Source organism: Pinus tabuliformis, chromosome 6 (assembly GCF_031772625.1).
Source record: "Pinus tabuliformis cultivar Carrire ecotype Pingquan chromosome 6, CPIR1, whole genome shotgun sequence".
Classification (NCBI taxonomy): Eukaryota; Viridiplantae; Streptophyta; class Pinopsida; order Pinales; family Pinaceae; genus Pinus; species Pinus tabuliformis.
The window spans coordinates 1,592,227,547-1,592,299,635 of NC_142292.1; the positions used below are offsets into that span (position 1 = coordinate 1,592,227,547).

At 35.1% G+C, this 72,089-nt stretch overlaps 1 protein-coding gene and 1 pseudogene across 2 annotated transcripts; both read right to left on the reverse strand.

Annotated features, from left to right (window-relative positions):
* Window positions 1-28,537: 28,537 nt before the first annotated feature.
* On the reverse strand, window positions 28,538-35,806 carry LOC149264920 (delta-selinene synthase-like). The gene is made up of 4 exons (XM_089401241.1): window positions 35,726-35,806; window positions 35,267-35,455; window positions 29,101-29,349; window positions 28,538-29,012 (listed from the first exon to the last, which is right to left on the reverse strand). Exons 1-4 carry the CDS (start codon window positions 35,804-35,806, stop codon window positions 28,713-28,715), a joined length of 819 nt encoding a protein of 272 aa, XP_089257367.1. The 3' UTR covers window positions 28,538-28,712.
* A 17,351-nt stretch (window positions 35,807-53,157) lies between these two features.
* Window positions 53,158-54,099, reverse strand: LOC149264921 ((-)-beta-phellandrene synthase 4, chloroplastic pseudogene; annotated as a pseudogene). The gene is made up of 3 exons (XR_016253676.1): window positions 53,649-54,099; window positions 53,313-53,509; window positions 53,158-53,194 (listed from the first exon to the last, which is right to left on the reverse strand). The product of XR_016253676.1 is annotated as a (-)-beta-phellandrene synthase 4, chloroplastic pseudogene (transcript).
* Window positions 54,100-72,089: the final 17,990 nt, after the last annotated feature.

Here is a 72,089-nt window from a genome sequence, read left to right on the forward strand (position 1 = left end):
CGTCTTCTAACCTTTAAATTTATACTTTAATGTGCTAATGTAGGATATGATTTATTACTTACCCCTAATCTTGTTGTTTTTTGTACTTCATAACTTGATGGTTCACCATGTTCTTAAGTTCTAGGTGTTCTAAACTTCAACATTGGGGGAATTTTTAGGTTTGAAATAGGCCTCCTGACGAAAATAATAAAATAATATCTATGAATTATTAAAGAAAAAGAAAGTAAACTATTTTTTATATTGTATTTTTGGCTTATCTCCTTGTAGTTTTACTCAAATGCCAAGTGTAGACACCTGTTGTATGTGGATTTAAATTCCACATCTAACGAGTACCCACTAAACATACTTATGACAAGACCCATGACTAAACACAATTTTTTCATTTTTATATATATATATATATATATATATATATATATATATATATATATATATATATATATATATATATATATATATATATATATATATATATATATATATTATGGGTCTACTTAGAAATATGCAGGATGGATACTCATTGGATGTGGAATTCAATTCTACATCCAACAAGTATATACACTTGACATTTGAGTAAATATATAAAGAGATAAGCGATAAATACAATAAAAAGTGGTTTTCGTCTTTTCCCTCCAAAATATTTTCCCTTGCTGATGACATCATCATCTTGAACCATATTGATTCTTTTAAAGATAATTTTGTTAGTACATTTTTTCTTTTGAGGCCCATTTTTACCAAACAATTCCCTTTATGTGGGCTAACTTATGTTGATTTCCTTGTTGAACTACTTGTAGCAAGTGTATATGCATATGGAGTCAAATTTATAGCCTGTACATCCTTCTCATCTCCATCATCACCTCAATGAGAGAACACAATTCCCTCTGCAATAGATTTATATATGCTTCCATCCCAAGCCTCTTCTTCCTTGAATCAACATCCATAGTAATAATATACTTCTTCATAATGAGATTATAGATTCTATATTCCTTACACTCCTCACTATATCAAGTAAAGATATACTTCTCATTGTTTTCATCCAACTTCTGATCTCTTTAGGTACATGTGCATAGGCTACACACCTAAAAATCCTCCAATAAGATACGTTTCAACTTTTACCACTCCCTGTTTCTTTAGGAAGTTGTTCCTTCACACTCTTAGCCAGAATCTTGTTGAGGATATAAACTAGACAAATAACTTCTTCTCCTCACTATTTATGTGGTAGATACTTCTTTGTTAGCTTTCTTTGAGCCATATTGATAATGGTTTGATTCTTCCTTTTAGCCACCCATTTTTGTTATGGAGTATAACATGTAGTAAATTGTCTCTTGATTTTATGCCACTAACAAAGCTCCATGAAATCATCTGGAATATATTCACCACATTTATATGATCTTAAAACTTTAACATATTTTCTACTTTCTTTTTCAGCCATAGCTTTAAACCTTTTTAATATGGTGAAATCTTCATACTTTTCTCTTAGAAGATAAACCAAATTTTTTCAAATATAATCATTAATAAAAGTTGAAAAGTAAATATTTCTGACCAAAGCATGTGTTTTCATTGGTCCACACAATTTCTTTTGTACAATCTCCGATGGAGATTTCACCCTATCTAAAATTATAGATACAAATTTCTCTCTGTGATGCTTTTTAAGCATACAACTCTCACATGAGCTTATTATTTGTTGAGTTTTATGCAGCCCTTACAATATCAACTTATTTTATAAAAAGTCTACAACACTAAAATATAAATGACAATATCTTAAATTCCATAACCAAGATTCATCCAAGCACTTAGTTTTATAAGCATTCAAAGAGTGAGTGAATTTATTTTTCATTATAAGTGGAAACAACCAACTCTTTTTCATCTCCACCCTTTCTATCAACTACTTACTTGGGTACTTACCAATGATTTTACATACCTTGTCCTTGAAGAACACTGTGTATATTTTCTCTATTAGTTTCCCAATGCTTAACAAATTGCATTTTAAACTAGGTACATAGTATACATCATTGATCATTCTTCTTTCACCATTTCTAGTAATACAACAATCACTCCTTTACCTTTAACACATACCTTCTTATCATTGGCTCGCTTTACCTCATACTAAATACTAGTGTCATGACTCACAAACAAATATATGTTTCCATTCATGTGATTGAGGCACCTACTATCTAAAAACCAAACATGATTTGAACTTTCTTGAGTCAGATTATACGTCAAAAACACAGGTTTATGATTGTCAAGTTACAATCCTCTTTGATTCCCTCCCTGCAAGATTTTGTTGTTGCTCACCATTAAATTAAAAGGGTATTGTTGAGATTTCTCCTCAGATCTAAAATTATTTTTGTTGTCCCTTTGATAAGATGTTTTCCTCCCCTTCCTTTGTTACATAACCTTCCTCTGCCTCTTCCTTTAGTAAGTTTCAGTTTATTTTTGAATGAATTCTCCAATGGATTACCATCATATCTTATCATCATGGATTCATGTGCAACCAAACAATGAGTGAACTCATTAATTTGCATTTGTATATTATATTTAAGCTCTTCAATGTATACAATCATAGCTTCAAGCTTATTTGGAAAACTTTGGAAGAATTTCTCAACCACTCTCTTATTTCATATGTAATCACCATATTGTCTTAATTGATTAACATTGCTCATGACCTAATCATAAAACTAACCACAATCTCACTATCTTTCATTTCCAGATTTTCAAAATCTCTCCCCAAGTTTTGTAACTTAACATTCTTCATCTTGGATACACCTATAACAACCCTTTTTGGTTACCCCCTCATGTAAATATTTTCATGTGCAATGGTAATTAATTAAGAGAAATGTAAAAGTAAATGGATTGATGAGAGGACATGGATTCAAAGCTTGAGAGCAAACGTTTCTTGGGAATTTCTTGGGGAAATAACCAAGAGTAGTATTTTCCATTAAATGGCCACCCATATCCTTGTTGAATTAAAAATAAGCTGGTACAACAATTAAAATGGAGTATGGATGGTTGACCAAAAGGATGAACCAACTTGATCTCATGGGACATGTTGTTCCAATCCACATGCAAAATAATCTCAAAATGAAAAATTTGTTATAGTGTGGTATACACTTGATAGCAAGAGACGCAAAGACATGTTACTCCAAACAAGACTGCACACTCAATAGAGGAGCATATGAGCATAGTGAACACTCTCGGTTTCTCATGGGATTTGCAAGTGAATGACTAAGGAAAAAGACAAGAAAAAATCATTTAATACATTGGCTTGGAGCATAGATTAAAGATGAACTTGTGGTGTTAAGAAGTTGGAGTGACAGTGGAATATCGATCCCCGCTTAGCAAGTGGAGAGATTGTGCAGTTTGGGAGTTCTCTCGATGTTTCACAAGTGGATACCATGAGCGAAGAGTCTAGATTCCCGTGAAACGTATTAGGTAGAGACATGGTGTGTTATGGATTGCTCCCGGATTGTAGATGGAGGCACTGTGGGATCTAGATTGTTGTAGTGTGAATTAGGTGGAGACATTGCGAACTCTAGATTATTGTAGTTATTATTGGGTGAATCATTGTGTGCTCTAGATTGTCTTAAGTGTTGTTTGGGTGGAGATACTATGTACTTTCGACTCCTGGGTGCTAGGTGGAGGCGCTGCGTGCTATGGATTCTGATGTGAATTCTTAACTAGACTAGTGTGAATATTCTTTAAACGCTTCACTCCTCAGACTCTAAATATGGATTAGGCATGGTTAATTGCAAGAAATAATGGCAGTGCAATTGGCCTACAAGTGGGAGGAGAGTTGAAGTCCCTTATTTTCAAGTCACTCTGCTAAAAAGGTAAGTTTCTTACTTGTATCTTTATGTGTACCTATTTCACTTTGAATGATAAAAATTGTTGTTATATGACAACGAGTGTATCAACACAATTAATGGTGGAATATGTATTCTTGTGTATTTTCAATGAGATGGTTTGTATGATTATTATCATGGCATGAGGGGCTTACATACCCCTATAGTTTCCTATATATTTTATAATTTGTATATCTATCTACATGATTACGTATGACTATCTAGTGAACCCAATTAAACCATTATAGTGTGTGCAATTACCTAGTTTGGCTGTTATAACTGTCAAGGAGTCCCTCTTGTGTAAGAACTTCTGAAATTCTATTCTTAAAGGGATATGTATTGGATGCTAAGAATTAGCATGGATTTTTGTTGTACATGAATGATTATTTTCCCTCTTTACTCATGGACCAATAATCAATTAATGCATGATATATTAGGGAGCCTGATATAAATTATTTTAGATCCATTCCACACAAGGATTTGGTTTTACAATAGGAGAAACCATAGAGCATTGTTAGCCATCGATTGGCTTGTTATGATTCCTATTAACATGTGGATTATGTTTTATGTTTGAACTTGGATTGTTTCTACTTGATGTAAGAACGTATTCCAATGATCATGGACGTTTTGGGCAAAGTTGTTCTTCTAGGAGAGCCTTGGCCAGTTCCCCGAAAAACGTAAGGAAAAACCTTAAATCATTTTGAGTTGACTAAGCATAAATTGGCACTATAGCTTTGAGTATCTGGGCTAGATATAATTCAAGTGATCTAGGATATATGAGAATCTTGATATATAAGATAATTGTTATGATGAATCTCATGGGGAAACAAGATATAGATGAGGCTTGATACATATGCAAAAGGATTGATTCAAGGTTTATCTAGTGTGGGGCCCAATTTGAGTAAACCTCATGAGGCCCAAATAAGTGCCCAAAGCTCGATATTTGGGATTATGGAAATATGTTTGGGGATTTTGATGCATCTCGGAATCCAAATCATTTGCCTCATGATAAAAAGTCATATGCAGTATATACAATGTATCATTAGATGTTTGTAACAAGTCCTAACACAAATAGGAGTCCAAATCATTTCTATGTGAAAATTTCTTAGTAGCGCCATATTCCTTTACAAATTGGATATAGCGTAAAACAAAGAAATAAAATGTGAGGACCGGACTTGGTGGGGTCCATAGGATTTTCTATGTGGAAAGGGTTACGTGGATGTAGCCACGTCGACATTGGTGTGGAGGATAACATGGAACCACTTAGTAAGGTCCACACAAGTGCCACATGGGTGCCATGTGGCGGGATCTTGTTTGTGTGACAATGATTACATGATCAAACTTTAAATGGGCATAATTTTTGGCCTCTGTTTCAGATCATGATAAAATTCATATCGTAGAAAATCTCTTAATGAGTTACAAGCGATGGTATGTTCCAAAGTTAATTCCACTAACTTTGGAAATGAAATATTGTTATAACCCCATTTTCATAATGGGACCATGGAGGTCAACTTAGTTAAAAGTAACACCTCTCATTAACCTAGAAATGTCCAAGGGGGTGGGAGGGAGCTTTACAACTCCCTGATAACATGTTTCAAGAGTGTCCCAAGCCTTCTTTGAAGAATTTGAACTTGACTCTGGAAATATAATGCCATTTAAACCTTGCTGGATTAAACCAAGAGCTTTATTATCCTTCTTTTAGTTCTCCTTCAAAGGATTTCACTAAGCGTTTGTTAGATCCATTTTTTTACTTGATCAACAAACTCTGGATACTCATAGTGAAAAATCCTGAAAGGTCAGGATAATGTAGTAATGTTTTGATTCTGATAAACCAAGAATCGTACTTTCTCTCCATTAGAATAAGAACCTATGATTGAGCCATACTAGTGTTCAATGATACTTCAATTTAACATCTAGACAATTGAAGCATAATTTTTTTTTTTCTAACATTGATACATAACTATATCTTCCAACTCACTACATGTTTTGAACATGAAAAAAATGACATAATAACAAAAAAATTATAGCATATAAAGCATATGATTTCACAAATAAAATACTCTATTCACAACAAGAAGTTCTAGTGGATTTGTAGCAATATGTAGTTGTGAAACAACCAAAAGTGTAATAATGTACCATGAATAAAAATACAGCACTGGATAATGAACGGAGTTATAACAATGGACAGGTGTTGTGGCAACTATGAACTACAACTAAGCAAGTATAAACTACAACTAAGCAAATATATTTTGTTTAAACAAAAATACTTTATTTTTATTACACTACTTTGTTTTCTACCTTTTTTTGTTATATTCATCCATATTTATACATAGTTTTAAGTGGGTTAATTGGAGTTAAAAAAAAATACATAGCTTTCAGTAAGTTAACTAGAGTTGTTTTCGGTATTAAAAAAAAAAACTACCCCTTCATTGATAACCCTTCAAATCTCAATTATGTAAAATGACAAAAGTGAAATAAATTCAATGGCGTTGGTGCTCCTTGGGAGCTCAGTTATTTGAGGTAATGGTAGCTCTTCACAATTTCAATCGACCCTGAAGGTTTCGTGGAATTGAGGTTGTCTTAATTCTTTAAGAGTTAAGAGACTCGTGAAATAACTATTTAAGAAATTATGACAATAGATTTTAATAATAATGGTGTTGTTTAAGTGTTTTTAATAATAAAAATTTAATAGAATTATAAGTGAAAATTCCGCTTCTAAGACTCAACGTATTGCTCGCACTAAAAGTGAAGGCAGCGAGTCAAATATTTGATTCATTTAGACATAATAATAACAACCTCTTTATTTTATTTTTTAAAATGGTACAAGCATGTTTTGCCCTGATGTCTACAATAATTATAGACCATACACACGTCATTCGTTATTCTTTCTTCTTGCAGTAGTTTTACCGGGTTGTTTTTTTTTTTAATTATGGAAAATTTGGTAGGATTTCGATAAAATGTTAAATTTAAATTATAGTTATCAAATTTCAGAATTTTAAATGTACCAAAATTTTTTAATGATTCTAAATTTATTTAAGAAAAACATAATTCAAGAACTACTTCCGCATAAAAAAATTCCAGCTATATAGGCTATCCCACAACGTCAGTCGTGAAAGACGTAGTTTATTATAGTTATAAACATGAGAAGGAAGTACTTTATCAAGTACTTTTCATAGGGTGTCATCATAAACATTGAAAGGGAGTAGTTTATCTAGTACTTCAACTTTTCCTAGAGTAGGAGGCATAATAGTTATTGTAAATGTAACATCTAGGTTGATTTTTACCTCTTTCCTCGGAGGCCACCTTGGAAGTTGAGAAGTTAGAATCCATTTCTTTTGTGTCACCTACTTTCGGATCATATATTTCGGGCACTTATGGAGCCATTTTTGTTAGAGATACATATCATAAACTCTTGCATAATGGCTTGAAGTCAGAATTTACAGTTTCATAACGTTTTGAAGTCAAAATTTGCAATTTCATAATGTTTGATGGGTATTAAGTTTTTATTTAAATGCAATGATGGTTTACTTCATTTTGTCTTTTCCTTACAAGTCTGAACATATTAAGAGTATTGTTTAAATTTTTAAGAAGAAAAAAAAATTAAGAGTATTGTTCAAATTTTTAACAATAATCCATTTAACATTAAATTGTGTATTAAATTTTTAATTAAATGTAGTAATTATTTATTTTATTTTATCTTTTTTCCAAAAAACAGATTAAGAGCATTGTTCAAATTTTTAACAATAATCCATTTAACATGAAATTGGGAGGCTAGAATATTGTTGAATAATTTTTTTTATTTAAATATAAAACTTTGTTGAATAAATTTTTTTATTGAAATAAAACTATAGTGAAAAAAATAAATAACAAGTTTATTTTCTTAATACTTAATAATGTTATAAAATGGTAAGTTACTAAAACTATTTTGTTAATTTTATTTTAACTAATAATAATAATAATTAATTTATTAAATTGAACATATAAAAGATAAATCTTTTAATTAATTTAATTTTTCTAATATTTTATTATAATAAACTTATTCAATTTTCCTTATATTACAAAAGTAAACCATGTCTTTTAAAATTAACCAATCATAATAAACTTTATTTATTAATATCATGTTACCTAATATTTAATTATAATAAATATATTCAATTTGTAAATAATTTCTTTAAAATTAACCTATCATAATAAATTTTATGGTAACATGATATTTAAAATTTCAAATAATAGAAAGAAACAAAACCATTATATTGATATACAATAAATATTTTGTCAAAGTTAAGTCAAAGACTAGTGTCTAAATTTTATTATAGTAAACACTCAATTTCATTTTTCATCTTTTCTTTTCTTTTTTTCCAATTTAACTTTTAATTTTTCTTTCTGATCGCTTCATTTCATTGTCTATTTATTCTAAACTATCTTTTCAATTTAACTTTTAACCTTTCCCTTTGGGTCACTTCATTTCATTGTTTGTTTATTTTAAGCTATGGATAATGACATTTTACTAGTAATTATCATGTGTTTTTTTACTTTATTTTTTTATTTTGCCCCTGTGAAGTGATTGTAGGGTCATCAACATTAACATGTGACTTTTTATTTATGTTTTGATTGTCCCCGTGTTTGCAGGGTTATCAACATTAACACATTTAATTAATAATTTATAATTTTGAGGTTGGTTTGTGATGATTTTCACAACAAAAATCATTAATAAATTTTTAATGAATCTAAATCAAATATTATTTTAATTTTAAGATAGATTGAATTCAATTAGTCACTAGTCATGATAAATACTATTCTGTACAAATATATGTATTATTTACAAACATCTTTAATTAATTATATCGTGTAAGATATCATTTTTATTTTTTCTACATAGCCTTACATGTTTTTTTAATGTAATTTTCTCTCAAGTTTCATTATGTTCATCTAGAGATATAAACCCTTTGATGATTTGTTCTTAAGTTTTTAAGATTAGAGTTGTATCTATAAATTAATACAAGAAACTTTTATGAATTAAAATCTGTAAAGTAATTTAAGACAAAAGTTCCGATTATAAAAAGTTATCTAACAACAACATTAAGATTTCTCTTTCACTCAAACTAAACTACATTTACATTTAAATCACATAAAAATTCACATTTATCTTCAACTATACTCTTTTTTACTCAATTCTTTTACAACATATGATGGAATTGGAATTGCTAGTTACTTATTCAATTAATTACTTACTCACAAAAACATATTAAAAAAATCTATTATTATAATTTTTTATTATTTAAAATACATTCTTTACCTTATAAATACATTCACACATATTTTTTTTAAATATCCAAATTATAACCCAACTGTCTTATCAATTACACAGATCCAATACTTTATAAATACATTCAAGCCATCGACTTTTTTTAAAACATCAAAATTATAACACAACTGACTTATAAATTACACAAATCCATCTTAATTTAATAAATTTATGCTAAATTTTAAACAAAATAAAGCGGGAGATATAAAAAAGGCTTCAAAACATTCACGTGATAAATAATCTTTTACAAAGAGTGATGTATGTCTGATAATTGTTGTTGGGAAAGAATTGGGTATTCAAAACAGAAGGTAAGAACCTACGTAACGAGAAAGAAAGTGCTTGCTCCTCCGCCTGCTTTTCAGCACAATTACAGAAAAGTGAAGTAGGTGTTTTATGTTTATCTGTTGAGAGAGAACTGGGTATTAACAACGGAAGGGAAGAACCTGCGTAAGGAGCAAGTAAAATGCCTTCTCCCCTACACGCTTTCCAGCAGAATTGCTAGGAACTTAAGGTAGAAATAAACATTTGAATTTTTGCATGAATGTATAAGAAGAAAATACTAGAAAACAATATAATTCCACATCCCAAACCTAAAAAATCTAAGGGACCGGTGACCCTTGGATGATCAAATTTTATCGATGACATCTTAAGAAAAGCTGAATCTCAGCCATTAGTAGGTCCCTGACCCATTTCTTCCAGAGAACCTACTGTCTCCCTTCGGGCCACAGGTTCACCATCTGTAGCCTACGCTGAGGTCCACAGTAAAACTGAAGGGACTGATTAGAGTTGTCAAGACATTGAAAATTCAGGAACAACACCCTCGCAAGAAGGGAATTCTTGCAACATTCGTGAAGGAGGAGCAGAAACAGGGGAAATAGAGGAACCGAGATCCCCTCAGGTAGTAATTGAACAAAAGACACCCAGTGTCCCAGATCAAGGGAGTCTTGTTAGGATCATTCCTACCTATTATAGACAACCAAGGGATAACTCTGTAGCTCCAAAAATCCCAGAAGGGTACTGTAATATCTTTGATCAAATGGCTGATAATCCACAAGCACCCGAGACCTCTACATTACTGTATCCTATCGTTGACATAGCTGTTAACGCACCCATGAAAGCTATCCCTTTACAAAATATTCCCACCTTTCATGGACTCACATCAGAAGATGTGGATGTGTTTCTGTTTGAATTTGATGTCCTATGTCGGGGTTATGATTACACCACCGACCCTTAGAAACTAAAGATGTTTCCCTCCACGTTAAAGGGAGCATCCCTGTGTTAGTTTATGGGACTAGGTGGGGGCACCACAAACGATTGGGACCAAATGAATACCGCTTTCCTTAAAAAATATCAAGATTATTGCAGATCTAAGGAACTAAAAGATGAGATATTCCAAATGGTAGCAAGACCTAGTGAATCATTGGAAGAGTAGGTGGAGTGTTTCCAATATAACCTCCAAAGGTCTCCCTACGCAAATCTGCCTTTGCCTTATAACGTGGTAAAAATGACACTGATTAACGGGATGAAAGACCAATGGATATAGACATTAAATATTATGGGTAAAGGTAATATCTATCAAGAACACTATGCTAACATTATTAATTTGTGCATCAGATTCTCAAGGGGCAGTACAAGATTAAAACTAGATGAATGTGATATGATCACCAGGGACATCAAAATCTCTGGTGGAGGCATTACTCGTACTGAAATTGGCAACCTGTTGGAAGATTTTAAAATAGATATCTTGGGAACTTTGACAACACAATTGCACATCATGCAAGCCAAGCAGAAGCAGGTCGAAGCAGAACAGAACCTGGCAATCTTTTGCCCTCGATGCAAGAAGAAACATAGTCATAAAGAATGTTCATTGGATACGGTATAGACCTGTGCCATATGCACCAAAGAACATGCCACAGAAGATTGCCCATCACTTCCAGGGTTAAAAGCAGTCTTCAAAGAGGAAGAGGAAGAAAAGGAACCAGTCTACCTGTTAAATCAGTGTCGCCAATGGCAAGCATGAAAACCAGGTATGCCTCCCGACCCATCTTCATTCTTTCAACCCTCACAATATAATTCTCAGCAATACACAGGGGCTACATGGTAGAACCAATAACCTTTTCTTAATTGGTCACCACAAGAATTTTCTATGCCACCTTGGTCCAATCAATCAAGTCCAAAAAATAGTTGGCCAAATTCCTCTTACTTTCCACCATTTTAGCAGAACAACCCATATCCATCTCAATGACCACCCTCCACTTCACAAAACCAAAACTGGCAGTCAAATTGGCAAATACCTACAAACCAGCTAGCAGGAACAATCCCCCTGCCTCAACCTATGCTACCAACACCTTACACGTTACAACAAAATCCTCAATCCAACATATGACCACAACTCCCAGCCTAGCCCAACCCGAATCCCAACAATAAACTAGTCCAGTCAGTACAAATTATTGAAGGGTTGGATCCGAAAACCAATTTGAGAGAGTGTAATGAACTCAAATTGAGGTCTAGATGGATAATTGAGTTAAAGGAAGATAAAAATATGCAAATAGAAGAACCACTACCTGTAGAAGAAACACCTCAAACAGAGAATACAGTTAAATAGAAAAGCCATGATCAAACCATTACCTCTTCTCCACCATTCCCAGAAAGATTGATTATACCTCGCCCAATCAAATATCCCGATTTTGATCTCCTGGGAGAATTAAAAAATATTTGTGTAAAAATAACCCTCCTCCAGGCTATTCAGGACATTCCAATCTATGCAAAAGCCATTAAGGAATTGTGTACCAAGAAGCCTACCAGGAAAATAAAAGCAACACCAACTATCCATGTAGTCGGAACTTTATTTGATTTATTATCAGGCGGAGAAACACCGGTGAAATATGAGGACCCAGGAAACCCTATAGTCACAGTACAAATAAATGGATGTTCCATCCCCAATGCATTAGTCAATCTAGGGGCAGCCATTAATATTATTACAATAACAAGATGTTAGAGACTTGGCATCACAGCCTTAGATCTAACTATGACCTTGCTGGAACTTCTTGACCTATCAGTTGTCAAACCAGAAGGGACATTACAGGATGTAATGGTGTCTGTAGATTCTTGGGAATACCCAGCAGATTTCTTGATTATTAATCCTAGAAATCGGCTAGATGGACATCCTCTAATACTACGAAGACCTTGGATAGTGACCACAGATGCTTACATAGGCTATTGAATAGGCAGTATGACTATAGCAAGAGGAAGCAATGTGAAGAACCTAGCTTTATCCTCCAGCATAGCCAAGCCTAACTATAATAAAAATTAGGAAACAACTTTGTAACATATTTAACTGAAAATATTCGATCACCACTAACTATAGTAGATGCTCTTGAATTTAAGAATCAAATAGAAGATGACATTATTAACACTTACATTAACCACCCAGCTGTCGTATCTAATCTAAAATGTCACATGATTGAAGCAACCCTGGATAAAAAAATTGAATAAGATCCTTTAAAAGATATCAATGACCAAACAATACCAACATCAACTGTTTATAACAATAAACCCATTGAAATTGAACCAAGGAAAGTCCTAAACATTAACAAGAACCTGACTGATGACCAGCAACAAAGGCTTATTCAACTCCTTAGAAAATATAAAGAGGCTTTTGCTTGGGATTACCCAGATATGAAAGGGATTGACCCCCAATTATGTATGCACCACATCTATACTAAGAAAGACGTGAGACACATTTGACAACCTCAACGAATATTAAACCCTCACCTAAAGGATGTTGTTAAAGTCAAACTACAGAAACTGTTAGATGTAAATTTCATCTATCCTATATCTGATAGCAAATGGGTTTCTCCATTAGTTGTGGTTCCTAAAAAGAATGGGAAGTGGCGTATATGTGTCGACTATAGAGAGCTTAATAAAGCAACACAAAAGGATCATTTTCCCCTCCCGTTCATTAACCAGGTGCTAGACACATTGGCAGGTAAAAAATTCTTCTCTTTCTTAGATGGCTTCAGTGGCTACAACCAAATCCACTAAAGACCAAGATAAGACTACCGTCACCTACCCCTAGGGAACGTTTGCTTACAAGGTATTCCTTTCGGACTATGCAACACACCTGCCACATTCTAGAGAGCCATACTCAACATTTTTGCAGATTTGATAAACGAGGGACTCGAGGTGTACATGGACGATTTTACACCCTATGGAGATGATTTCAAGCTGGCATTACAGACGCTGGAGAAAGTCCTGCGAAGATGCATTGCTGCCAAGCTCTGCTTAAGCCATGAGAAATTCCACATGATGATGACCGAGGGCCTCATCCTCCGTCATTAAATCTCCACAGCTGGAATTTAGGTAGATCCAGTGAAAATTCAGATAATCCTCTTAATACCTACCCCCTGCACTCAAACTGAGGTACACAGTTTTTTGGGATTTTCTGGATATTATCGAAGATTTATAAAGAACTTCTCCCAAATTTCTGCACCATTATATGCTTTGACAAGAAATATCTATTTATATGGACTGAAAAATATGACATTGCCTTTGAAGAGTTAAAACGGCTAGTATCAACAGCCCTAGTATTACGGGGCTCGAACTAGGATTTACTATTTCAAATTTCATCTGATGCATCAGATACCATCATTGGATCAGTTCTCGGCCAAGAAGATGATAAGAAACCTTATTCGATATACTACATCAGCAAAAATTTAACTCCTGCTGAGTTGATCACATCGTGACCAAGAAATAGTTTCTAGCTGCAATCTATGCTATTAACAAATTTAGACACTCTATAACATGATACCCTGTGGTTTTGTATATTGATCACTCTACTATCAAATATTTAGCTAATAAGCCTATTACAAATGGGAGAGTGACACGACGGTTAATCCTTTTGCAGGAATTCAACATAACAATCAAGGATTGACCAGGAAAGGAAAATATAGTGGCAGACTTCCTCTCATGTGTGCCAAAGACAGACAACGCAGTGGCAGTAGAAGACCAGTTTCCCGATGAGCACCTATTTGTTGTAACTATGAAAACACCATGGTACGCTGATGTCATAAATTACCTAGCAGTGGGAAAATTACCCAAGCACCTGACGCCCAGAGAAAGAAAATTAATAGTGCAACCCAGCACTCGGTTCTCCTGGATTGAAGGGTACCTCTTTCACACAAGAGAAGATATGCATATCCACAGGTGTGTTAGGGAAGAGGAAATCTACGACACCTTAAAAGATTACCATGATGGACCTTGCAATGGACACTTTCTAGACCACAGGACTGGACATAAAGTCTTATAGATGGGCTATTATTGGCCCACCATTTTTAAGGACGCCAAGAAACTTGTCCAGGCATGCGATAGCTACCAAAGAACGGGTCACCCTAGCCAGTCTGATTAGATGCCCCTGCATCCACAGTTAGTCATCGAACCTTTTGAATGCTGGGCATTAGATTTCATTGGCCCAATAAACCCATCATCTCATCAAAAGACATATATACTAGTTGCAACGGAATATGTGACTAAATGGGTGGAGGCAGAAGCATTACCAAGGGCCACAGAGGACACAATAATCCAATTTGTTTTCAAAATTTTCGTGCAGTATGGCTTGCGTAGAGAAATAATTATGGATGGAGGGCCACAATTTGTAAGCCATAATCTTGCTGCTACATTAAAAAATCATCACATCTTACACAGAATCGCATCGCCATACCACTTGCAGGCAAACGGTTAGGTAGAAAGTACCAACAAAGTAATCAAGACCATACTAACAAAAACAGTCACCTCACATAGACATGATTGGGCTACCCGATTACCAGAAGCCATGTTGGTATATTGCACGACTTGGAGGAATACCATAGGATACTCCCCATATCAGCTAGTGTTTGGCAAAGAACCTATCTTCCCAATAGAATTTGAAATACAGACAATGAGGATAGCCCAAGAAGTAGGCCTAGATCTGAATGAAGCACAAGTTAACAAACTACATCAAATTAATGAATTGGATGAAATCTGGCTATCAGCTCCTCAGCACATTGCATTGATCCAACAACAAAGAGAAAAATGGCATGATGCCCTCATCAAGAAAAAGATATTCCATGAAGGTGATTGGGCACTTCTATATGATTCTAGGTTCTAGGATTTCCTAGGCAAACTCCAGACTAGATGGTTAGGTCCCTATGAGATACAAGAGGTTCACGATAATGGCACCCTTACATTAGCCACCATTGATGGGTCTGGCTACTCTTTTAAAGTGAATGGACATTGAGTATGCCTCTAACACAAACCGCTTACAAGGGAATCCTTTTGCCATAAAATATGTGAAGACTCTACGATACAAATTCTTGCTGAAGAGGGAAACTCTTCGACAGCACCAGTCTAGTGAAGAATTTATTTTTTGAAAATCTAAAAGTAGAAATAGGAAGTGAGAGAAAGAAAAATGAAAAAAATGTTCAAACAACAGTCACCAGGGTTCTAAATTTTTAGGCAAACGGAGTTTCCATTTTCTAGTATGAAGTTTTCTAGCCAGTGTACCAAAATCCTTCACTTAAGCTACTGGTGACAAATAGCCCCAACAAAAAATAAAAATGGTTGCTAATATGCTTCAAACCTGTGAAACATTAAGTAGAAAACCTGCAAAAATATGGAATGCAAATATAATGGAACATATAATGGAAAATGAGATACCAAAATCCCAATGGAAATAGAAGAAATTTGATTTTATTAAAAATATAATGTTCACACCTTGTAAGGAGAATATGCATGCTTCTATCTGCAAATCCCCCTCCATGGGATGGGTTCTTGAATACGCTGTGCTTTATATTCAACTTTCTCTCCTAATGGTTGCAATGGGAAAATGGTGCTAATGGTGGTTTGAACTTGAAAATGGGAGCTCAAATATCATAAGATGATAATGAGGACGATGAGAATAGTCATGGTGATGAATGAGGATAAAACATCTCTATCTATAATAAAATATTAAGACAGATCTAGATTTAGGAAAATAATAAAAATGTTGGACTAAATCAAGATCTAGCCATTAAGAATAATTATCATATTTTAGAAAGAGAAATTTTATTTGAAATGATCAAATATCTTTATTTAGAAAGTGATTAAACTAATTAAGAAATAAAAAAATATTTATTATTTATTTTATGGGGATAAAGTCAAAGATGGATTAGAAATAAATATTAAATAAACATTTAATAATTATTTCATGAGAGAAATAAGGGATAATTATGGAATAATAAATAATGATTTCTATAATTATTCTCATGATATTTTTTGGATTTTAAAGAAAAATATTTGAGGAAAATGGTTCACAAATTATTTCCTAAGGCTAAATTTGGTTTTAATATGTAAAAACCCATCTGACACGGTGTATTTTGGTCAACCTAGAAGAAAATGGCTAGGTGATCATTTTTTGGGTGATAACACTCTATAAAAAATACAATACTTTGTTCACAAAAACAAGCTACAACATAATTACAACTACAACCAATAGAGTTGCAACAATAATAAAAACTATAGCTAACGAAGTTTCAACAACAATAATAGCTATAATCAATGGAGTTGCAGCAACATACAATGAATAGAGTTGCAGAGTCGGACAATGAAGAAAGTTGCAACAATGTATAATTATAGCTAAGCTGCAACAACTATGAGCTACAACAAAATAAAAATAAATTATTTTTATTCCACTACTATGTGTTCTTCCTTTTGTTACACTCATCCATACTTATACATAATTTTCAGTTCGTTATTTAGACTTGAAAAAATTAAATTGCCCTTTCATTGATAAATCTTCAAATCTTCATTAGGTAAAAGGACAAAGTTGAAATAAACTTTGTGGTGGTGTTGCTCCAAATTTCAACGAGTTGAGGAGGTGGTAGCTCTTCACATTTTCATGTTACCCATTTGGGTTTCAATGAGATGAGATCGAGGAAAATCTTCACGATTTTAGGCACTAATGAAATAATTATTGTTACTGACATTCTACCCCTTAATTGTTTCAACCAAAAGTTTTGTTGTTACATCAAAAAAGTAGTTACACCATACACACACCTATATTTTTCCCATGAATTTGAAATAACTCATTTTTGAAGGGTTTTGTAAACATATATCCAAATTAGTCTTTTGATCAACAAAGTTCCATACAAATTGCATTAGTGTTTACTAATTCTTAAATGAAATGATTCCTTATATCAATATACTTACTTATTTTATGGAAAAGCATGATTTCTTGATAATGCAATGGCAAATTTATTTTCACAAAAGAATCGAGTTAGTTCTTCTTTAACATGCAACAACTCAATTAACATTCTTCTCACCCATAACATTTGACAAGCAATTATTGTTGCAACAACATACTTTGCCTTATAAAATGATAAAGTCACAATGGACCACTTATTTGATGCCCATGATACTACACTCGATCTAAAACTGAACATATACCTTGACATACTCTTCCTGTAATCAATATTTCCTACAAAATCACTTTATGTATATCTAGTCAATTTAAAATCTAGGTGTGATGTATACAAGATACCATAATTTGTTTTTCCAACAATATAGCTTAATATCCATTTTACAACTTTCCAAGGGGTACTCTTTGGAGACTCCATAAATCAGGAAATTAAACTTACAATAGACATTATTTCAACCCTTGTTACAACCAAATATATGATACTTCTAACCAACTTCTCGTACAAATACATACCAATACTTAACCTGCAATCATTTTTATTGAGTTTTGTAGCAGTCACATTATAACTTGATTACAATTCATCATAAATCTTTTCAATATTTATTTTGCATACTTAGATTAACAAATAAAAATACCAACTTCAGATTGAGCTATTTCAATACCAAGAAAGTATTTCATCATCCATAAATTAGTCATATTAAAATCTTTCTCATCGTTGTTTTAAAATAATCTATTGAAATTTCTCCACTGAAAATAAAATCATCAATATGCAAGAAAACTATCAAAATTTTACCTTCCTAATTTATCTTTGTATATACAGTTGACTCACTTAGACTTCTATTGAATCCTTTATTATTTAAATATTCATTAATTATATTGTATCATACTTGGGGTGCTTGTTTTAGTCCATATAATACTTTCTTTAACCTATAAACATTATCTTCTTGTCCATCAATTTCCTATCCTTAAGCTAGTTTCACATAAAACTATTCTTCTAAAACTAAATTTAAAACTTCAGACTTCATGTCTATTTAATGCATTTCCCATCTATTTTTTTCTCCAATAGCTAACATCATCCTTACTCTATCAACTCTAGCTACAGATGCAAAAAATTCATTATAATCAATGTCAGGTTTTTGATTGAACCCTTGAGCTACAAGTCTTGATTTTTATTTCTCAATTGCACCTTTAGCATTCAGTTTGCTCTTGTAAATTCATTTAACACCTATACTATTTTTTCATTTAGGTAGATTTACAAGATCCCAAATATTATTTCTTTCTATGGCATCAATCTCTTCATCCATACCCTTTACCCAAAATTCTTCTTTAATAACTTACTCAAAATTTATGGGATCATATGCAATTAATGAAAATTTTCAAACTTGATCTATTTAATCATTATTCTCATATATTTCTCTTAATATTCTCGTCTTCTAACCTTTAAATTTATACTTTAATGTGCTAATGTAGGATTTGATTTATTACTTACCCCTAATCTTGTTGTTTTTTGTACTTCATAACTTGATGGTTCACCATGTTCTTAAGTTCTAGGTGTTCTAAACTTCAACATTGGGGGAATTTTTAGGTTTGAAATAGGCCTCCTGACGAAAATAATAAAATAAGATCTATGAATTATTAAAGAAAAAGAAAGTAAACTATTTTTTATATTGTATTTTTGGCTTATCTCCTTGTAGTTTTACTCAAATGCCAAGTGTAGACACCCGCTGTATGTGGATTTAAATTCCACATCTAACGAGTACCCACTAAACATACTTATGACAAGACCCATGACTAAACACAATTTTTTCATGTTTTTTATTTATTTATATATATATATATATATATATATATATATATATATATATATATATATATATATATATATATATATATATATATATATATTATGGGTCTACTTAGAAATATGCAGGATAGATACTCATTGGATGTGGAATTTAATTCTGCATCCAACAAGTATATACACTTGACATTTGAGTAAATATATAAAGAGATAAGCGATAAATACAATAAAAAGTGGTTTTCTTCTTTTCCCTCCAAAATATTTTCCCTTGCTGATGACATCATCATCTTGAACCATATTGATTCTTTTAAAGATAATTTTGTTAGTACATTTTTTTTTTTGAGGCCCATTTTTACCAAACAATTCTCTTTATGTGGGCTAACTTGTGCTGATTTCCTTGTTGAAGTACTTGTAGCAAGTGTATATGCATATGGAGTCAACTTTATAGCTTGTACATCCTTCTCATCTCCATCATCACCTCAATGAGAGAATACAATTCCCTCTGCAATAGATTTATATATGCTTCCATCCCAAGCCTCTTCATCCTTGAATCAACATCCATAATAATAATATACTTCTTCATAATGAGATTATAGATTCTATATTCCTTACACTCCTCACTATATTAAGTAAAGATGCACTTCTCATTGTTTTCATCCAACTTCTGATCTCTTTAGGTACATGTGCATAGGCTACACACCTAAAAATCCTCCAATAAGATACGTTTCAACTTTTACCACTCCCTGTTTCTTTAGGAACTTGTTCCTTCACACTCTTAGCCAGAATCTTGTTGAGGATATAAACTAAACAAATAACTTCTTCTCCTCAATATTCATGTGGTAGATACTTCTTTGTTAGCTTTCTTTGAGCCATATTGATAATGGTTTGATTCTTCCTTTTAGCCACCCATTTTTGTTATGGAGTATAACATGTAGTAAATTGTCTCTTGATTCTATGCCACTAACAAAGCTCCATGAAATCATCTGGAATATATTCACCACATTTATATGATCTTAAAACTTTAACATATTTTCTACTTTCTTTTTCAACCATAGCTTTAAACCTTTTTAATATGGTCAAATCTTCATACTTTTCTCTTAGAAGATAAACCAAATTTTTTCAAATATAATCATTAATAAAAGTTGAAAAGTAAATATTTCTGACCAAAGCATGTGTTTTCATTGGTCCACACAATTTTTTTTGTACAATCTCCGATGGAGATTTCACCCTATCTAAAATTATAGATACAAATTTCTCTCTGTGATGCTTTTTAAGCATACAACTCTCACATGAGCTTATTATTTGTTGAGTTTTAGGCAGCCCTTACACTATCAACTTATTTTATAAAAAGTCTACAACACTAAAATATAAATGACCATATCTTAAATTCCATAACCAAGATTCATCCAAGCACTTAGTTTTATAAGCATTCAAAGAGTGAGTGAATTTATTTTTCATTATAAGTGGAAACAACCAACTCTTTTTCATCTCCACCCTTTCTATCAACTACTTACTTGGGTACTTACCAATGATTTTACATACCTTGTCCTTGAAGAACACTGTGTATATTTTCTCTATTAGTTTCCCAATGCTTAACAAATTGCATTTTAAACTAGGTACATAGTATACATCATTGATCATTCTTCTTTCACCATTTCTAGTAATACAACAATCACTCCTTTACCTTTAACAGATACCTGCTTATCATTGGCTCGCTTTACCTCATACTAAATACTAGTGTCATGACTCACAAACAAATATATGTTTCCATTCATGTGATTGAGGCACCTACTATCTAAAAACCAAACATGATTTGAACTTTCTTGAGTCAGATTATACGTCAAAAACACAAGTTTATGATTATCTTTACAATCCTCTTTGATTCCCTCCCTGCAAGATTTTGTTGTTGCTCACCATTAAATTAAAAGGGTATTGTTGAGATTTCTCCTCAGATCTAAAATTATTTTTGTTGTCCCTTTGATAAGATGTTTTCCTCCCCTTCCTTTGTTACATAATCTTCCTCTGCCTCTTCCTTTAGTAAGTTTCAGTTTATTTTTGAATGAATTCTCCAATGGATTACCATCATATCTTATCATCGTGGATTCATGTGCAGCCAAACAATGAGTGAACTCATTAATTTGCATTTGTATATTATATTTAAGCTCTTCAATGTATACAACCATAGCTTCAAGCTTCTTTGGAAAACTTTGGAAGAATTTCTCAACCACTCTCTTATTTCATATGTAATCACCATATTGTCTTAATTGATTAACATTGCTCATGACCTAATCATAAAACTAACCACAATCTCACTATCTTTCCTTTCCAGATTTTCAAAATCTCTCCCCAAGTTTTGTAACTTAACATTCTTCATCTTGGATACACCTATAACAACCCTTTTTGGTTACCCCCTCATGTAAATATTTTCATGTGCAATGGTAATTAATTATGAGAAATGTAAAAGTAAATGGATTGATGAGAGGACATGGATTCAAAGCTTGAGAGGAAAAGTTTCTTGGGAATTTCTTGGGGAAATAACCAAGAGTAGTATTTTCCATTAAATGGCCACCCATATCCTTGTTGAATTAAAAATAAGCTGGTACAGCAATTAAAATGGAGTATGGATGGTTGACCAAAAGGATGAACCAACTTGATCTCATGGGACATGTTGTTCCAATCCACATGCAAAATAATCTCAAAATGAAAAATGTGTTATAGTGTGGTATACACTTGATAGCAAGAGACACAAAGACATGTTACTCCAAACAAGACTGCACACTCAATAGAGGAGCATATGAGCATAGTGAACATTCGGGGTTTCTCAAGGGATTTGCAAGTGAATGACTAAGGAAAAAGACAAGAAAAAATCATTTAATACATTGGCTTGGACCATGCTTAGGAGCATAGATTAAAGATGAACTTGTGGTGTTAAGAAGTTGGAGTGACAGTGGAATATCGATCCCTGCTTAGCAAGTGGAGAGATTGTGCAGTTTGGGAGTTCTCTCGATGTTTCACAAGTGGATACCATGAGCGAAGAGTCTAGATTCCCGTGAAACATATTAGGTAGAGACATGGTGTGTTATGGATTCCTTCCGGATTGTAGATGTAGGCACTGTGGGATCTAGATTGTTGTAGTGTGAATTAGGTGGAGACATTGCAAACTCTAGATTATTGTAGTTATTATTGGGTGGATCATTGTGTGCTCTAGATTGTCTTAAGTGTTGTTTGGGTGGAGATACTATGTACTTTCGACTCCTGGGTGCTAGGTGGAGGCATTGCGTGCTATGGATTCCGATGTGAATTATTAACTAGACTAGTGTGAATATTCTTTAAACGCTTCACTCCTCAGACTCTAAATATGGATTAGGCATGGTTAATTGCAAGAAATAATGGCAGTGCAATTGGCCTACAAGTGGGAGGAGAGTTGAAGTCCCTTGTTTACAAGTCACTCTGCTAAAAAGGTAAGTTTCTTACTTGTATCTTTATGTGTACCTATTTCACTTTGAATGATAAAAATTGTTGTTATATGACAATGAGTGTATCAACACAATTAATGATGGAATATGTATTCTTGTGTATTTTCAATGAGATGGTTTGTATGATTATTATCATGGCATGAGGGGCTTACATACCCCTATAGTTTCCTATATATTTTATAATTTGTATATCTATCTACATGATTACGTATGACTATCTAGTGAACCCAATTAAACAATTATAGTGTGTGCAATTACCTAGTTTGGGTGTTATAACTGTCAAGGAGTCCCTCTTGTGTAAGAACTACTCAAATTCTATTCTTAAAGGGATATTTATGGATGCTAAGAATTAGCATGGATTTTTGTTGTACATGAATGATTATTTTCCCTCTTTACTCATGGACCAATAATCAATTAATGCATGATATATTAGGGAACCTGATATAAATTATTTTAGATCCATTCCACAGGAGGATTTGGTTTTACAATAGAAGAAACCATAGAGCATTGTTAGCCATTGATTGGATGGTTATTATTCCTATTAACATGTGGATTATGTCTAATGTTTGAACTTGGATTGTTTCTACTTGATGTAAGAATGTATTCCAATGATCATGGACATTTTGGGCAAAGTTGTTCTTCTAGGAGAGCCTTGGCCAGTTCCCTGAAAAACGCAAGGAAAAACCTTAAATCATTTTGAGTTGACTAAGCATAAATTGGCACTATAGCTTTGAGTATCTGGGCTAGATATAATTCAAGTGATCTAGGCATATATGAGAATCTCGATATATAAGATAATTGTTATGATGAATCTCATGGGGAAACCAGATATAGATGAGGCTTGATACATATGCAAAAGGATTGATTCAAGGTTTATCTAGTGTGGGGCCCAATTTGAGTAAACCTCATGAGGCCCAAATAAGTGCCCAAAGCTGGATATTTGGGATTATAGAAATATGTTTGGGGATTTTGATGCATCTCGGAATCCAAATCATTTGCCTCATGATAAAAAGTCATATGCAGTATATACAATGTATCATCATATGTTTGTAACAAGTCCTAACACAAATAGGAGTCCAAATCATTTTTATGTGAAAATTTCTTAGTAGCGCCATATTCCTTTACAAATTGGATATAGCGTAAAACAAAGAAATAAAATGTGAGGACCGGACTTGGTTGGGTCCATAGGATTTTCTATGTGGAAAGGGTTACGTGGATGTAGCCACGTCGACATTGGTGTGAAGGATAACATGGAACCACTTAGTAAGGTCCACACAAGTGCCACATGGGTGCCATGTGGCGGGATCTTGTTTGTGTGACAATGATTATGTGATCAAACTTTAAATGGGCATAATTTTTGGCCTCTGTTTCAGATCAGGATAAAATTCATATCGTAGAAAATCTCTTAATGAGTTACAAGCGATGGTATGTTCCAAAGTTAATTCCACTAACTTTGGAAATGAAATATTGTTATAACCCCATTTTCATAATGGGACCATGGAGGTCAACTTAGTTAAAAGTAACACCTCTCATTAACCTATAAATGTCCAAGGGGGTGGGAGGGAGCTTTACAACTCCCTGATAACATGTTTCAAGAGTGTCCCAAGCCTTCTTTGAAGAATTTGAACTTGACTCTGGAAATATAATGCCATTTAAACCTTGCTGGATTAAACCAAGAGCTTTATTATCCTTCTTTTAGTTCTCCTTCAAAGGATTTCACTAAGCGTTTGTTAGATCCATTTTTTTACTTGATCAACAAACTCTGGATACTCATAGTGAAAAATCCTGAAAGGTCAGGATAATGTAGTAATGTTTTGATTCTGATAAACCAAGAATCGTACTTTCTCTCCATTAGAATAAGAACCTATGATTGAGCCATACTAGTGTTCGATGATACTTCAATTTAACATCTAGACAATTGAAGCATAATTTTTTTTTTCTCACATTGATACATAACTATATCTTCCAACTCACTACATGTTTTGAACATGAAAAAAATGACATAATAACAAAAAAATTATAGCATATAAAGCATATGATTTCACAAATAAAATAATCTATTCACAACAAGAAGTTATAGTGGATTTGTAGCAATATGTAGTTGTGAAACAACCAAAAGTGTAATAATGTACCATGAATAAAAATACAACACTGGATAATGAACAGAGTTATAACAATGGACAGGTGTTGTGGCAACTATGAACTACAACTAAGCAAGTATAAACTACAACTAAGCAAATATATTTTGTTTAAACAAAAATACTTTGTTTTTATTACACTACTTTGTTTTCTTCCTTTTTTTGTTATATTCATCCATATTTATACATAGTTTTATGTGGGTTAATTGGAGTTAAAAAAAAATACATAGCTTTCAGTAAGTTAACTGGAGTTGTTTCCGGTATTTAAAAAAAAAACTGCCCCTTCATTGATAACCCTTCAAATCTCAATTATGTAAAATGACGAAAGTGAAATAAATTCAATGGCGTTGGTGCTCCTTGGGAGCTCAATTATTTGAGGTAATGGTAGCTCTTCACAATTTCATTCGACCCTTAAGGTTTCGTGGAATTGAGGTTGTCTTAATTCTTTAAGAGTTAAGAGACTCGCGAAATAATTATTTAAGAAATCATGATAATATATTTTAATAATAATGGTGTTGTTTAAATGTTTTTAATAATAAAAAAATCAATATAATTATAAGTGAAAATTGTGATTTTTTATTATTTAAAAACACAAGCGGAATCAAATTTAACACGCACATCCCCAAGTTGGCGTGGCCATTATTATAATTCTCATTGAATGAGGGGACAACATATCCAGCCGCCATCCATTCCGCTTCGATAAAAGGTAGAGATTTTTGTAAATTTAAATTATAATTATCAAAATTTAAATTATAATTATCAAAAAATTACATCAAATTTTTTTTTAATAACGGTTAAATTTATTTAAAAAAAAAAAACATAATTCAAAAACTACTGCCACGTAAAAAAATTCCAGCTATATAGGCTATCCCACAACGTCACTCATGCAGAAACTATAAATAAATGGATCGCAGCCCATTATAAACAGTAAAAGGACGTAGTTTATTATAGTTATAAATATTAGAAGGAAGTAGTTTATCAAGTACTTTTCATAGGGTGTCATTATAAACATTAAAAGGGAGAAGTTTATCTAGTACTTTAACTTTTCCTAGAGTAGCAGGTATAATAGTTATTGTAAATGTCCCATCTACGTTGATTTTTACCTCTCTCCTTGGAGGCCACCTTGGAAGTTGAGAAGTTAGAATCCATTTCTTTTGTGTCACCTACTTTCAGATCATATATTTTGAGCGCTTATGGAGCCATTTTTGTCAGAGATACATATCATAAACTCTTGCATAATGGCTTGAAGTCAGAATTTACAGTTTCATAACGTTTTGAAGTTAAAATTTGCAATTTCATAATGTTTGATGGGTATTAAGTTTTTATTTAAATGCAATGGTGGTTTACTTCATTTTTTCTTTTCTCTACAAGTCTGAACATATTAGGAGTATTGTTTAAATTTTTAAGAAGAAAAACAAATGGCTTGAAGTCAGAATTTACAGTTTCATAACGTTTTGAAGTCAAAATTTGCAATTTCATAATGTTTGATGGGTATTAAGTTTTTATTTAAATGCAATGATGGTTTACTTCATTTTGTCTTTTCTCTACAAGTGTGAACATATTAAGAGTATTGTTTAAATTTTTAAGAAGAAAAACAAATTAAGGGTATTGTTCAAATTTTTAACAATAATCCATTTAACATTAAATTGTGTATTAAATTTTTAATTAAATGTAATAATTGTTTACTTTATTTTATCTTTTTTCCAAAAAAACAGATTAAGAGCATTGTTCAAATTTTTAACAATAATCCATTTATCATGAAATTGGGAGGCTAGAATATTGTTGAATAATTTTTTTATTTAAATATAAAACTTTGTTGACTAAATTTTTTTATTGAAATAAAATTATAGTGAAAAAAAGTAAATAACAAGTTTATTTTCTTAATACTTAATAATGTTATAAAATGATAAAATACTAAAACTATTTTGTTAATTTTATTTTAACTAATAATAATAATAACTAATTTATTAAATTGAAAATATAAAAGATAAATCTTTTAATTAATTTAATTTTCTAATATTTTATTACAATAAACATATTCAACTTTCTTTATATTACAAAAGTAGGCCATGTCTTTTAAAATTAACCAATCATAATAAACTTTATTTATTAATATCATGTTACCTAATATTTAATTATAATAAATATATTCAATTTCTAAATAAGTTCTTTAAAATTAACCTATCATAATAAATTTTATGGTAACATGATATTTAAAATTTCAAATAATAGAAAGAAACAAAACCATTATATTGATATAGAATAAATATTTTGTCAAAGTTAAGTCAAAGACTAGTGTCTAAATTTTATTATAGTAGACACTCAATTTCATTTTTCATCTTTTCTTTTCTTTTTTTCCAATTTAACTTTTAATTTTTCTCTCTGATCACTTCGTTTCATTGTCTGTTTATTCTAAACTATCTTTTCAATTTAACTTTTAACCTTTCCCTTTGGGTCACTTCATTTCATTGTTTGTTTATTTTAAGCTATGGATAATGACTTTTCAATTTAACTTTTAACCTTTCCCTTTGGGTCACTTCATTTCATTGTTTGTTTATTTTAAGCTATGGATAATGACATTTTACTAGTAATTATCATGTGTTTTTTTACTTTCTTTTTTTTATTTTGCCCCTGTGAAGTGATTGTAGGGTCATCAACATTAACATGTGACTTTTTATTTATGTTTTGATTGTCCCCATGTGATGTGATTGTAGGGTTATCAACATTAACACATTTGATTACAAATTTTGGGGGTTTTTTTAAGTCATTATAAGGTCACCAACATTAACACATTTAATTAATAATTTATAATTTCGGGGTTGGTTGTGATGATTTTCACAACAAAAATCATTAACAAATTTTTAATGAATCTAAATCAAATATTATTTTATTTTTAAGATAAATTGAATTCAATTAGTCATTAATCATGACAAATACCGTTATGTGTGTGTGTGTATATATATATATATATATATATATATATATATATAGATATATTATTTACAAACATCTTTAATTAATTATATCATGTAAGATATTATTTTTATTTTTTCTACACAGCCTTACATGTTTCTTTAATGTAATTTTCTCTCAAGTTTCATTATATTCATCTAGAGATATAAACCCTTTGATGATTTGTTCTTAAGTTTTTAAGATTAGAGTTGTATCTATAAATTAATACAAGAAGCTTTTATGAATTAAAATCTGTAAAGTAATTTAAGACAAAAGTTCCGATTATGAAAAGTTATCTAACAACAATATTAAGATTTCTCTTTTACTCAAACTAAACTACATTTACATTTAAATCACATAAAAATTCACATTTATTTTCAACTATACTACTTTTTACTCAATTATTTTACAACATATGATGCAATTGCTACTTACTTATTCAATTAATTACTTACTCATAAAAATATATTAAAAAAATCTATTATTATAATTTTTATTATTTAAAATATATTCTTTACCTTATAAATACATTCACACATATTTTTTTTTTAAATATCCAAATTATAACCCAACTGTCTTATCAATTACACAGATCCAATACTTTATAAATACATTCAACCCATCGACTTTTTTTAAAACATCAAAATTATAACACAACTGACTTATAAATTACACAAACCCAACTTGTTACTTTAATAAATTTATGCTAAATTTTAAACAAAATAAAGTGGGAGATATAAAAAAGGCTTCAAAACATTCACGTGATAAATAATCTTTTACAATATAAAAGGTTCGTTAGACTATGCGATCAAAAAATGAACAATAGGATTTATAATATTGTTTATGATATTAAAAATATGTTACCACTGGCCACCAAAAACACGGAATATTTTGAGCCACATTTATAGCATAGCGGTGGCAATATAAGACCGACATGTTCAAACCCCTCGGCAAATTGATAACGCTATGCGCCATTACGATCACAGTCACAGCTGCAGTGGCTGGATGAGAACTTTGAATATTTGGTCCTTTACCTCATTGTCAGAAAGGGATATGCCATCATTGTATTTGAAGAGGAAGTGCATGCCTCGTGCAAGATTGAAAGTAAACCTTTTGCAGCACAGCGGCACTGTATTGTCATGCTTTAGAAATTCCCAATTCAGTTGGCTGACAGAAAGATCCAGGATGCCTTTCATATGATTTAAAGCATCTTCACGGGTACATTCCGGATTGTCTTTCACATAACACTCTGAACATGAAGCTACCTCCCCGTGTTCCTTCTCTTGCTTCAAACACACACATAGTGGCAAATGTTAAAACAAATCCTAATCTCATCTTATGTTTAAAATGAACATTAATTTGAATGTCAAATACCTCAAAGTCCGTTATGTCGTCCTTGACTCGGATCGTCAGTTCTAACAGATCATGGATCTTGGATGGATAGACTATTTGCTTCAGAATGTCGTCTGGTAGAATCTGATCCATTAACAGAAGCGGAATCAAATTTAACACACACATCCCGGAGCTAGCGAGGCCATTCTTATAGTACTCATTGAACCAGGGGACATATCCAGCCGCCATCCATTCCGCTTCTTGCAGATAAGACTCAACGTATCGCTCCCACTAAAAGTGAAGGCAAGCGATCAGATATTTCATTCATACAGACATACTCATAACAAGGACATAAATGTTGGAATGATAATTTTAAACTGCCGCGAGCTGAATAGCGATGGACTTTCCGTGCGATGCGATGTGATCGCATATCGCACTTCCCCTCATCACCCTTCGTTGCATACCTCTATTTTATGCAATGCGATATTTGCAATGCGATCACAGATCCTATGATGGCAAATCACATGATTTAAAGGTGATAGAGGCGGTGGAAAATCTTTTCACTTCTTGCGATGCGATGGAATGATAAGCCATGCATTAAATTTCCAGCAAGATATTTTAACGCGTATAATTAATAATATTTACTAGGGTTGGTAAATGTAGGTGAAATCATAAATTTTACTATTTTTTATTTCACGGAAGTAGGGAAAAGCAACACGTATTGTAAAGATATTTGTGTGTTGTTCAATATATAAAGAAAATGCAAAGAGCAGAGACGTGTAGAGCTAGAGCGAGAGAATAGTAGCCAAGAAGAGCTCTTTCTTCTTTGCAACGCACAGCAGTGCTGAAGATTTAATTTTCTGAGAATCAGATTCTGGAACTGAAGTTCCTGTTGTAAATCCCTCTGAGTTGAGGAAGACTATTTTGTAATAGTTTTATTTTCTGTTGTTTTTAATAAAGATCCTGTGGCAAAAACCAGAGCGTTGTTCTCTGTGATATTTTTTTTATGTGTGTTTGAAATGAACAGAAATTTCCATCATGGTATCAAAGCTAGTCTAGGCACTCAGTGAATAAAAAAACAGAGTTTTGTTTTTTCACTGTAGGAGCTGTAAGAAGCTTGTTGAGGAGACTTTTTCCCAGCAGAGAAAAGTTCTTGCTTGTTTTTTTTTACAGTCAGTATTTCTTCTCTATTTTACACAGGTTACGATGGCAGATGCTGGAACTGGTTTGACAAATCCCCAACTGCCACAGTTTAATGGGAAAAACTACAGTTATTGGTCCATAACAATGAAAGCATTGTTTGCTTCTCAAGGAATATGGAAGCTGGTTGAAACTGGCTATGCTGAACCAGCAGATGCAACAGCGTTGGCTGCTTTGACAGCGGCAGAAAGAGACCAGTTGAAGAGTGACAAGAAGAAGGATGCCAAAGCCCTCTTTTTCCTCTCCCAATCAGTGCATGAAAGTGTTTTTCCGCGGATTGCAGCAGCAACAAAATCCATGGAAGCATGGGATATTCTCAAAACTGCGTATCAAGGCATGGAGAAGGTGAAGACTGCAAAGTTGCAGATGTTGAGGAAAGACTTTGAAAATCTCAGCATGAAGGAATCTGAAACAATAGATTCATTCTTCACTCAGGTTATTGGCTTAATAACCCAGATAAGGTCTCATGGTGAGATTCTTGAAGATAGAAGGATTGTAGAGAAAATCTTGAGATGTTTATCCTCAAGGTTTGAATCTATTGTGGTAGCAATAGAAGAAACAAAAGATCTCTCACAGTTCATTGTAGATGAACTGAGTGCTTCTCTTTTGTCTCATGAACACAGACTGAGTAGAGGAACAGATTCATCTTTTGAGCAAGCATTTAAGACTCAGATGTCTTTTGGCCAAAGAAGAGGTCGAGGCAGAACAAATAACAGAGGTCGTGGAAGAAGCCAAAACAGAGGCAGAAATTATCCTGCAAGCACAAGCGGAAGGAGCTGCAATCAGAACCAAGATGAAGGTTCAAGCAAATAGCAAGCTCATGGACAAAGGTATGACAAATCCCAAGTCCAATGTCATTATTGTAAGAAATATGGGCACTATGCCAATGAATATAGGAAAAAGCAAAGTGACATGAATAATAGGCAGAATGCTAATTTTGCAAATGAAGAAGATAAGAACCTAAAGAATGTGCTGTTAACATGTAACATAGCACAAGACAAACAAGAAGATTTTTGGTTCTTAGACTCAGGTTGCAGTAATCACATGACTGGAAATATTGAAATGTTTTCCAATCTAGATGAAAATGTGAAATCTGAGGTAACAACAGGGACTGATGATACGATATCTGTCAAGGGTAAGGGCAGAGTTAGTATCCGAGCAAAAAATGGAGAACAGATGATTGTGCCAGAGGTATACTATGTACCTGGCCTGAAATGTAATCTTTTGAGCATTGGATAGCTCATAAACAAAGGTTACAACGTGTTCTTCAAAGATGATTTGTGTACAATCAGAGACATACCTCCAAGCAAGAAGATCATTGCACAGGTGTAGATGAGCAGCAATAGAATGTTTCCTCTCAAACTCAGGGCAGATTTGAAGGAAGGCAGAACTATTGTGGCTGTAACACAAGAAGTCTTTCAGGAACAAGTGAAAGATGTGAATTGGTTGTGGCATTTGAGATTTGGACATCTCAATTTCGGAGGCCTGAATCTGTTGCACAGAAAGGGAATGGTAAAGGGATTACCATTGATTGAGAAACCGGACAGCCTTTGTGAAGGCTGCATCTTGGGCAAGCAACACAGAGAAAGCTTTCCAGCAGGAAAGAGTATAAGGGCAAAAGCACCATTGGAAATTGTTCATTCTGATGTGTGTGGCCCGATGCAAACACCATCATTTTCCGGAAATAAATATGTTTTAACTTTCATTGATGATTACACCAGAAAGACATGGGTGTATATGCTGAAACAGAAGAGTGAAGTGTTTGAGAAATTCCACCACTTCAAAACTCTTGTTGAAAAACAGTGTGGGCATTATATCAAAGTGCTCATAACAGATAGAGGAGGAGAGTATATCTCCCAAGACTTTCTGCGTTTTTGCAGAGAGAATGGCATACGAAAGGAGTTCACCGCAAGGTATACACCTCAGCAGAACGGTGTCGCCGAAAGGAAGAATAGGACCATTCTTGACATGGTCAGAAGTATGCTGAAGGCAAAACACTTGCCGCATGAGTATTGGGCAGAAGCTGTTACTTGCGCAGTTTACATCTTGAATAGATGCCCAACTAAAGCTGTCATGAACAGAATACCAGAAGAAGCATGGAGTGGTCAAAAGCAAACTGTCACTCACATGAGAGTATTCGGTTGTGTGGCATATGCACATGTACCGGATCAGCTAAGGAAGAAGCTTGATAGTAAGGGGGAGAAGTGTGTCTTTATTGGCTATTGTGATGAGTCAAAAGCATACAAACTCTATAATCCATCCACCAAGAAATTGATAGTAAGCAGAGATGTGCAATTCATTGAAGATGAAGCTTGGGATGGAAGCTTAGAGAAGACAGTGAATGTGAAGACAATTGTGTCTCACGAAGAAGAAGAGGAAGGGACAGCAGCAAATAATCCTTCCTTGATGGCTCCTCCTACACCACAGCAAGTACAACAATCCACACCACAAACTGGAATCCGAACAGCCTTAAGAAGTCAAGGAAGTGCTTCTCCAAGCACACCACAGGGATCAGAAATACCCTCAAATTCGGATGGAACTCCAAACACACCAAGAAGACCAAGATTCAGAAATCTGAATGAGATTTATGAACAAGAAGAGGTAAGTAACAATACCGGTCTGAATTCATTATTCGCTTTATATTGTCATGTTGATGACCCAGTCCATTTTGAAGATGCCGTAAATGAAGATAAATGGATTGAAGCAATGAATGAAGAAATTGGTGCAATTGAGAAAAGTAAAACATGGGAGTTAGTGGACCTCCCTGAAGGCAAAGATGCCATTGGAGTTAAGTGGGTCTACAAGACCAAAAGCAATGCTGAAGGCAAGATTGACAGGCACAAAGCAAGACTTGTTGTGAAAGGCTACAAGCAGCAACAAGGCAAAGACTATGATGAAACCTTTGCACCAGTAGCAAGGATGGAAACAGTCAGAACAGTGTTGTCTATAGCAGCACAACACAGATGGAAGATTTATCAGATGGATGTTAAATCTGCATTCCTGAACGGAGTATTGAAAGAAGAGGTTTATGTTGAACAACCTCCAGGCTATGAAGTTGAAGGCCAAGAGCATAAAGTTTGTAAATTGAAGAAGGCTCTTTATGGGCTGAAGCAAGCTCCAAGAGCATGGTACAGCAGAATAGATGCGTACCTGATTGAGAATGGGTTTGACAAGTGTGATGGTGAACCCACACTCTACATAAAGCAGAATGACGGTAAGATACTTATCGTTGTTCTATATGTAGATGATTTGATTTTTACAAGCAATGATGCTTCTCTCATTGCTGATTTTAAAGCAGTCATGAAAAGTGAATTTGAAATGACTGACTTGGGCTTCTTAAGATATTTTCTTGGAATTGAAGTAGACCAAAGTGAAAATGGCGTCTTCATTTCTCAAAATAAATATGTAGAAGCAGTGTTGAAGAGATTTAACATGCAGAACAGCAAAGGAGCTGTGACTCCAACTGTAGTGGGGTTGAAATTGACCAAAGAAGACAGCAGCAAGGATTTTGATCCAAAACTATACAAGAGCATAGTTGGCAGCCTTATGTACTTGACTGCAACTAGGCCAGACATTATGCACGCTGTGAGTTTAATCTCCAGATTTATGGAAAGACCGAAAGAGACTCATTGGCAGGCAGCCAAGAGGATTCTAAGGTATGTGAATGGAACGAAGGGGTTTGGTATTTTATACTCCTCTTCTGAAAGTTTCATGTTGACAGGTTACACTGACAGTGATTGGGCTGGAAGTGTTGATGATAGGAAAAGCACATCAGGATATGTGTTTCATATGGGATCGGGAGCCATCTCATGGGCTTCCAAGAAGAAACCAGTTGTAGCTTTATCAACAGCAGAGGCAGAATATGTGGCAGCAACAGCAGCAGCATGCCAAGCAGTGTGGCTGAGAAGAGTTCTCAGGGATTTGTGTCATGAACAGGAAAAGGGCACAACCATTTACTGCGACAATAGCTCAGCAATAGCATTGTCTAAAAATTTTGTTTTTCATAAAAGAACAAAGCACATAGACACCAAATTTCACTTCATACGTGAATTGGTTAACAATGGTGAGATTGTTTTGCAGCATTGCTGAACAGAGAATCAGCTCGCTGATATCTTGACAAAACCATTAGCGAAGAAAAGCTTTGATCATTTCAGGAAATGCCTGGGTATGCAGAAAAACCCAGCAGTTAAAATTAAGGGGGAGTGTTGGAATGATAATTTTAAACTGCCGCGAGCTGAACAGCGATGGACTTTCCGTGCGATGCGATGTGATCGCATATCGCACTTCCCCTCATCACCCTTCGTTGCATGCCTCTATTTTCTGCGATGCGATATTTGCGATGCGATCGCAGATCGCATGATCGCAAATCGCATGATTTAAAGGTGATAGAGGCGGTGGAAAATCTTTTCACTTCTTGCGATGCGATGGTGTGATAAGCCATGCATTAAATTTCCAGCAAGATATTTTAACGCGTGTAATTAATGATATTTACTAGGGTTGGTAAATGTAGGTGAAATCATAAATTTTACTATTTTTTATTTCACGGAAGTAGGGAAAAGCAACACGTATTGTGAAGATATTTTGTGTTGTTCAATATATAAAGAAAATGCAAAGAGCAGAGACGTGTAGAGCTAGAGCGAGAGAATATTAGCCAAGAAGAGCTCTTTCTTCTCTGCAACGCACAGCAGTGCTGAAGATTTAATTTTCTGAGAATCAGATTCTGGAACTGAAGTTCCTGTTGTAAATCCCTCTGAGTTGAGGAAGACTATTTTGTAATAGTTTTATTTTCTGTTGTTTTTAATAAAGATCCTGTGGCAAAAACTAGAGCATTGTTCTCTGTGATATTTTTTTTTATGTGTGTTTGAAATGAACAGAAATTTCCATCAATAAAAAAGGGTACAAGCATGTTTTGCATAGATGAATGAGTATGTATCATCTAGAAGTGCATACAATCACTGAATCCTATAAATGGAAAATCAAATTCATGTGTAATGCTTAACCTGTAAACGTAATCGATAGCTTCTTTTATTTCAGGCTGAAAATGTCTATCAATTCCCAAACATTCGATAATATCCACCATCTGAAGATGTCGGATTAAATCATCAGCGGCATCACTGCAGCTATCTTTCATGTCACTCAAAAATCGGTGTTTGATATCTTCAACAAGCGTTTCTCCTCGTTCACGATATGTAGGTGCCTGGTCACGGCGTATTTCAATGAAATACAAAGTTATCTTGCAGAGATTGATGAATGATGGATTTTAACATGTGAAACTGCAGTGCTTAATACATTAATTTTAAAGGAACATAAGGCAATAATGAGATTAAGATAAATATCGCGTATGACGTTGAGAGAGAATGTATAACGTCATCGTCCCAGACGTTGGAATGATGATTGCCTGTACGTCTTTGAGTGCTCATGCTTAATATTGGCCTCACATATTTCTTTGGCATTAGCATTCCAGCACTTGAAAGTTGTTGACAGAGAGCCAAACGATCATTCTTGGAGCTGATCTCGAAATCAACGGCGTTACAGAAATAAGAGCCATTAGCACTTGCTTCCTATTGTAACTATATAGCATTTCCCTGTCGTGCCTGGCCTATTTATATTACAATTTCTAATGAAAATTCCAAATAAATGGGATCTTTCATTTCGATGCAATTTTGCATACTTGATTTCTCTAAGGAATCCTTTTGGACGGTAAAGGTATTGACAATTTCGGCAAGGTCAGAAATGGAACTGTCTTACCTTTTAGATAAAAATAGTAAAATATACTTTACATTTATTCCGTTCCTTGTTTGCATCCTAGTCTGTCTCTCTTCTGTAATAATTATAATGATTCCATTCCTTGTCTGTTACATATTTAAGAAAATCTATTTTGCAAAAATTTCGAGTTGGATTTGAATCTGACAATATGACATTATGTAGAGATTGATTGCTTATCAATTTAGTGACATGATTTTCTACGATACACTACGTCTATTATCCACATATATATAAAAGTGGTTGATCTGTAGTTTTCTGTTTTAAATTTGAGGTGTAGGTTTATTTTTAGGTATTACCGAAAATTGATTTATGAGGTGTTTCACAAATATGTTGAGATTCTAGAAATCGAGGGACGTTCTAGTCAATCGTGAATTCTAGAAATATGTTGAGATTCTATATGAAGTTCCAGCAGTATAGTGAATATACTACAATCTTAATGACAATTATACCAACTAACCTCTCCACTAACAATGAAACTACTTTTTCAAGCTACTTTTTCAAAATTTACGTTCTTAATTTTATATATTTCTTTTTAAATATGAAAGTCATTATATCCTTCAAATTATAAGGCCATCATTAGCACAATCTAATATATATATATATATATATATATAGACAAATGACTAAATATGTGTATTTAGTTTTATAGATAACATATTTGTCTACTTTATATAAAAATAACATCAAGGATAGCGATATACACCATTTTTAAAAATTTGGTGTTTGCATGTATCCCAAACCACCACTATATTCGAAGCAACCATGTTTATCTAGGTGGATATTGGTTGCCACATGCCTATTCCACATGGGCCAACACTTTTTCCTTTCAATTTCCTAATTTCCACCATTGTTTTCTATTTTTGGTAGGTTTTTGGGTCCTCAACTTCCAAAGCCATTTTGACGCCCTAAACAACATTTTTTGAAAATGGGGAAAAAAGAATACATTGGCAAGGGTTTGCAGTCGAAAGTTGTTTTCCTGAGATAGATATTTCTAAGCAGGTATTGTGCATGCCAAACAAAGATCGTATGCTAATGTTACAATCCCAGGAAGCTAGCATCCTAGCTAACCCCAACAGGGCCAACAAACTTTTGGTGATTCATCTCCTACAGTTAGATTTTTGGATGTTTAGAGTTTTTCATTGTTTTTCAATAATAAAAAGGACTTTGATCCTTATTCTAACATAGTCTAGAAGACATTTAGCTGTCACATCTCTTCTTACAGATAAGCCAACATCACCTGAGCTAGTTGATTTTCATTTTACAAGTAAATAATTTTCAACATTTGATATTAATTAATTGAAGTCCATTTTTTGTTATATCTCTGTGTTTCTATATAAATATTCGTTTAAGTTCGTTCTTTCATAAATCTGAATCACAAGTCATCATGCACATAGGATTCCATCCATGAAAAATTAAAATTCAAAAAAGTGTCTAGTAATAAAATGTGTGCATGACTTCATAGCACTAAAACATATGAGTAACTAAATGTATAAATCTTTATCCAAATATTTCTTTAAAAAATTATGTTTGCATGTATTTAAAATTCAAAAAAATTGCGTAGGAATAAAAATTCAAAAATAAAGTGTGTATATCTAAAAATTAAAAAAGGAGTGTTTAGTACTAGAAAAAAAAAGTGTGTAGCACTAAAATTTTAAAATAAATATGTAGCACTTGTTGAGCCACAAAATGGGTATGTATTTACCATTAATTTCATCACCTTTTTCCTTGTTTCTTATCTTTTTCATATCTTAATGCTTTAATATATTGATTGATTATGATAAAAAACAACTGAATTACTCGCAGTTAAGATTTAGCCATAGTAACTGACTTTTACTCTTATTTATGCAGAAAAATGACGAAAGGAACAGTTCTTGTTCTCTAACGATGGAACATCATAAAATAACAAACGGAGGGTGAAACACATTGATTGCGGACAAGGCTGAGGGAGAATTAGGAGGATCAGCGTGAAAAAGGAAAGGTGTTTGAAGTTAGCAATCAGTTGCAAATCCCTCAGGATCAGGAGATATTAAGGGATCACATTTATCTTTTACCCTTTCCGATTATAAAGAAGATGATTGTAGGAAGAGAGGGGAGGAATCCTTGTTATTTCAAACTATAATTTTAATTTACAAATTCGTGTTGTTGAGAGAATGCGATCATATTGTAATGTTACTCAAGTTTAATGATTAATATATAATTTGAGGTTGTTGTTCATTCGCTTTATCTGAAGTAGATTAGCAGCATTTGCTGGCAGATAAGGGCCCGACCTCTGGTGGATTAAACTACTTCTTTGTATTATATCTTTCTGATTTCAACAAGTTTGATTAATTTGTTAATTTTCCCATCTTATGTGCTTTTTACTGTTTTTTTGAATTGAAGGAATATCTTTGCTTTATGTTATTTACAACACTCTCATTTGATTTAGTTTACATTCATTGTAGATTGAGTTACTTAGATAATTATTCGGATTGATTTAATCAACTGTAAAGAGTTTGGTTATTGCTATTGAACTCTCATATTGATATCATTTCCATCTGGATTGCTTCGTAGAGATTGAGTATGATTTAGATTGAATCAACTAGGAAGAGATGAGTTATTGCTACTATGCTCTCGGCTAATGCTATTGTTGATTAAATTTCTTGTGTGAGATTTGATTATGATTTCAGTAAAGAATTCAATCTTGAAGCTTAGAGGTCATATTTCCTTTAATGATTGTAATTTGAGTTTATTAGATGCTTCTGTTTGTTCTTGTATTAAATATCTATACTTCATTTGAAGAAGCATTACTCTGTAAATTCATAGCATGCACATATTGTGTACACTCTTGAAATAAAAGGACTTGCCCGGGTTGATGATTAATGTGGGGTAATTAGGAGTTGCCGGGGAGATTGTTGCCACCTTACAAAGAGTGATGTATGTCTGATAATTGTTGTTGGGAAAGAATTGGGTATTGAAAACAGAAGGTAAGAACCTACGTAACGAGAAAGAAAGTGCTTGCTCCTTCGCCTGCTTTTCAGCGCAATTACAGAAAAGTGAAGTAGGTGTTTGATGTTTGTCTGTTGAGAGAGAACTAGGTATTCAAAACGGAAGGGAAGAACCTGCGTAAGGAGCAAGTAAAATGCCTTCTCCCCTACCCGCTTTCCAGCAGAATTGCTAGGAACTTAAGGTAGAAATAAACATTTGAATTTTTGCATGAATGTATAAGAAGAAAATACTAGAAAACAATATAATTCCACATCCCAAACCTAAAAAATCTAAGGGACCGGTGACCCTTGGATGATCAAATTTTATCGATGAGATCTTAAGAAAAGCTTAATCTCAGCCATTAGTAGGTCCCTGAACCATTTCTTCCAGAGAACCTACTATCTCCCTTCGGGCCACAGGTTCACCATATGTAGCCTACGCTGAGGTCCACAGTAAAACTGAAGGGACTGATTAGAGTTGTCAAGACATTCAAAATTCAGGAACAACACCCTCGCAAGAAGGGAATTCTTGAAACATTCGTGAAGGAGGAGCAGAAACAGGGGAAATAGAGGAACCGAGCTCCCCTCAGGTAGTAATTGAACAAAAGACACCCAGTGTCCCAGATCAAGGGAGTGTTGTTAGGATCATTCCTACCTATTATAGACAACCAAGGGATAACTCTCTAGCTCCAGAAATCCCAGAAGGGTACTGTAATATCTTTGATCAAATGGCCAATATTCCACAAGCACCCGAGACATCTAAATTACAGTATCCTATCGTTGACATAGCTGTTAACACACCCATGAAAACTATCCATCTACAAAATATTCCCACCTTTCATGGACTGACATCAGAAGATGTGGATGTGTTTCTGTTTGAATTTGATGTCCTATGTCGGGGTTATGATTACACCACCGACCCTTAGAAACTAAAGATGTTTCCCTCCACGTTAAAGGGAGCAACCTTGTGTTAGTTTATGGGACTAGGTGGGGGCACCACAAACGATTGGGACCAAATGAATACTGCTTTCCTTAAAAAATATCAAGATTATTACAGATCTAGGGAACTAAAAGATGAGATATTCCAAATGGTAGCAAGACCTAGTGTATCATTGGAAGAGTAGGTGGAGTGTTTCCAATATAACCTCCAAAGGTCTCCCTACGCAAATCTGCCTTTGCCTTATAACGTGGTAAAAACGACACTGATTAAGGGGATGAAAGACCAATGGATATAGACATTAAATATTATGGGTAAAGGTAATATCTATCAAGAAGATTATGCTAACATTATTAATTTGTGTATCAGATGCTCAAGGGGCAGTACAAGATTAAAACTAGATGAATGTGATATGATCACCAGGGACATCAAAATCTCTGGTGGAGGCATTACTCGTACTGAAATTGGCAACCTGTTGGAAGATTTTAAAATAGATATCTTGGGAACTTTGACAACACAATTTCACATCATGCAAGCCAAGCAGAAGCAGGTCGAAGCAGAACAGAACCTGGCAATCTTTTGCCCTCGATGCAAGAAGAAACATAGTCATAAAGAATGTTCATTGGATTCAGTATAGACCTGTGCCATATGCACCAAAGAACATGCCACAGAAGATTGCCCATCACTTCCAGTGTTAAAAGCAGTCTTCAAAGAGGAAGAGGAAGAAAAGGAACCAGTCTACCTGTTAAATCAGTGTCGCCAATGGCAAGCATGAAAACCAGGTATGCCTCCTGACCCATCTTCATTCTTTCAACCCTCACAATAAAATTCTCAGCAATACACAGGGGCTACATGTTAGAACCAATAACCTTTTCCTAATTGGTCACCACAAGAATTTTCTATGCCACCTTGGTCCAATCAATCAAGTCCAAAAAATAGTTGGCCAAATTCCTCTTACTTTCCACCATTTTAGCAGAACAACCAATATCCATCTCAATGGCCACCCTCCACTTCACAAAACCAAAACTGGCAGTCAAATTGGCAAATACCTACAAACCAGCTAGCAGGAACAATCCCCCTGCCTCAACCTATGCTACCAACACCTTACACGTTACAACAAAATCCTCAATCCAACATATGACCACAACTCCCAGCCTAGCCCAACCCGAATCCCAAAAATAAACTAGTCCAGTCAGTACAAATTATTGAAGGGTTGGATCCGAAAACCGAGTTGAGAGAGTGTAATGAACTCAAATTGAGGTCTGGATGGATAATTGAGTCAAAGGAAGATAAAAATATGCAAATAGAAGAACCACTACCTGTAGAAGAAACACCTCAAACAGAGAATACAGTTAAATAGAAAAGCCACGATCAAACCATTACCTATTCTCCACCATTCCCAGAAAGATTGATTATACCTCGCCCAATCAAATACCCTGATTTTGATCTCCTGGGAGAATTAAAAAATATTTGTGTAAAAATAACCCTCCTCCAGGCTATTCAGGACATTCCAATCTATACAAAAACCATTAAGGAATTGTGTACCAAGAAGCCTACGAGGAAAATAAAAGCAACACCAACTATCCATGTAGTCGGAACTTTATTTGATTTATTATCAGGCGGAGAAACACCGGTGAAATATGAGGACCCAGGAAACCCTATAGTCACAGTACAAATAAATGTATGTTCCATCCCCAATGCATTAGTCAATCTAGGGGCAGCCATTAATATTATCACAATAAGAAGATGTTAGAGACTTGGCATCACAGCCTTAGATCTAACTATGACCTTGCTGGAACTTCTTGACCTATCAGTTGTCAAACCAGAAGGGACATTACAGGATGTAATGGTGTCTGTAGATTCTTGGTAATACCCAGCAGATTTCTTGATTATTAATCGTAGAAATCGGCTAGATGGACATCCTCTAATACTACGAAGACCTTGGATAGTGACCATAGATGCTTACATAGGCTATTGAATAGGCAGTATGACTATAGAAAGAGGAAGCAATGTGAAGAACCTAGCTTTATCCTCCAGCATAGCCAAGCCTAACTATAATAAAAATTAGGAAACAATTTTGTGACATATTTAACTGAAAATATTCGATCACCACTAACTATAGTAGATGCTCTTGAATTTAAGAATCAAATAGAAGATGACATTATTAACACTTACATTAACCACCCAGCTGTCGTATCTAATCTAAAATGTCACATGATTGAAGCAACCCTGCATAACAAAATTGAATAAGATCCTTTAAAAGATATCAATGACCAAACAATACCAACAGCAACTGTTTATAACAGTAAACCCATTGAAATTGAACCAAGGAAAGTCCTAAACATTAACAAGAACCTGACTGATGACTAGCAACAAAGGCTTATTCAACTCCTTAGAAAATATAAAGAGGCTTTTGCTTGGGATTACCCAGATATGAAAGGGATTAACCCCCAATTATGTATGCACCACATCTATACTAAGAAAGACGTGAGACACATTTGACAACCTCAACGAATATTAAACCCTCACCTAAAGGATGTTGTTAAAGTCGAACTACAGAAACTGTTAGATGTAAATTTCATCTATCCTATATCTGATAGCAAATGGGTTTCTCCATTAGTTGTGGTTCCTAAAAAGAATGGGAAGTGGCGTATATGTGTCAACTACAGAGAGCTTAATAAAGCAACACAAAAGGATCATTTTCCCCTCCCGTTCATTAACCAGGTGCTAGACACATTGGCAGGTAAAAATTTCTTCTCTTTCTTAGATGGCTTCAGTGGCTACAGCCAAATCCCCTAAAGACCAAGATAAGACTACCGTCACCTGCCCCAGGGGAACGTTTGCTTACAAGGTATTCCTTTCGGACTATGCAACACACCTGCCACATTCTAGAGAGCCATACTCAACATTTTTGCAGATTTGATAAACGAGGGACTCGAGGTGTACATGGACGATTTTACACCCTATGGAGATGATTTCAAGCTGGCATTACAGACGCTGGAGAAAGTCCTGCAAAGATGCATTGCTGCCAGGCTCTGCTTAAGCCATGAGAAATGCCACATGATGATGACCGAGGGCCTCATCCTCCATCATTACATCTCCACAGCTGGAATTTAGGTAGATCTAGTGAAAATTCAGATAATCCTCTTAATACCTACCCCCTACACTCAAACTAAGGTACACAGTTTTTTGGGATTTTCTGGATATTATCGAAGATTTATAAAGAACTTCTCCCAAATTTCTGCACCATTATATGCTTTGACAAGAAATATCTATTTATATGGATTGAAAAATATGACATTGCCTTTGAAGAGTTAAAACGGCTAGTATCAACAGCCCTAGTATTACGGGGCCCAAACTAGGATTTACTATTTCAAATTTCATCTGATGCATCAGATACCATCATTGGATCAGTTGTCGGCCAAGAGGATGATAAGAAACCTTATTCGATATACTACATCAGCAAAAATTTAACTCCTGCTGAGTTGATCACATCGTGACCAAGAAATAGTTTCTAGCTGTAATCTATGCTATTAACAAATTTAGACACTATATAACATGATACCCTGTGGTTTTGTATACTGATCACTCTACTATCAAATATTTAGCTAATAAACCTATTACAAATGGGAGAGTGACACGACGGTTAATCCTTTTGCAGGAATTCAACATAACAATCAAGGATTGACCAGGAAAGGAAAATATAGTGGCAGACTTCCTCTCATGTGTGCCAAAGACAGACAACGCAGTGGCAGTAGAAGACCAGTTTCCCGATGAGCACCTATTTGTTGTAACTATGAAAACACCATGGTACGCTAATGTCATAAATTACCTAGCAGTGGGAAAATTACCCAAGCACCTGACGCCCAGAGAAAGAAAATTAATAGTGCAACCTAGCACTCGGTTCTCCTGGATTGAAGGGTACCTCTTTCACACAGGAGAAGATATGCATATCCACAGTTGTGTTAGGGAAGAGGAAATCTACGACACCTTAAAAGCTTACCATGATGGACCTTGCAATGGACACTTTCTAGACCACAGGACTGGACATAAAGTCTTATAGATGGGCTATTATTGGCCCACCATTTTTAAGGACGCCAAGAAACTTGTCCAGGCATGCGATAGCTACCAAAGAATGGGTCGCCCTAGCCAATCTGATTAGATGCCCCTGCATCCACAGTTAGTCATCCAACCTTTTGAATGCTGGGCATTAGATTTCATTGGCCCAATAAGCCCATCATCTCATCAAAAGACATATATACTAGTTGCAACGGAATATGTGACTAAATGGGTGGAGGTAGAAGCATTACCAAGGGCCACAGAGGACACAATAATCCATTTTGTTTTCAAAATTTTCGTGCAGTATGGCTTGCGTAGTGAAAAAATTATGGATGGAGGGCCACAATTTGTAAGCCATAATCTTGCTGCTACATTAAAAAATCATCACATCTTACACAGAATCACATCGCCATACCACTTGCAGCCAAACGGTCAGGTAGAAAGTACCAACAAAGTAATCAAGACCATACTAACAAAAACAGTCGCCTCAAATAGACATGATTGGGCTACCCGATTACCAGAAGCCATGTTGGTATATTGCACGACTTGGAGGAATACCATAGGATACTCCCCATATCAGCTAGTGTTTGGCAAAGAACCTATCTTCCCAATAGAATTGGAAATTCAGACAATGAGGATAGCCCAAGAAGTAGGCCTAGATCTGAATGAAGCACAAGTTAACAAACTACATCAAATTAACAAACTATATTGTATTTTTGGCTTATCTCCTTGTAGTTTTACTCAAATGCCAAGTGTAGACACCCGTTGTATGTGGATTTAAATTCCACATCTAACTAGTACCCACTAAACATACTTATGACAAGACCCATGACTAAACACAATTTTTTCATCTTTTTTATTTTTATTTATTTATATATATATATATATATATATATATATATATATATATATATATATATATATATATATATATATATATATATATATATATATATATTATGGGTCTACTTAGAAATATGCAGGATGGATACTCATTGGATGTGGAATTTAATTCTGCATCCAACAAGTATATACACTTGACATTTGAGTAAATATATAAAGAGATAAGTGATAAATACAATAAAAAGTGGTTTTCTTCTTTTCCCTCCAAAATATTTTCCCTTGCTGATGACATCATCATCTTGAACCATATTGATTCTTTTAAAGATAATTTTGTTAGTACATTTTTTGTTTTGAGGCCCATTTTTACCAAACAATTCCCTTTATGTGGGCTAACTTGTGCTGATTTCCTTGTTGAAGTACTTGTAGCAAGTGTATATGCATATGGAGTCAACTTTATAGCCTGTACATCCTTCTAATCTCCATCATCACCTCAATGAGAGAATACAATTCCCTCTGCAATAGATTTATATATGCTTCCATCCCAAGCCTCTTCTTCCTTGAATCAACATCCATAATAATAATATACTTCTTCATAATGAGATTATAGATTCTATATTCCTTACACTCCTCACTATATTAAGTAAAGATACACTTCTCATTGTTTTCATCCAACTTCTGATCTCTTTAGGTACATGTGCATAGGCTACACACCTAAAAATCCTCCAATAAGATACGTTTCAACTTTTACCACTCCATGTTTCTTTAGGAACTTGTTCCTTCACACTCTTAGCCAAAATCTTGTTGAGGATATAAACTAGACAAATAACTTCTTCTCCTCACTATTTATGTGGTAGATACTTCTTTGTTAGCTTTCTTTGAGCCATATTGATAATGGTTTGATTCTTCCTTTTAGCCACCCATTTTTGTTATGGAGTATAACATGTAGTAAATTGTCTCTTGATTCTATGCCACTAACAAAGCTCCATGAAATCATCTGGAATATATTCACCACATTTATATGATCTTAAAACTTTAACATATTTTCTACTTTCTTTTTCAACCATAGCTTTAAACCTTTTTAATATGGTGAAATCTTCATACTTTTCTCTTAGAAGATAAACCAAATTTTTTCAAATATAATCATTAATAAAAGTTGAAAAGTAAATATTTCTGACCAAAGCATGTGTTTTCATTGGTCCACACAATTTTTTTTTACAATCTCCGATGGAGATTTCACCCTATCTAAAATTATAGATACAAATTTCTCTCTGTGATGCTTTTTAAGCATACAACTCTCACATGAGCTTATTATTTGTTGAGTTTTAGGCAGCCCTTACACTATCAACTTATTTTATAAAAAGTCTACAACACTAAAATATAAATGACAATATCTTAAATTCCATAACCAAGATTCATCCAAGCACTTAGTTTTATAAGCATTCAAAGAGTGAGTGAATTTATTTTTCATTATAAGTGGAAACAACCAACTCTTTTTCATCTCCACCCTTTCTATCAACTACTTACTTGGGTACTTACCAATGATTTTACATAACTTGTCCTTGAAGAACACTGTGTATATTTTCTCTATTAGTTTCCCAATGCTTAACAAATTGCATTTAAAACTAGGTACATAGTATACATCATTGATCATTCTTCTTTCACCATTTCTAGTAATACAACAATCACTCCTTTACCTTTAACACATACCTTCTTATCATTGGCTCACTTTACCTCATACTAAATACTAGTGTCATGACTCATAAACAAATATATGTTTCCATTCATGTGATTGAGGCACCTACTATCTAAAAACCAAACATGATTTGAACTTTCTTGAGTCAGATTATACGTCAAAAACACAGGTTTATGATTATCAAGTTACAATCCTCTTTGATTCCCTCCCTGCAAGATTTTGTTGTTGCTCACCATTAAATTAAAAGGGTATTGTTGAGATTTCTCCTCAGATCTAAAATTATTTTTGTTGTCCGTTTGATAAGATGTTTTCCTCCCCTTCCTTTGTTACATAACCTTCCTCTGCCTCTTCCTTTAGTAAGTTTCAGTTTATTTTTGAATGAATTCTCCAATGGATTACCATCATATCTTATCATCATGGATTCATGTGCAACCAAACAATGAGTGAACTCATTAATTTGCATTTGTATATTATATTTAAGCTCTTCAATGTATACAATAATAGCTTCAAGCTTCTTTGGAAAACTTTGGAAGAATTTCTCAACCACTCTCTTATTTCATATGTAATCACCATATTGTCTTAATTGATTAACATTGCTCATGACCTAATCATGAAACTAACCACAATCTCACTATCTTTCATTTCCAGATTTTCAAAATCTCTCCCCAAGTTTTGTAACTTAACATTCTTCATCTTGGATACACCTATAACAACCCTTTTTGGTTACCCCCTCATGTAAATATTTTCATGTGCAATGGTAATTAATTATGAGAAATGTAAAAGTAAATGGATTGATGAGAGGACATGGATTCAAAGCTTGAGAGCAAACGTTTCTTGGGAATTTCTTGGGGAAATAACCAAGAGTAGTATTTTCCATTAAATGGCCACCCATATCCTTGTTGAATTAAAAATAAGCTGGTACAACAATTAAAATGGAGTATGGATGGTTGACCAAAAGGATGAACCAACTTGATCTCATGGGACATGTTGTTCCAATCCACATGCAAAATAATCTCAAAATGAAAAATTTGTTATAGTGTGGTATACACTTGATAGCAAGAGACACAAAGACATGTTACTCCAAACAAGACTGCACACTAAATAGAGGAGCATATGAGCATAGTGAACACTCTCGGTTTCTCAAGGGATTTGCAAGTGAATGACTAAGGAAAAAGACAAGAAAAAATCGTTTAATACATTGGCTTGGAGCATGCTTAGGAGCATAGATTAAAGATGAACTTGTGGTGTTAAGAAGTTGCAGTGACAGTGGAATATCGATCCCCGCTTAGCAAGTGGAGAGATTGTGCAGTTTGGGAGTTCTCTCGATGTTTCACAAGTGGATACCATGAGCGAAGAGTCTAGATTCCCGTGAAATGTATTAGGTAGAGACATGGTGTGTTATGGATTCCTTCCGGATTGTAGATGGAGGCACTGTGGGATCTAGATTGTTGTAGTGTGAATTAGGTGGAGACATTGCGAACTCTAGATTATTGTAGTTATTATTGGGTGGATCATTGTGTGCTCTAGATTGTCTTAAGTGTTGTTTGGGTGGAGATACTATGTACTTTCGACTCCTGGGTGCTAGGTGGAGGCGCTGCGTGCTATGGATTCTGATGTGAATTCTTAACTAGACTAGTGTGAATATTCTTTAAACGCTTCACTCCTCAGACTCTAAATATGGATTAGGCATGGTTAATTGCAAGAAATAATGGCAGTGCAATTGGCCTACAAGTGGGAGGAGAGTTGAAGTCCCTTATTTTCAAGTCACTCTGCTAAAAAGGTAAGTTTCTTACTTGTATCTTTATGTGTACCTATTTCACTTTGAATGATAAAAATTGTTGTTATATGACAACGAGTGTATCAACACAATTAATGATGGAATATGTATTCTTGTGTATTTTCAATGAGATGGTTTGTATGGTTATTATCATGGCATGAGGGGCTTACATACCCCTATAGTTTCCTATATATTTTATAATTTGTATATCTATCTACATGATTACGTATGACTCTCTAGTGAACCCAATTAAACCATTATAGTGTGTGCAATTACCTAGTTTGCGTGTTATAACTCTCAAGGAGTCCCTCTTGTGTAAGAACTATTGAAATTCTATTCTTAAAGGGATATGTATTGGATGCTAAGAATTAGCATGGATTTTTGTTGTACATGAATGATTATTTTCCCTCTTTACTCATGGACCAATAATCAATTAATGCATGATATATTAGGGAACCTGATATAAATTATTTTAGATCCATTCCACACAAGGATTTGGTTTTACAATAGAAGAAACCATAGAGCATTGTTAGCCATCGATTGGCTGGTTATGATTCCTATTAACATGTGGATTATGTTTTATGTTTGAACTTGAATTGTTTCTACTTGATGTAAGAACGTATTCCAATGATCATGGACGTTTTGGGCAAAGTTGTTCTTCTAGGAGAGCCTTGGCCAGTTCCCCGAAAAACGTAAGGAAAAACCTTAAATCATTTTGAGTTGACTAAGCATAAATTGGCACTATAGCTTTGAGTATCTGGGCTAGATATAATTCAAGTGATCTAGGATATATGAGAATCTCGATATATAAGATAATTGCTATGATGAATCTCATGGGGAAACAAGATATAGATGAGGCTTGATACATATGCAAAAGGATTGATTCAAGGTTTATCTAGTGTGGGGCCCAATTTGAGTAAACCTCATGAGGCCCAAATAAGTGCCCAAAGCTGGATATTTTGGATTATGGAAATATGTTTGGGGATTTTGATGCATCTCGGAATCAAAATCATTTGCCTCATGATAAAAAGTCATATGAAGTATATACAATGTATCATTAGATGTTCATAACAAGTCCTAACACAAATATGAGTCCAAATCATTTTTATGTGAAAATTTCTTAGTAGCACCATATTCCTTTACAAATTGGATATAGCGTAAAACAAAGAAATAAAATGTGAGGACCGGACTTGGTGGGGTCCATAGGATTTTCTATGTGGAAAGGGTTACGTGGATGTAGCCACGTCGACATTAGTGTGAAGGATAACATGGAACCACTTAGTAAGGTCCACACAAGTGCCACATGGGTGCCATGTGGCGGGATCTTGTTTGTGTGACAATGATTACATGATCAAACTTTAAATGGGCATAATTTTTGGCCTCTATTTCAGATCATGATAAAATTCATATCGTAGAAAATCTCTTAATGAGTTACAAGCGATGGTATGTTCCAAAGTTAATTCCACTAACTTTGGAAATGAAATATTGTTATAACCCCATTTTCATAATGGGACCATGGAGGTCAACTTAGTTAAAAGTAACACCTCTCATTAACCTAGAAATGTCCAAGGGGGAGGGAGGGAGCTTTACAACTCCCTGATAACATGTTTCAAGAGTGTCCCAAGCCTTCTTTGAAGAATTTGAACTTGACTCTGGAAATATAATGCCATTTAAACCTTGCTGGATTAAACCAAGAGCTTTATTATCCTTCTTTTAGTTCTCCTTCAAAGGATTTCACTAAGCGTTTGTTAGATCCATTTTTTTACTTGATCAACAAACTCTGGATACTCATAGTGAAAAATCCTGAAAGGTCAGGATAATGTAGTAATGTTTTGATTCTGATAAACCAAGAATCGTACTTTCTCTCCATTAGAATAAGAACCTATGATTGAGCCATACTAGTGTTCAATGATACTTCAATTTAACATCTAGACAATTGAAGCATAATTTTTTTTTTTCTAACATTGATACATAACTATATCTTCCAACTCACTACATGTTTTGAACATAAAAAAAATGACATAATAACAAAAAAATTATAGCATATAAAGCATATGATTTCACAAATAAAATACTCTATTCACAACAAGAAGTTATAGTGGATTTGTAGCAATATGTAGTTGTGAAACAACCAAAAGTGTAATAATGTACCATGAATAAAAATACAGCACTGGATAATGAACAGAGTTATAACAATGGACAGGTGTTGTGGCAACTATGAACTACAACTAAGCAAGTATAAACTACAACTAAGCAAATATATTTTGTTTAAACAAAAATACTTTATTTTTATTACACTACTTTGTTTTCTTCCTTTTTTTTGTTATATTCATCCATATTTATACATAGTTTTAAGTGGGTTAATTGGAGTTAAAAAAAAAATACATAGCTTTCAGTAAGTTAACTAGAGTTGTTTTCGGTATTAAAAAAAAAAACCTACCCCTTCATTGATAACCCTTCAAATCTCAATTATGTAAAATGACAAAAGTGAAATAAATTCAATGGCATTGGTGCTCCTTGGGAGCTCAGTTATTTGAGGTAATGGTACCTCTTCACAATTTCATTCGACCCTTAAGGTTTCGTGGAATTGAGGTTGTCTTAATTCTTTAAGAGTTAAGAGACTCGTGAAATAACTATTTAAGAAATTATGACAATAGATTTTAATAATAATGGTGTTGTTTAAGTGTTTTTAATAATAAAAATTTAATAGAATTATAAGTGAAAATTCCGCTTCTTGCACATAAGACTCAACGTATTGCTCGCACTAAAAGTGAAGGCACCGAGTCAAATATTTGATTCATTTAGACATAATAATAACAACCTCTTTATTTTATTTTTTAGTTTATTATAGTTATAAACATGAGAAGGAAGTACTTTATCAAGTACTTTTCATAGGGTGTCATCATAAACATTGAAAGGGAGTAGTTTATCTAGTACTTCAACTTTTCGTAGAGTAGGAGGCATAATAGTTATTGTAAATGTAACATCTAGGTTGATTTTTACCTCTTTCCTCGGAGGCCACCTCAGAAGTTGAGAAGTTAGAATCCATTTCTTTTGTGTCACCTACTTTTGGATCATATATTTCGGGCACTTATGGAGCCATTTTTGTCAGAGATACATATCATAAACTCTTGCATAATGGCTTGAAGTCAGAATTTACAGTTTCATAACGTTTTGAAGTCAAAATTTGCAATTTCATAATGTTTGATGGGTATTAAGTTTTTATTTAAATGCAAGGATGGTTTACTTCATTTTGTCTTTTCTCTACAAGTCTGAATATATTAGGAGTATTGTTTAAATTTTTAAGAAGAAAAACAAATGGCTTGAAGTCAGTATTTATAGTTTCATAACGTTTTGAAGTCAAAATTTGCAATTTTATAATGTTTGATGGGTATTAAGTTTTTATTTAAATGCAATGACGGTTTACTTCATTTTGTCTTTTCTCTACAAGTCTGAACATATTAAGAGTATTGTTTAAATTTTTAAGAAGAATATTAAGAGTATTGTTTAAATTTTTAAGAAGAAAAACAAATTAAGAGTATTGTTCAAATTTTTACAATAATCGATTTAACATTAAATTGTGTACTAAATTTTTAATTAAATGTAATAATTGTTTACTTTATTTTATCTTTTTTCCAAAAAAACAGATTAAGAGCATCGTTCAAATTTTTAACAATAATCTATTTAACATGAAATTGGGAGGCTAGAATATTGTTGAACAATTTTTTTTATTTAAATATAAAACTTTGTTGAATAAATTTTTTTATTGAAATAAAATTATAGTGAAAAAAATAAATAACAAGTTTATTTTCTTAATACTTAATAATGTTATAAAATGGTAAAATACTAAAACTATTTTGTTAATTTTATTTTAACTAATAATAATAATAATTAATCTATTAAATTGAAAATATAAAAGATAAATCTTTTAATTAATTTAATTTTCTAATATTTTATTACAATAAACATATTCAACTTTCTTTATATTACAAAAGTAGACCATGTCTTTTAAAATTAACCAATCATAATAAACTTTATTTATTAATATCATGTTACCTAATATTTAATTATAATAAACATATTCAATTTGTAAGTAATTTCTTTCAAATTAACCTATCATAATAAATGATAAATTTGGGGACATGATATTTAAAATTTCAAATAATAGAAAGAAACAAAACCATTATATTGATAAACAATAAATATTTTGTCAAAGTTATGTCAAAGACTAGTGTCTAAATTTTATTATAGTAAACACTCAATTTCATTTTTCATCTTTTCTTTTCTTTTTTTCCAATTTAACTTTTAATTTTTCTTTCTGATCACTTCATTTCATTGTTTGTTTATTCTAAACTATCTTTTCAATTTAACTTTTAACCTTTCCCTTTGGGTCACTTCATTTCATTGTTTGTTTATTTTAAGCTATGGATAATGACATTTTACTAGTAATTATCATGTGTTTTTTTACTTTCTTTTTTTATTTTGCCCTTGTGAAGTGATTGTAGGGTCATCAACATTAACATGTGACTTTTTATTTATGTTTTGATTGTCCCCGTGATGTGATTGCAGGGTTATCAACATTAACACATTTGATTACAAATTTTGGGGGTTTTTTTAAGTCATTATAAGGTCACCAACATTAACACATTTAATTAATAATTTATAATTTCGAGGTTGGTTTGTGATGATTTTCACAACAAAAATCATTAATAAATTTTTAATGAATCTAAATCAAATATTATTTTAATTTTAAGATAAATTGAATTCAATTAGTCATTAATCATGATAAATACCATTATGTATATATATATATATATATATATATATATATATTATTTACAAACATCTTTAATTAATTATATCATGTAAGATGCCCGATGCCCGTTTCGTTCCAATATCTGCTAATCATCAATGAATGAGGTTTTAATGATCAATGAATGAGTATGTATCATCTAGAAGTGCATACAATCACTGAATCCTATAAATGGAAAATCAAATTCATGTGTAATGCTTAACCTGTAAACGTAATCGATAGCTTCTTTTATTTCAGGCTGAAAATGTCTATCAATTCCCAAACATTCGATAATATCCACCATCTGAAGACGTCGGATTAAATCGTCAGCGGCATCACTGCAGCTATCTTTCATGTCACTCAAAAATCGGTGTTTGATATCTTCAACAAGCGTTTCTCCTCGTTCACGATATGTAGGTGCCTGGTCACGGCGTATTTCAATGAAATACAAAGTTATCTTGCAGAGATTGATGAATGATGGATTTTAACATGTGAAACTGCAGTGCTTAATACATTAATTTTAAAGGAACATAAGGCAATAATGAGATTAAGATAAATACCGCGTATGACGTTGAGAGAGAATGTATAACGTCATCGTCCCAGACGTTGGAATGATGATTGCCTGTGCGTCTTTGAGTGCTCATGCTTAATATTGGCGTCACAGATTTCTTTGGCATTAGCATTCCAGCACTTGAAAGTTGTTGACAGAGAGCCAAACGATCATTCTTGGAGCTGATCAGCAATCTGTGGACACCCGATCTCGAAATCAACGGCGTTACAGAAACAAGAGCCATTAGCACTTGCTTCCTATTGTAACTATATAGCATTTCCCTGTCGTGCCTGGCCTATTTATATTACAATTTCTAATGAAAATTCCAAATAAATGGGATCTTTCATTTCGATGCGATTTTGCATACTTGATTTCTCTAAGGAATCCTTTTGGACGGTAAAGGTATTGACAATTTCGGCAAGGTCAGAAATGGAACTGTCTTACCTTTTAGATAACAATAGTAAAATATACTTTACATTTATTCCGTTCCTTGTTTGCATCCTAGTCTGTCTCTCTTCTGTAATAATTATAATGATTCCATTCCTGGTCTGTTACATATTTGTTGAAATCTAATTTCAACGCCGATGTACCAAGCCAGAAACCGTTCATCGGAATTTTCTCGGAGCAATTTGCCGACGAAGGAATAATCCGGCTAGGAGCTCCGATATAATATGGAGCTGACACGTGGTTCACCACTGACGTAATGCAACGTAATTTTTTCGGGCGATAAAGCTAGGTGACTTGTTGTCCACCGTCCGATTCGCCCGAATGCTTTCCGCCATCGATCTCCTGAAGGTGCACGGGCTTGCAGCAAATCAATGCATTGCGTGGAGTAAAAGACTCATGGTTTGACCGCCGAATGAAAGAATTTAATGAATTTATGTGTTGTTCGTAGTTTTTAGGTAGATGCTTTTAATTTTGGTTATGGGCATGTGTCCCATATGATATACGTCACATTTTTTTTATATGTTTTATATATATTTTATATATACGTTGTCATAAAAAAATGTCTACGATAGGGAGTCTTTAGTAAGTGCGTGCTATAGTCTTCATGTGTTGTTGTGCCTGCGAGCAAAAAAAAAGGTTTATGGGTATGGTGCCTTCGCACGGTGGTAGTGCGTTTTTTGGGTATGTATGTTTTATAAAACATTGTGTTGTGCCTGTGCGCATAAGTGGTTCATAGAAATGAATAGAACGCAGAGCGGTGCGAAAAGAGTTTAAGAACAGGGATATAATGTTTTTATTCTGCCATTGTAAAATATAGGAATTGTATGAAATTGGTTTTGTAATATCCACAGCAGTGGAAAATCTGTGACTACAACAGAGTTTGTTTTGCGAATCCCATTCTGCACAGAGGGTGAAATATGTATCAGTTTTTGTTTAATGAATAGAAATCTTCTATGGTGGTGAAATACTTTGTTCCTCAGTAAGTTTTTTTTAAGCTTCCCTGTGCACAAAAGATCCTGGAAAGGTAGAAACAGAGCATTGTCTCTGTGTGTTTGAATTCTTGGTTTTTGGTATTTTCTCCATGAAAAAAATACCCAACAGTGGTATCAGAGCAGGCTTAGGCTCTTTAAAGAAGTTAAAGAAGCTGAAGGGAGAAGGTTGTTGCTACAGCAAAACTTCTCAGGCAGACAGAAGACAGTCAACAAAAGATTCAGGTATTCCAAAACTTTTTTTTTGTGTTGCTGAAGAAGCAGTCAGTTATTTTAATCACACAGTCAAGGATTTAGAGGCATAGATCAGAATGCAAGGAATGGCCAGCACAAGCACTGGTATGGGTATGTTTAACACCCAGCTCCCACAGTTCAATGGGAAGAACTATGACTACTGGTCTATAACTATGAGAGCCTTGTTTGCTTCTCAAGATTTATGGGAAATAGTTGAAGATGGTTTTGAAGAACCAGCAGATGAAACTGAGTTCAATGCATTAACTCAGGGAGAGAAGGATCTGCTGAAGAGCAATAGGAAGAAGGATGCAAAGGCCATTTTATTGTTGCATCTAGCAGTAGACCAGAGTATATTTCCAAGGATAGCAGCAGCTAAAACATCAAATGAAGCATGGCAAACCCTCAAGACAGCCTATCAAGGCATGGAGAGAGTGAAGACAGCAAAACTACAATTGCTGAGAAAGGATTTTGAGAACTTGAACATGAAGGAGTCAGATAACATTGACTCATTCTTCACTCATGTGATTGGTGTAATCACACAAATGAGAACTCATGGAGAAACCATTGAAGACAGAAGGATTGTGGAGAAAATATTGAGGGTCTTACCCTCAAAGTTTGATGCCATAGTCACCACCATTGAAGAGACAAAGGATCTCTCAAACTATTCAGTTGATGAGCTACATGCATCACTGATAACACATGAGCAGAGGTTGAGTAGGAATGAAAACTCATCTCTTGAGCAAACCTTCAAGACCCAGATGTCCTTTGGAAGAGGAAGAGGTCAAGGCAGAGGAAACAGAAGAGGAAGAGGCAGAAGCCAGAACAGAGGTGGAAGGAACAGCCCATCAAATGCACAAGGAAGAGGCAGCAATCAAAATCAGAACCAAGGCCAAGGCAGCAGCCAACAAGGAGGACAACATCATGCTCAAGGACAAAGGTATGATAAATCTAATGTTCAATGCTATTATTGCAAAAAGTATGGACATTATGCTAGTGATTGTAGAAAGAAACAGCATGATAAGAACAGCAGACAAAATGCAAATGTTACAAGAGAAAACAGCAGTCAAGACAATGTCCTGTTAGCTTGTAACATGGCTGAAACACATAGTGAGGACATATGGTTTTTAGACTCAGGTTGCAGCAACCATATGACAGGGAATATAGCCCTCTTTTCAGCCTTAAATCAGAATTTGAAATCAGAGGTCACACTAGGAACTGATTGTAAAGTGTCTGTTATGGGAAAAGGGGAGATAAAAATATTTACAAAACAAGGAGAAAGGAAAACCATAGCAGATGTATACTATGTCCCCGGAATGAGATGTAACCTCTTGAGTGTTGGACAGCTTGTCCAAAAGGGTTACAATGTTTACTTTGTAAATGATGTGTGCACCATCATGGACATACCACCCAGCAAAAGATGCATTGCTGAAGTGAAGATGACAAGGAACAGGATGTTCCCTCTCAGGATCAGGGCAGACTTGAAGAACAAGAAGGAAATGGCAGCAGTTACCAAAGAGGCCTTCCAAAGCGTGCCAAAGGATGAGAACTGGTTATGGCACTTGAGATTCGGGCATCTAAATTTGGAGGTATAAACTTATTGAGCAGAAAAGGAATGGTAAAGGGATTACCATTGATAGAGAAACTGGACAGCCTATGTGAAGGCTGCATTCTGGGAAAACAACATAGAGAAAGTTTTCCATCAGGGAAGAGCATAAGGGCAAAGGCACCCTTAGAGATTATCCACTCAGATTTGTGTGGACCAATGCAAGCTCCATCATTAGTTGGCAGCCTATATTTCTTAACATTCATTGATGACTGTACAAGAAAGACTTGGATATATTTCCTTAAAAACAAAAGTGAAGTGTTTGAGAAATTCCAAAATTTCAAGGCATTTGTTGAAAACCAAAGCGGGCTGCACATTAAAGTTTTGAGAAGTGATAGAGGAGGTGAGTATATCTCCAAGGAATTCCTAAGATTTTGTAGAGAAAATGGAATTCATAAACAGTTTACAGCAAGGTACACTCTGCAACAAAATGGAGTTGCTGAAAGGAAGAACAGGACTATCATGGATATGGCGAGGAGCATGCTGAAGGCAAAGCATTTGCCAAATGAGTATTGGGTTGAAGCTGTACATTGTGCAGTTTATATATTGAATAGGTGTCCTACAAAAGCAGTCATGAACAAAGTGCCAGAAGAGGCATGGAGTGGGAGAAAGCAATGAGTCACCCACATGAGAGTTTTTGGGTGTGTGGCCTATGCACACATACCAGACCAGCTAAGGAGGAAGTTGGACAGCAAAGGGGAGAAATGCATCTTCATTGGATACAGTGATGAATCCAAAGCCTACAGGCTATACATCCCATCTACCAAGAAGTTCTTTGTAAGCAGGGATGTTCAATTCATTGAAGAGGAAGCTTGGGATGGAAGCATAGAGAAAACAGTGAATGTCAAGAACTGTTTGTCTCATGATGAAGATGAAGAGGAAGTGGCTGAAATGCATCCCCAAACAGCAGCGCCAACACAAGAACAGCAAGGTACACCATTGAGGATAAATGAGAGTGCTTCTCCAAGCACACCACAAGGAGGAAATTCAAGTGCATCTTCAAGCACTTGCACACCAAGTGAAAGAGGTAAGAAATTTAGAAATCTAAGTGACATTTATGATGAAGGAATGAATTCCTTATTTGCCTTGTATTGTCATGTTGATGATCCTATTCATTTCGAAGATGCAATTAAAGATAGGAAATGGATAGAAGCTATGGATGAGGAGATGAATTCCATAGAGAGAAACAAAACATGGGATTTGGTTGAGTTACCAAAAGGCAAAGAAGTCATTGGTGTGAAATGGGTCTACAAGACCAAGAGCAATGCTGAAGGCAAGATTGAAAGGCATAAGGCAAGGCTGGTTGTCAAAGGCTACAAGCAGCAGTATGGAAGAGATTATGAGGAGACTTTCGCCCCGGTTGCAAGAATGGAAACCGTGAGAGCAGTGCTGTCCATAGCAGCACAAAATGAATGGAAAGTCTACCAAATGGATGTGAAATCAGCATTCCTAAATGGAGTGTTAATGGAAGAGTTCTATGTGGAACAGCCTCTCGGATATGAGAAGAAAGGTGAAGAGCACAAAGTGTGCAAATTGAAGAAAGCTCTTTATGGGCTGAAGCAAGCGCCAAGAGCATGGTACAGCAGGATAGATTCTTATCTATTGGATAATGAATTCGACAAATGTGAAGGAGAACCCACAGTCTACATCAAGGAAAAGGATGGTAAAATTTTAATTGTTGTCTTGTATGTAGATGATGTTATTTTCAGTGGAAATGATATTTATCTTATTGAGAATTTTAAATCAGTCATGAAGGATGAATTTGAAATGACTGATATGGGTTTCTTGAGATACTTCTTAGGCATAGAAGTAGAGCAAAATGAAAAAGGAATTTTTATATCTCAAGCAAGATATGTAAATCAAATTTTGAGCAGATTTAAGATGGAAGAATGCAAGGCAGCAATCACTCCCACAGTGATGGGATTAAAGCTCAGCAGAGAGGACATCAGCAAGGATTTTGATCCTAGCTTGTATAAAAGTATTGTTGGCAGCCTTATGTATTTAACAGCAACTAGGCCTGATTTAATGTATGCTGTTAGTTTAATTTCCAGGTTCATGGAGAGGCCGAAGGAGGCACATTGGCAGGCAGCAAAGAGAATTTTGAGGTATGTCAAAGGCACCAAAATGTTTGGAATTTTATATCATGCCTCAGAACATTCAGATTTGGTTGGATACACTGACAGTGATTGGGCTGGAAGTGTAGATGATCGGAAAAGCACTTCCGGTTATGTTTTTAATATGGGTTCAGGAGCCATCTCATAGGCTTCTAAGAAGTAGTCCATTGTAGCATTGTCTACAGCAGAGGCTGAATATGTGGCAGCTACAACAGCAGCATGTCAAGCAGTGTGGATGAGAAGAATGTTGAGAAGCTTAGGCCAAGAGCAGGCAAAAGCGACAGTGATTTTTTGTGACAATAGCTCAGCTATTGCATTGTCAAAGAATTCAGTGTTTCATAAGAGAACGAAACACATTGATACCAGGTTTCACTACATCAGAGAATTGGTGAACAATGGAGAAATTGTCCTAGAACATTGCAGGACTCAAGAACAGGTAGCAGACATCTTGACAAAGCCACTGGATCAGAAGAGCTTTGAATTTTTGAGGAAGTGTCTCGGTATGACCGAATGCCCAGCTGTTGAAATTAAAGGGGAGTGTTGAAATCTAATTTCAACGCCGATGTACCAAGCCAGAAACCGTTCACCGGAATTTTCTCGGAGCAATTTGCCGACGAAGGAATAATCCGGCAAGGAGCTCCGATATAATATGGAGCTGACACGTGGTTCACCACTGACGTAATGCAACGTAGTTTTCTCGGGCGATAAAGTTAGGTGACAAAGTGCCTTCCGATATTGTTGTCCACCATCCAATTCGCCCGAATGATTTCCACTGTCGATCTCCTGAAGGTGCACGGGCTTGCAGCAAATCAATGCATTGCGTGGAGTAAAAGACTCATGGTTTGACCGCCGAATGAAAGAATTTAATGAATTTATGTGTTGTTCGTAGTTTTTAGGTAGATGCTTTTAATTTTGGTTATGGGCATGTGTCCCATATGATATACGTCACATTTTTTTTATATGTTTTATATATATTTTATATATACGTTGTCATAAAAAAAAGTCTACGATAGGGAGTCTTTAGTAAGTGTGTGCTGTAGTCTTCATGGTTGTTGTGCCTGCGCGCGGTAAAAAAAAAAGGTTTATGGGTATGGTGCCTGCGCACGGTGGAAGTGCGTTTTTTGTTTTGGTATGTATGTTTTATATAAAACATAGTGTTGAGCCTGTGCGCATATGTTGTTCATAGAAATGAATAGAACGCACAGCAGTGCGAAAAGAGTTTAAGAACAGGGATATAATGTTTTTATTTTGCCATTGTAAAATAGAGGAACATCATGAAATTGTTTTTTGTAATATCCACAGCAGTGGAAAATCTGTGACTACAACAGAGTTTGTTTTGTGAATCCCTCTCTGCACAGAGGGTGAAATATGTATCAGTTTTTGTTTAATGAATAGAAATCTTCTATGGTGGTGAAATACTCTGTTCCTCAGTAAGTTTTTTTTAAGCTTCCCTGTGCACAAAAGATCCTGGAAAGGTAGAAACAGAGCATTGCCTCTGTGTGTTTGAATTCTTGGTTTTTGGTATTTTCTCCATGAAAAAAATACCCAACAATATTTAAGAAAATCCATTTTGCAAAAATTTCGAGTTGGATTTGAATCTGACAATATGACATTATGTAGAGATTGATTGCTTATCAATTTAGTGACATGATTTTCTACGATACACTACGTCTATTATCCACATATATATAAAAGTGGTTGATTTGTAGTTTTCTGTTTTAAATTTGAGGTGTAGGTTTATTTTTAGGTATTACCGAAAATTGATTTATGAGGTGTTTCACAAATATGTTGAGATTCTAGAAATCTAGGGACGTTCTAGTCAATCGTGAATTCTAGAAATATGTTGAGATTCTATATGAAGTTCCAGCAGTATAGTGAATATACTACAATCTTAATGACAATTATACCAACTAACCTCTCCACTAACAATGAAACTACTTTTTCAAGCTACTTTTTCAAAATTTACGTTCTTGATTTTATATATTTCTTTTTAAATATGAAAGTCATTATATCCTTCAAATTATAACGCCATCATTAGCACAATCTAATATATATATATATATATATATATATATATATATATATATATATATATATATATATATATAGACAAATGACTAAATATGTGTATTTAGTTTTATAGATAACATATTTGTCTACTTTATATAAAAATAACATCAAGGATAGCGATATACACATTTTTTAAAAATTTGGTGTTTGCATGTATCCCAAACCACCACTATATTCGAAGCAACCATGTTTATCTAGGTGGATATTGGTTGCCACATGCCTATTCCACATGGGCCAACACTTTTTCCTTTCAATTTCCTAATTTCCACTATTGTTTTCTATTTTTGGTAGGTTTTTGGGTCCTCAACTTCCAAAGCCATTTTGACGCCCTAAACAACATTTTTTGAAAATGGGGAAAAAAGAATACATTGGCAAGGGTTTGCAGTCGAAAGTTGTTTTCCTGAGATAGATATTTCTAAGCAGGTATTGTGAAACAAAGATCGTATGCTAATGTTACAATCCCAGGAAGCTAGCATCCCAGCTAACCCCAACAGGGCCAACAAACTTCTGGTGATTCATCTCCTACAGTTAGATTTTTGGATGTTTAGAGTTTTTCATTGTTTTTCAATAATAAAAAGGACTCTGATCCTTATTCTAACATAGTCTAGAAGACATTTAGCTGTCACATCTCTTCTTACAGATAAGCCACCATCACCTGAGCTAGTTGATTTTCATTTTACAAGTAAATAATTTTCAACATTTGATATTAATTAATTGAAGTCCATTTTTTGTTATATCTCTGTGTTTCTATATAAATATTCATTTAAGTTCGTTCTTTCATAAATCTGAATCACAAGTCATCATGCACATAGGATTCCATCCATGAAAAATTAAAATTCAAAAAAGTGTCTAGTAATAAAATGTGTGCATGACTTCATAGCACTAAAACATATGAGTAACTAAATGTATAAATCTTTATCCAAATATTTCTTCAAAAAATTATGTTTGCATGTATTTAAAATTCAAAAAAATTGCGTAGGAATAAAAATTCAAAAATAAAGTGTGTATATCTAAAAATTAAAAAAGGAGTGTTTAGTACTAGAAAAAAAAAGTGTGTAGCACTAAAATTTTAAAATAAATATGTAGCACTTGTTGAGCCACAAAATGGGTATGTATTTACCATTAATTTCATCACCTTTTTCCTTGTTTCTTATCTTTTTCATATCTTAATGCTTTAATATATTGATTGATTATGATAAAAAACAACTGCATTACTCGCAGTTAAGATTTAGCCATAGTAACTGACTTTTACTCTTATTTATGCAGAAAAATGACGAAAGGAACAGTTCTTGTTCTCTAACGATGGAACATCATAAACTAACAAACGAAGGGTGAAACACATTGATTGTGGACAAGGCTGAGGGAGAATTAGGAGGATCAGCGTGAAAAAGGAAAGGTGTTTGAAGTTAGCAATCAGTTGCAAATCCCTCAGGATCAGGAGATATTGAGGGATCACATTTATCTTTTACCCTTTCCGATTATAAAGAAGATGATTGTAGGAAGAGAGGGGAGGAATCCTTGTTATTTCAAACTATAATTTTAATTTACAAATTCGTGTTATCGAGAGAATGCGATCATATTGTAATGTTACTCAAGTTTAATGATTAATATATAATTTGAGGTTGTTGTTCATTCGCCTTATCTGAAGTAGCTTAGCAGCATTTGCTGGCAGATAAGGGCCCGACCTCTGGTGGATTAAACTACTTCTTTGTATTATATCTTTCTGATTTCAACAAGTTTGATTAATTTGTTAATTTTCCCATCTTATGTGCTTTTTACTGTTTTTTTGAATTGAAGGAATATCTTTGCTTTATGTGATTTACAACACTCTCATTTGATTTAGTTTACATTCATTGTAGATTGAGTTACTTAGATAATTATTCGAATTGATTTAATCAACTGTAAAGAGTTTGGTTATTGCTATTGAACTCTCATATTGATATCATTTCCATCTGGATTGCTTCGTAGAGATTGAGTATGATTTAGATTGAATCAACTAGGAAGAGATGAGTTATTGCTACTATGCTCTCGGCTAATGTTATTGTTGATTAAATTTCTTGTGTGAGATTTGATTATGATTTCAGTAAAGAATTCAATCTTGAAGCTTAGAGGTCATATCTCCTTTAATGATTGTAATTTGACTTTATTAGATGCTTCTGTTTGTTCTTGTATTAAATATCTATACTTCATTTGAAGAAGCATTACTCTGTAAATTCATAGCATGCACATATTGTGTACACTCTTGAAATAAAAGGACTTGCCCGGGTTGATGATTAATGTGGGGTAATTAGGAGTTGCCGGGGAGATTGTTGCCACCTTACAAAGAGTGATGTATGTCTGATAATTGTTGTTGGGAAAGAATTGGGTATTGAAAACAGAAGGTAAGAACCTACGTAACGAGAAAGAAAGTGCTTGCTCCTCCGCCCGCTTTTCAGCACAATTACAGAAAAGTGAAGTAGGTGTTTGATGTTTGTCTGTTGAGAGAGAACTAGGTATTCAAAACGGAAGGGAAGAACCTGCGTAAGGAGCAAGTAAAATGCCTTCTCCCCTACCCGCTTTCCAGCAGAATTGCTAGGAACTTAAGGTAGAAATAAATATTTGAATTTTTGCATGAATGTATAAGAAGAAAATACTAGAAAACAATATAATTCCACATCCCAAACCTAAAAAATCTAAGGGACCGGTGACCCTTGGATGATCAAATTTTATCGATGACATCTTAAGAAAAGCTTAATCTCAGCCATTAGTAGGTCCCTGAACCATTTCTTCCAGAGAACCTACTATCTCCCTTCGGGCCACAGGTTCACCATATGTAGCCTACGCTGAGGTCCACAGTAAAACTGAAGGGACTGATTAGAGTTGTCAAGACATTGAAAATTCAGGAACAACACCCTCGCAAGAAGGGAATTCTTGCAACATTCGTGAAGGAGGAGCAGAAACAGGGGAAATAGAGGAACCGAGATCCCCTCAGGTAGTAATTGAACAAAAGACACCCAGTGTCCCAGATCAAGGGAGTGTTGTTAGGATCATTCCTACCTATTATAGACAACCAAGGGATAACTCTCTAGCTCTAGAAATCCCAGAAGGGTACTGTAATATCTGTGATCAAATGGCCAATAATCCACAAGCACCCGAGACATCTACATTACAGTATCCTATCATTGACATAGATGTTAACGCACCCATGAAAGCTATCCCTCTACAAAATATTCCCACCTTTCATGGACTGACATCAGAAGATGTGGATGTGTTTCTGTTTGAATTTGATGTCCTATGTCGGGGTTATGATTACACCACTGACCCTTAGAAACTAAAGATGTTTCCCTCCACGTTAAAGGGAGCAACCCTGTGTTAGTTTATGGGACTAGGTGGGGGCACCACAAACGATTGGGACCAAATGAATACTGCTTTCCTTAAAAAATATCAAGATTATTGCAGATCTAGGGAACTAAAAGATGAGATATTCCAAATGGTAGCAAGACCTAGTGTATCATTGGAAGAGTAGGTGGAGTGTTTCCAATATAACCTCCAAAGGTCTCCCTACGCAAATCTGCCTTTGCCTTATAACGTGGTAAAAACGACACTGATTAAGGGGATGAAAGACCAATGGATATAGACATTAAATATTATGGGTAAAGGTAATATCTATCAAGAAGACTATGCTAACATTATTAATTTGTGTATCAGATGCTCAAGGGGCAGTACAAGATTAAAACTAGATGAATGTGATATGATCACCAGGGACATCAAAATATCTGGTGGAGGCATTACTCGTACTGAAATTGGCAACCTGTTGGAAGATTTTAAAATAGATATCTTGGGAACTTTGACAACACAATTGCACATCATGCAAGCCAAGCAGAAGCAGGTCGAAGCAGAACAGAACCTGGCAATCTTTTGCCCTCGATGCAAGAAGAAACATAGTCATAAAGAATGTTCATTGGATACGGTATAGACCTGTGCCATATGCACCAAAGAACATGCCACAGAAGATTGCCCATCACTTCCAGGGTTAAAAGCAGTCTTCAAAGAGGAAGAGGAAGAAAAGGAACCAGTCTACCTGTTAAATCAGTGTCGCCAATGGCAAGCATGAAAACCAGGTATGCCTCCCGACCCATCTTCATTCTTTCAACCCTCACAATAAAATTCTCAGCAATACACATGGGCTACATGTTAGAACCAATAACCTTTTCCTAATTGGTCACCACAAGAATTTTCTATGCCACCTTGGTCCAATCAATCAAGTCCAAAAAATAGTTGGCCAAATTCCTCTTACTTTCCACCATTTTAGCAGAACAACCAACCTTGGTCCAATCAATCAAGTCCAAAAAATAGTTGGCCAAATTCCTCTTACTTTCAACCATTTTAGCAGAACAACCCATATCCATCTCAATGGCCACCCTCCACTTCACAAAACCAAAACTGGCAGTCAAATTGGCAAATACCTACAAACCAGCTAGCAGGAACAATCCCCCTGCCTCAACCTATGCTACCAACACCTTACACGTTACAAAAAAATCCTCAATCCAACATATGACCACAACTCCCAGCCTAGCCCAACCCGAATCCCAAAAATAAACTAGTCCAGTCAGTACAAATTATTGAAGGGTTGGATCCGAAAACCGAGTTGAGAGAGTGTAATGAACTCAAATTGAGGTCTGGATGGATAATTGAGTCAAAGGAAGATAAAAATATGCAAATAGAAGAACCACTACCTGTAGAAGAAACACCTCAAACAGAGAATACAGTTAAATAGAAAAGCCACGATCAAACCATTACCTCTTCTCCACCATTCCCAGAAAGATTGATTATACCTCGCCCAATCAAATATCCCGATTTTGATCTCCTAGGAGAATTAAAAAATATTTGTGTAAAAATAACCCTCCTCCAGGCTATTCAGGACATTCCAATCTATGCAAAAACCATTAAGGAATTGTGTACCAAGAAGCCTACGAGGAAAATAAAAGCAACACCAACTATCCATGTAGTCGGAACTTTATTTGATTTATTATCCGGCGGAGAAACACCGGTGAAATATGAGGACCCAGGAAACCCTATAGTCACAGTACAAATAAATGTATGTTCCATCCCCAATGCATTAGTCAATCTAGGGGCAGCCATTAATATTATCACAATAAGAAGATGTTAGAGACTTGGCATCACAGCCTTAGATCTAACTATGACCTTGCTGGAACTTCTTGACCTATCAGTTGTCAAACCAGAAGGGACATTACAGGATGTAATGGTGTCTGTAGATTCTTTGGAATACCCAGCAGATTTCTTGATTACTAATCCTAGAAATCGGCTAGATGGACATCCTCTAATACTACGAAGACCTTGGATAGTGACCATAGATGCTTACATAGGCTATTGAATAGGCAGTATGACTATAGAAAGAGGAAGCAATGTGAAGAACCTAGCTTTATCCTCCAGCATAGCCAAGCCTAACTATAATAAAAATTAGGAAACAATTTTGTAACATATTTAACTGAAAATATTCGATCACCACCAACTATAGTAGATGCTCTTGAAGTTAAGAATCAAATAGAAGATGACATTATTAACACTTACATTAACCACCCAGCTGTCTTATCTAATCTAAAATGTCACATGATTGAAGCAACCCTGCATAACAAAATTGAATAAGATCCTTTAAAAGATATCAATGACCAAACAATACCAACAACAACTGTTTATAACAGTAAACCCATTGAAATTGAACCAAGGAAAGTCCTAAACATTAACAAGAACCTGACTGATGACTAGCAACAAAGGCTTATTCAACTCATCAGAAAATATAAAGAGGCTTTTGCTTGGGATTACCCAGATATGAAAGGGATTGACCCCCAATTATGTATGCACCACATCTATACTAAGAAAGACGTGAGACACATTTGAAAACCTCAACGAATATTAAACCCTCACCTAAAGGATGTTCTTAAAGTCGAACTACAGAAACTGTTAGATGTAAATTTCATCTATCCTATATCTGATAGCAAATGGGTTTCTCCATTAGTTGTGGTTCCTAAAAAGAATGGGAAGTGGCCTATATGTGTCGACTACAGAGAGCTTAATAAAGCAACACAAAAGGATCATTTTCCCCTCCCGTTCATTAACCAGGTGCTAGACACATTGGCAGGTAAAAAATTCTTCTCTTTCTTAGATGGCTTCAGTGGCTACAACCAAATCCCCTAAAGACCAAGATAAGACTACCGTCACCTGCCCCTGGGGAACGTTTGCTTACAAGGTATTCCTTTCGGACTATGCAACACACCTGCCACATTCTAGAGAGCCATACTCAACATTTTTGCAGATTTGATAAACGAGGGACTCGAGGTGTACATGGACGATTTTACACCCTATGGAGATGATTTCAAGCTGGCATTACAGACGCTGGAGAAAGTCCTGCAAAGATGCATTGCTGCCAGGCTCTGCTTAAGCCATGAGAAATGCCACATGATGATGACTGAGGGCCTCATCCTCCGTCATTACATCTCCACAGCTGGAATTTAGGTAGATCTAGTGAAAATTCAGATAATCCTCTTAATACCTACCCCCTGCACTCAAACTGAGGTACACAGTTTTTTGGGATTTTCTGGATATTATCGAAGATTTATAAAGAACTTCTCCCAAATTTCTGCACCATTATATGCTTTGACAAGAAATATCTATTTATATGGACTGCAAAATATGACATTGCCTTTGAAGAGTTAAAACGACTAGTATCAACAGCCCTAGTATTACGGGGCCCAAACTAGGATTTACTATTTCAAATTTCATCTGATGCATCAGATACCATCATTGGATCAGTTCTCGGCCAAGAGGATGATAAGAAACCTTATTCGATATACTACATCAGCAAAAATTTAACTCCTGCTGAGTTGATCACATCGTGACCAAGAAATAGTTTCTAGCTGTAATCTATGCTATTAACAAATTTAGACACTATATAACATGATACCCTGTGGTTTTGTATACTGATCACTCTACTATCAAATATTTAGCTAATAAACCTATTACAAATGGGAGAGTGACACGACGGTTAATCCTTTTGCAGGAATTCAACATAACAATCAAGGATTGACCAGGAAAGGAAAATATAGTGGCAGACTTCCTCTCATGTGTGCCAAAGACAGACAACGCAGTGGCAGTAGAAGACCAGTTTCCCGATGAGCACCTATTTGTTGTAACTATGAAAACACCATGGTACGCTGATGTCATAAATTACCTAGCAGTGGGAAAATTACCCAAGCACCTGACGCCCAGAGAAAGAAAATTAATAGTGCAACCCAGCACTCGGTTCTCCTGGATTGAAGGGTACCTCTTTCACACAGGAGAAGATATGCATATCCACAGGTGTGTTAGGGAAGAGGAAATCTACGACACCTTAAAAGCTTACCATGATGGACCTTGCAATGGACACTTTCTAGACCACAGGACTGGACATAAAGTCTTATAGATGGGCTATTATTGGCCCACCATTTTTAAGGACGCCAAGAAACTTGTCCAGGCATGCGATAACTACCAAAGAATGGGTCGCCCTAGCCAATCTGATTAGATGCCCCTGCATCCACAGTTAGTCATCGAACCTTTTGAATGTTGGGCATTAGATTTCATTGGCCCAATAAACCCATCATCCCATCAAAAGACATATATACTAGTTGCAACGGAATATGTGACTAAATGGGTGGAGGCAGAAGCATTACCAAGGGCCACAGAGGACACAATAATCCATTTTGTTTTCAAAATTTTCGTGCAGTATGGCTTGCGTAGTGAAAAAATTATGGATGGAGGGCCACAATTTGTAAGCCATAATCTTGCTGCTTGATCCAGGTGGATATTGGTGGCCACCTGCCAGGTCCACCTGGACCCCCACCATTGTCTTTCTCAGCATTTTCAGTTTCCTTAATTGTAGCACAGTTTACTATTTTTAGCAGTTTTTCGGGTCCTGAACTTCCGGAGCCGTTTTGAGGCCCTAAACGACGTTTTTTTGGAATTCTGGGGCAACCGAGCCCTAATGTTATCTCCCAAAGTGGTAGTACTCGGATAGATCTTTCTAACGAGCTATCGTACGCGTCAAACGGAGATCGTATGCCAAAGTTACGACCCCGGGAAATTGATGTACCAATTTACCCAAACGGGGCCCACAATTTGGCGTTTCATCTTCTAGGGTTAGGTTTCGGTATGTGAAGGGTTTTCCATTGTTTCTCAACAATAAATAGGCCTTCGAGCCTCATTGTAATACAGTTCAGAGGCATGTAGCCATCACATCTCTTCTCAGAGATAAGCTACCATCGCCCTAGCTAGTTTATTGCCATTTCTGTTTGTAAGCATATGTCAGTATTTTCCATTAATGAAATGAAGTATTATTTCCGCTGCATCTTTGTGTATATGGTTATCTCTGTAATTTGTTGCGTTCCTGTTTAAATCTGGATCAGTGGTATCAGAGCGGTCTGCTTTTTCTCTGTTTTTCTTTGCATGTCCCCAACAAGGTCGGGATATAAGGAGTTAGGGCTTGAACTGGTTGAACCTTTGCAAGACCAGCCTCGCAAATCCCGACGGCCTCCCATGGCGGACGAGAAGAAAGACGAGGGGGCAGGAGATCCCATCAAAATCTTGCTCGAAGAAGCGCTCGAGCGACAACGGAACGCGATGATGGACAGCTTTGCGCAGATCCTTCAGCGGCTACCCAGAAGCGGCGCATCGGCTTCCAGCAGCTCCTCTGGAAACGCCACACCCTTTAAGGTACAAGTTAATTTTGAAATCCCCATATTCGAGGGTCAGATAGACGCCGATGCCGTAGATAAATGGTTAAATCTGCTAGAGGGTTATTTTTCTGTTCATGAATTTTCGAGTCGGGAAAAGATTGTTTTTGCTCTTCTCAAAGCAGCCCCCCACGTCAAGGACTGGTGGGAAACCTACTGCGAGCAGAAGGATGAAAGTACTGGCTCACTATTTTCAGCCGCACCCACCTGGGATTCGTTCCGGGATGCCATCAAGGAGCAGTACTACCCTGTCGGAAGCTATGAGGATGAATACATAAAGTGGACCACGCTGCGGCAGGGAAGGGACCAAGATGTGCCGGAGTTCACCAATCTTTTCCATACCCTTCGCACAAAGTTGGGTATCAAGGATTCGGAGCAACATTTGATACTCAAATACCGTGGCTGCCTGCACAAGTACATCCAGGAAGAAATACAGTTCCTAAACATCCCCTCGCTCGGCGCAGCATACCGGTATGCCGTCAAAGTCGAGCAGAAGTTTAAACAAAAGAAGCGAGACTTTGGATCTGCGAATCCAAAGCAGGGGAAAGGTGCCCCTAAACCACAGAACAAAGGACAAAGCCAAGGCGGGACAGCCCAAGACAACCAGCTGAAGCTGCAAGCAAAGAGCAACGCCGCGAAGCCGAGAAAGGACACTGGAAAATGGTGCGAGTTCCATAAGAGCTCCACTCACAACACAAGTGAGTGTCGGGCCAAACAGTCACTGGTGGCTGAGCTAAAGGTTTCAGAATCAGATGCATGTTCCGACTCTGAGTCAGAACCCGATAAGGGGTATGAAAAAGGGAAGCAGATCATTGATGCGGATCCCAGCGCCACTGTTGCTACCGCAAAGATCCAGAAAAATGAACCCGAAGATCCAGAGGAGGAGGAGCGTCTCTTCCACTCCCAGATGTGGGTCAAGGGCTCCCCGATACAGTTCATTGTTGATAGCGGGAGTCAAAAGAACCTCATTTCGGCAGAGGTCGTGAAGCGGTTGGGCTTACCGACCACAGCACATCCACAACCATACACCATTGGGTGGCTTCACCAAGGGCGAGATCTTCGCGTGAGCCAGCAGTGTCGCCTTCCATACAACATCAAGCCCTTCACGGATGAGGTATTGTGTGACATTGCTCCCCTTGAAGTTTGTGATGTATTACTAGGACAACCATACTTGTGGAAGCGACATGCTGTGTATGAATCAAGGCCCCGTGCTGTTATTATTACATTGGGAAATAAGTTGTTCAGGATACCAGAGGTAGCACCACCTGCCGCCATCTCTTTGATTACTGCAAAACAATGCAGTAAGATCATTTCCAAAACCAGGAAATTTGTTTTCCTGATGATACGCCCTCAAGGGAAGAAGAAGACAGTGGCCGCGGCCTCCAAACGAGGTCCCTCTGCACGGCAGCTACAAATGGACAAGATTGTGGAGGAGTACAAAGACATCTTCACCTCCCCGGCAGGGGTTCCTCTGCACTGTCAAGTCAAGCACTCCATCGATCTGACCCCAGGTGCGCCGCTACCCAATGGACCAATTTATCGGCGCTCCGTTCTGGAGAACAATGAAATCAAGAGGCAGATTCAGGAGCTCCTGCAGAAAGGTCACATCCGTCCGAGTTCTTCGCCCTGTGGGAGCCCGATAGTGTTGGTACAGAAGAAGGATGGGACGTGGAGACTCTGTATTGACTATCGGGCGCTGAACAAGATCACTGTCCGTAATAGGTACCCGATCCCGCGGATTGATGACCTCCTAGACCAACTAAAGGGGGCGAAATATTTCAGCAAGATCGATCTGAAGTCAGGATATCACCAGGTACCAATTGAACCCTCAGATGTGTGGAAGACTGCCTTCAAATCCAAGGAGGGCCTCTTCGAATGGTTGGTCATGCCTTTCGGATTGACGAATGCTCCTGCAACCTTTATGAGGCTAATGGATGACATCTTGCGGCCATTCACCAACTCCTTTGTAGTAGTATACTTGGATGACATTCTGATCTTCAGCCAGAGTTGGGAAGAGCACCTCCACCACATCCGACAGGTTCTCCAAACACTGCGGCAACACAAGCTATGTGCCAATTTGGAGAAATGCACTTTTGGCATGACCGAGGTTCAGTATCTGGGATACATCATTGATGAACAGGGGGTGCATGTCGATCCAGCCAAGGTCCAAGTCATTCGGGATTGGCCCTCTCCAACCACTCTAACAGAGCTCCGCAGCTTTCTAGGTCT

Excerpts from the sequence above, each read along its gene's own strand:
- LOC149264920 (XM_089401241.1), bottom strand. The coding sequence starts at position 35,806 with ATGGCTCTTATTTCTGTAACGCCGTTGATTTCGAGATCAGCTCCAAGA. Across the intron at positions 29,350-35,266 it reads TAAAAGAAGCTATCGATTAC|TGGGAGCGATACGTTGAGTC; the intron begins GTTTACAGGTTA and ends CTTCACTTTTAG. Across the intron at positions 29,013-29,100 it reads ACGACATAACGGACTTTGAG|CAAGAGAAGGAACACGGGGA; the intron begins GTATTTGACATT and ends GTGTGTTTGAAG.